This window comes from Carex rostrata, chromosome 31 (genome assembly GCF_964058835.1).
Source record: "Carex rostrata chromosome 31, lpCarRost1.2, whole genome shotgun sequence".
Lineage (NCBI taxonomy): Eukaryota > Viridiplantae > Streptophyta > Magnoliopsida > Poales > Cyperaceae > Carex > Carex rostrata.
In genome coordinates, this window is record NC_135948.1 from 3,490,998 (window position 1) to 3,563,086 (window position 72,089).

Consider the following 72,089-nt stretch of genomic DNA (forward strand, 5'->3'; position numbering starts at 1 on the left):
AGACTCAGGCAGCTCACAATAGTTATTACACTTCATTACATCAATATATCTGATCTCATCAAGTAACAATGCTACCAGCTTTAGGTTGAGAATTCCTCCTGAGCCACAACCAAGAGTTGGCTGGTGTGGGAGGAAGCAGTGGCAACAGCACGATTGGTCGGCGCAACAAACCAAATGGCCACCCCTCTAGGTGCTTGAATTGCTCGAGCATTGACTGAGGTGCTATAATTGTGCTTTGGCTGGAAGATGATGAGAAGTTGCTTTTTGCTGAAAAGAAGCTCTCGGTTTCATTGTCAAAATTGTTGTCCTCTTCAATTTTTTCTTTTTGTGTGTTGATATCAGTGTTATAAATACTGGACCGGACCGGTTGATCCACCGGTTCATTCAGTGAACTATTGAACTGAAACTTATCAAGTTGACGTCCGGTTCGTTTCTGATGAAATTGGTTGATATTGTCATAATTACTGGTTTGATATAGAGAGTATAAGTGCTCGTTGGATTTGGAGCTGGCTCTCATGGCTCGTCTTCTAAGCTCCTTTAGTATCATCTGATAATACAGAAAAGTAATGAACAAATAATTAAAAAAAAGTGAATATATAGAGAATCACGTCTGGCACTGGTTGAGAATTATTGAAAAAATAGGTCGAGCCCTTCTTTTCATAAAAAAAGAAAAGAAACAAAAAACGAAAAGGTGGACATAAATCAATTTTCAGTTATCACATTTAAGTTATTAGTATACTATTAGTTTCTCAATGAAAATGCTTATCTGTTCTTTAAAAACTTTTTCTCTAATATTATGAATTGAAAACCTTATATATAGTAGTGGTATTGATATTGATATCGCTCGAGTATTTTACTATTTTGGGTATGATAAAAGGCCTTTTTTGACATTATTTATATAAGATCCATTTTCTATTTGAAGGTTTATAAGATTCATTTTCAGAAGCATACAAAAGAAAGAAGAATTATGTAGAACAATAGTTCATCTGTGAGCAACTTGGGAGTTTATGATCCTGAAAGCTAAGCTTTTCATGCAGAATTACCAATAAGCAACTATACTAGAAACAACTGAATGGAAATAGAAATGAGACGTACATGTTTGGTATTGAGATCATAGTATGTGCTCTCGTCTTCTGAGCTCAAATCATAAGAAGTTTTGAGGCAATTTCTTATGAGGCTCTGCAACAATTTACACTGTACTATTGACAGTATCTTAGGTTGGGCATGAGTGGTTTTGCAAGGCATTGCAGTTAGTCTCATCAGTCTCATCATACTCTTCAATCTCTTCCCTTCTCTCTCTGTTTCTATAATCTAAGTACCTGTATGCGTTGGGTTATATTGAGTATTTTGTATGGTGTAGTGTTGCTTTACTATGTTGTGGATGGACAAGGACAAGCACAAACAAAGGCATCTCAACTAAAAGTAATTTGTTACAGTATCAGCCTTTGGGGTAAAGACTAAGATAACTATGTGTACATGGCAATTACTTATACAGTAACCCAGCACTGATGGAGAATTTCAGCAATACCCAAAAAAAAAAAAATCTATGTTGCTTACCAGGTCAAATTAGATTTTAATTTATTTATTGAAGTTTCAATTAGTTGCCAGATAGAGAATTTCAGCAATAGAAAAAAAAAATCATTTGTTGGTTACGAAGTCAAATTTAGATTTTAATTTTTCCTTCCCAAATAGATTATATATATGGTGTAAAATTTTGTGCTGTAAAGTTCCTCATTTTCTCACTTGAAGCTAAAGCTACAAGAACATCATGCCAAAGTTCTTCTGTTATACATAGCTTTCAGAGATAAATTAATTGAATTAAAAGCACCACTTAATTGCATAATACAAATCCTCCATGCGCCTAAGGGTTAAAGCCACTCAATGAGAATTAAATTGATCATGCACACTTGAAGAAATGTGCGTAATGTACCATAAAAAAAATAAAAATAAAATAACAAATACATTTAAATTTGGCCCCACCGGATCCAAATAGGCCCATGTATATTAGCTCATGATTTTGAAAAGAAAATTTTAGCTCATGATTTTGTGGGCTATTGCCTATATCCTGATGAACAAGTTTACCTAGTTCGAGCCTTCCAACATTTCTCATTTTCTTCTCTGCTTGATCTACTTGTTTCACCCCCCCCCCCCCCCCCCCCCCCCCCAATTTAAGGTTGCCTCTTTTTTTTTGTCATTTTCCATTACAACCTGACTTTTTCCCTCTTATCCTTGTTGTATAATTCATGTTCAATTGTTGCTGAGTATCAAGGGGTAATTAATTTGGCAAGTTGGCAGGGTGTGTGTTGCAGGGAACAATTCTTTAACCGGTACAGATGTCATTATGCTTCTCATGAATATAATATAAATGTGTTATTACGCTTCTTATAAAAGAATCTACAACAATGAAAATGCTTGTGAGGAAGATCATACCGCGGACGTGCTTGAGAGGCATTCCCAGTTTTGGAGAAAAAATAAAACCCCAATATGTCTGGTACAGTTATAGAGAGGTGTATTAATTTGTCCCCTGTTGTTTCTTGTTTGTCTTAAGATGGCTGTGGAATTGATCTTCCAAATGTGCTAATGGCATAATGTTACAGAGTTACAGTAGATGAGCCACAAGATGAGAGATATCTTATTGTGATCTTCGCGAAGCTCGAAACAGATTATTACTACAAAAGATCATATAAGTTTTTGGAGAGATCTAGAAGATCATATAGTTTTACTTTTAGGTGAATTAGACTCTTGAAGAAGAAAGAAAACACTAATTAATACATCTGTCATTCTGTCATAGTAATAGGGAGTTAGGCTAATATGACATTGGTGTTATTTGAAACTAAATAACATCAAATCTTAAACCATTAGATTTGCTTTAAGATTCGTACAAAATAAAGTGCTTGAACAGTAAAAGCGGATATTACGAATCTTAAAGCAGATCTAAGGGTTTAAGATTTGGTGTTATTTAGTTTCAAATAACACCAATGTCATATTAGCCTAACTCAGTAATAGGCGACACTCGCTATACTCAGAAGAACATGTATTTATTAATTTAGAAACACGATAAATTATCTAAAACCCATGGTATCCATACTTCTATTTTTTTTTATATTAGTTAAAACCATGGAAAATTGTCAAAATGAACACAACATCGCATAATTATACAGCTCATACACAATAAATCCACCAATCCTTATCGTGTTTTGTTGTGCGTAATAGAACTTCTATCAAGGAATGTAGCTAGAATTTTGATCAGGAGTGAGCAAAAAAAAAAAATACAAATTTCATTTAAAATTTTAAATGTTCATGATATATATTTTTTAGCATCCTTAGTCAATTAAAAAAATAAAAATAAAAATAAAATAAATAAATAAATATAAATAAAAATCGGATAAGGAAACAAATATAAAAGGAAAAATGAAGGAATGAGAAAGAAGAAAAAATAGCAAGAAAAAAAAATATAGAAACTAATTCAAATACAAAATTAAGATAAATGGAGGCGTTATGGATGACGGAATGGAAGAAAACAAGAAATAAAAAAAGAAATGAGAGTAAATGAATGAAAATGGAGACATTCTATATTTTTAAAATGGAGAGGAGAGGAAAAGAGGAGGGCTTTTTCTCTCAATAAATCTGACATGTAGCTCTTATATTTAATCTCTTCTCTTTATTAAAGAGCTTGTTGGATTCTGTTGATGTCAAAATTCTTACCACTACACTAGAGTTCACATGTGTTATCTTGTAGATAAATATAATATTTAACTATTTTTCTCTACAAATTTGATTTAAATTATCTCTCCTCCTTATTAAGGAGCTTAATGTTTTATACTACATAATTTGCTTCCGTTACTATGCACGGGCACGATTACTAGTATTTTATTGTATAGACATAGCTCATATGATTTCCTTACAAATTCTTTGGTAGCTCATGTGCACCAAGTTCAAATTAAGTGAAGGGGTCATCTTCTACATCTTGTATTTGGAAATGAAAGAAGAAAAAGTGAATCTGAAAAACTACGAAAATAGAAAAGAAAGATGTGAATTTATCAAGCTAATTTCTTGCAGTCAAAGGAATCGAAGTTTGAGAATAATGCATTTACACATTTTCACTACAGGGTAGGCAAAATTCACAATCTGAGATAGGCAAAAACTCAAATATATATAGGTTAAGCAGATTAGCAAAATTCAGAAGTGGGCAGTAAGTCTCTAATAGCTCCGCATCTGCTTCTATCTGATACAGTGTATTTTTGTAATACAATTAATGACGATAATGATAAATCGCACAATACGGATCTACTCCATACTTTTTTAAAATTGTAATGATTTTTTTTATCAAAACTGTTTTTGTAATGAATGGCATTGGTTTTTGTTACTTGAAGATTTTTTTCATGTTAAATTGGATGTTTTTTTTCATTTTTTGTTTTTTTATTGTTATTTATTATTTGCTTCTCTGTTTTTATTTTTTTATTTGTGTTATTTATTTTCATTTATATATTGTTTTCTCTTAATTTTCTGTGAACGTCAAACAAAAATGTTTTTCATATTCTATTCAATTTTATAATATGTTTATGTTGTAACGCATGAACACGATATTAGTAACATAATAAGTAGCATATAATTATCAATTAGTAAATAGTTGATCCCAACAAAAAAAATTTAAGTAAAATTTATTTGTGCTAGCTACTGATTTTTTTTATTTATATCCAAAAAAATAATCGAAGCTGAACAGGATATCGAAATCTACCCAAACCGGAAAAAAAATTTCCGGTAATTCAGTCCAAAATCGGAAATATTTTTTCCGGTTTCAACATTCCAAAATAGCACCTACAAAAAAAAACCGTAAAAAAAATTTCCGGTTTGAACATTTTTTTTCTTTTTACAGATTTTTTTATTTAAATAGAAATATTTATAATTTATTTATTTTTTATATTAAAATATTAGAAATATTTAATATATTTCTTTGAAAATAGATGGAATACTATATAATTTGATTTATTAGAAAGACTGCTACAAATAACCCCGATCAACATTTTTTGTGCCGGATTTTTTGCGGCTGTAAGAAAAATTAATATATTTATTTATGTGTTATTGAAAAAAAAATAAAAATGTTTGGATTCTCAGTTATTGATCCCGGTTCAAAAGTCACTTCTAAGTAAATACATAAAATATTGTCATCTTTCTAGTACATTTAATTTTTAAAAAGTGGTATCTATTTTTGAAAAAAAAAAACAAAATTTTTTAAGTTATATAATGATTGTTATTAAAAAGAATTATCAAAATATATACAATTTTTTATAAATTAAATGTACTAGAAGGATCACAATATTTTTTGTATTACCTAGAATTGACTTTTAAACCGGGATCAATAACTCAGAATCCAAGCATTTTTATTTTTTTCCAATAACTCATAAAGAAATATATTAATTTTTCTTACAGCCGCAAAAAATTCGGCATGAAAAATGTTGATCCGGGTTATTTGTAGCAGTCTTTCTATAAATCAAATTATATAGGATTCCATATATTTTCAAAGAAATATATTAAATATTCTAATATTTCAATACAAAAAATAAATAATTTATAAATATTTCTATTTAAATGAATAAAAAATCTGAAAAAAGAAAAAAAAATGTTGAAACCGAAAAAAAATTTTACGGTTTTCTTTTTTAGTCGTTGTTTTGGAATGTTGAAACCAGAAAAAAAAAATTCGGTTTTGGACTGAATTACCGGAAAAAAAATTTCCGATTTGAGTAGATTTCGAAATCCCGTTCAGCTTCAGTTATTTTTTGAAATTTAATTATTTTTTTGAATATAAATAAAAAAAATCGGTGCTAGCTATATTCACCAACGAATTTTCTAAAGCTTCACTTCACTACCGTCAAATCACCTTATCAGCAATTTGCATATGCACACAAATTTATTAAGATAAATATTATTTTTTTGGTTAAAATTAAGATAAATATTAATTTAATCCAACAGTGATAAAATTTAACTCAACAAACTCTCTTGATAAGCCTAATACATAATAGTTTTACTAAAAAATTTCCAGCCTAATAAATAATAGCTTTACTTAAAATTTTACATATCCGTCCTCTGAACATAACAGTTGCAAAGACAATAGCATGGAAGATCTAACGGCCGACAGTCGCTGACGCGTCAAGTATAAATTGTGTATCGCATTCGCCTGCAGCAGTCTACATGTGATTTTTCATTTTGATTCCAACACTATTTAATAAAAGAATGTTACGTAGCTAGATAATGTGTTTAATATATCTATTAGTTTGTTATATAAATTAAATTATATATATTATTAATTTATTTGATATTTATATGTTATTTAAACGAATAAGAATAGAGTACACAAAAGATCAATTATATGCTGGTATGAATATGAAAATACTTCTAACGTAGAATTTTTTTATAAATCATAAATAAAAAACAGAATTTCAGAAAACAAACTTGATTGGTTGTTTTTTATTTTTACAATAACTACAAGTACCGAATAGGCTATTCGGTACCAACCATTTACTTTTTCTCAGCACGAAAAGTTTCACAAAATTTTAGCATAAACTATAACACAAAAAATAAATAATCAGCCTCATTACTTATGATTTTTTTTTAAATCCAACCAATAAAAATTGGTTCTCAAGAATTATGTTTTTTTTATTTATGGTTTATTAAAAAAATTCTCTAACGTACCTGACCCAATACCTTACCCATTGACCCCTAGTCTAGGTAGTCTTAGATATATATGCTTGACTCTAAGTCTTCGCCAGTTGACCCACAGAAGACCCCACAAGTCTTATATATATATATATATATATATATTTTTATCAGTAAACGCCCGTAGGCTTCCACAAGTCTTATATTCACTACTGAGTAAACCTAGTAAAAGAATGCCCGAAGGAAAAGAAAAAGCTAGCAATTGATTACCTAAATATCGATCCTCGAATCATTACCTAATCCTTCCAAAGAAACCAGATAGCAACTCCCGAGTCCCGACCATTTGCACAAAAGCAAATAAAGAAAGACTTATCAGTGTTTTTCCTTGAAACTACTATATATTGCATCTTCTTATTCCAACTAGCTGGCGTAGATTACACGGTGCGAATAATTCTCTTAATCGCCTATATAAGCTCCCTTGACTCCATGGTCTCCTTCAACACAACCAATCCATCACTGCATTAATTAAATTAGAACTGTAATTAGTCATGGAACAAATTCACTATTTGAACCGCCTCTTTTGTTACCTCCTCTCCTACTTAGTGAGACTGGCCAAGTATTTTGTGAGAAAGAATTCCCAATTCACCCAAAATTCAGTGAAATTTAGTAACCGAGAGTGTGATGACGATGCACGATGTGACGTGTATTTGCGTGACAATGATGTCATTACAGTCATGGAGTTGCTAGGCCTGGATACCGAACACATTTGCAATGGTGCACTGGAAGGGGCTCATGTTCTACTGCAGGAGAAAGAATCGAGCTTGGATGAATTAGAGCAGGCTTTTAAGGTATTCGATATGAATGGTGATGGTTTTATCAGTGCTGCAGAGTTGATGAGTGTTATTAGTAAATTGAGACTTGAAGAGGGAATGGAAATGAAAGATTGTGAGAGGATGATTGGAGCTTTTGATAAGGACGGTGATGGTAAGATAAATTTTGAGGATTTCAGACACTTGCTGGAGAATGCAACATAATTTTCTTTTTCTTTTTCTTTTTCTTTTTCTTTTTCTTTTTCTTGTGATATATATATTGCAATATTTTTAGGTTTTTTTATTTTACTTTCCAGCGGTTCTTTACTTTTACAACCCATTAATTAGGTTGCCAGTGCATTAGTGTTAATTAATTGTACTATAATTATGAAATTTACAACTCCCTGTCTTGTTAATTTATCACATTGCACCAATAATTATAATAGTATGTAAACCGATTTAATTTTTTTTGAAGGTCAACTAGCAAGAAGCCAGCCAACAATATATTTATAAAAAGGAGTTATTTACAAGTCGTTCCAAATGAAATTTTACAGGATTAACTCAATACTTAACTAGTAAATAGAACACTAATAAAAATTGTAAAAGAGCGGGCTTGATCATAAGTATCCATTCTTTTCTTCACTAGTTTCCCCCTAGCAGTTATTTCCCAAGCATATGGCTTGTAAACCGATTTACTTATCGGTCGCTGAATTGTTTGTATCAGATTTAAATTTTTGAATACGAATACGGAGTCTCATATAGGATATATATGGATCAAATATTAAACAAATACAGATACATATCGAATATTAAACGAATGCATATATATAAATTAAAAACGAATGTAGTTTGTTAAAATAAAAATATCACATATTTTATGAAAAGAAATGCACACACTTGTATACATTGTAAAATGGAACTAACTATATATACATAATATATTCATAACAAATTTATTAATTAAAAAATTGTATATTAATGAAAACAAACTAATAATTACTAATATTCATCATGGCAAAAGTCAAAATATTTTTTGAATTAGTATTTATATTAACTATGGTGGGGCTATTGTGTAAATTTACTGAATAACTCTTGACTAGTTATTTTGATCTTTATTTGTACAATTGTGATATAATCATTTACTAACCATTTTTTATTTTCCGAACAATCAATACATTTTTTTTTTCAAAGTTAATAGATAATTGCATTGATTCAAAAGAGTTACAAATTAGCTGTTATATGATATTAGACAACGAGTGTTTTTAAAAGCATTTAACTGTAAACAAATAAAATACACATAGAGTATGTGGATCCTGTGATACAAATTTAATCATTCTTGCTTAATTGTAATGATATAAGCCTAGTGATTGTTTTCACTGCGCGCATATTTGTCTTAGTCCTTTTGGCAGACTAAATTACAGTATTGAACCCTTTCTTGTGCACCGCCGAGAAGACACTAAATCAAATTGGATCGAGAATTGAATTAACCAAACCAAGACAGTCACCGCTCAGAGAAGTGTGCAGCCGATAAGACACTGAATCAAACCAGACCAAGACAGTCGCCTCTCAAATAAAGAGTCATCAGAGTTAGAGACAGAAAAATTTATTCGAGCAAGAGGGAAAGAGAAGAAGCAGAAGAGAGAGCATGACATACCAAAAAACACAAAAAATCAAGCACTACAACAAACAACAACAACACAAACAACATATCAAGAACGGAAGATACACCTACAGCACACAGACTAGAGACCACTCGCTCTTCCATCGCTGAAGAGAAGAAGGCACTCGCGACTGAGCCGTTACTTCAGTCCAATATCCATTATGATAAAATTAGTGAGGCACGAAATTGGATATTGTACAGATTTGAGATTCAGTTCAATAATCGAAAAAAAAAGAAGTGTTGATATGATTTTGCTTTTTCTTTTCATCCTTTTTAGCACCGCTGTTCACACTGCCTTATTTCAATGTTGTCCTAAGCTTCATCAAAAATTATAAGCTGCGAGGAAGTATAAGCGAATCCTTAAAAATTTAACCAGTGACAGACTGACAGTGGTACATATACCTGACAATGTGATTCTTTAGTTACAGCTTTTTAATTGTTTGCAAAAATAGCATCATTCGAATCCATATTTTGTGTTTGCTGAGAGCAAAAATGCTCAAACATATCAAATGGGCTAAAAATAGCTCAGCTTATTGGGGTTAGCTGTTGGGTTTGGATATCTGATGAATTTTGCTTTCGTTCTTATAAAAGGCTAAAAGCCCATAAAAAGTAGAACTGGAGAAGGGCATGGCGTCTTGGCGTTCAGTATCATTTTATGTTTATCAGTTTTTCTTTTCTTTTCAAAAGCAGAAAACATTTTTCTGCCTTTTCTAGTCTTTTTTGAAATTCCCAATTTAATTCAAGTTATAGACCCATAAACCGGTTACACCGTGATAATTTTTTTTTTTTTAAAAAGGCTGATTAGCCCGTTTCATTACCATGAAACTTTAACTGTCTTACAAACATGCAGCATAAGTAACAAAAACACAATTGTGCCACAAGCACCAGATACTGACATACAGCTAAGAGAGACACAAATCAAACACAACATGGTAGTTTAGAAAGCAAACACATATAAAACACAAATCGAGAATGGAAAACAGCCGTTAGCTAGGCTCACTGGAGAGCCACTCCACGAGCTGCTCGGCCTCAGGTGGAGACACTTGGAGAGGCACGATCTCTAAGTCATGCGGGAGCCATTCATTGACTTCAGCTTTCAGGTCGTCCTTTAATTGACCTGTCCAGTATACCACAATAGAAACAATAGTTAGGATAACATTTCGACAAGATTGGACAATTGAATTCCGAAAACAGAGGTCATTGCGTTGCTTCCAAATACACCAAATAACAGCACTAACAACTAATAAAAAGGCAGTTCTAGATTTGGAAGGTAATGAACTGGCAAAAGAAAGCACATCGTCCATGGAGTGCCATTGGTGTCTGAAATTCTGACACTGGCCCATATAAAACCAAATAGTCTGAGCAAAAAAGCAGCGGAAAAAAAGATGGTCGGAGTCCTCTGCCAAGGGACAGAAATGGCATGTGGGATCCCCATGCCAACCCTTTTCCTGCAACTTGAGTTTGGTTAGAATTTTATTTTTGCTCATTAACCACATAAACGCTCGGATTTTAGGCGGAACTGGTAATTTCCACCAAAGGAATGGTTGAAGTGGTTGCTCACCCTGAAAGTTAAAAAACAGATACATGGATTTAACTGTGTAGTGACCAAGAAGATCCCACTGCCAAGCTACCTGGTCTAAATCATGAGTAAAGGCCGTAGAGCTAATAATCTGTAAAATTTGTTGCCATTCCTGAAAAATAATCCCAGTAAGAGACCTTCTAAAGCGCAAACACTGCCCTTGAGTGGCTATCACGTCCTGGACAGTAACCTGAGGAGTAGTACATATGTTGTATAATTGGTAAAAACGAATTTTGAGAGGACAATATTCATACCAAGTATCCTCCCAAAACGAGACTGCTCCTTGGTACCCTGGTTGGTAAGACATACCTAAATTGCATACCTGCGAGATGGCTGTGACTGCTTTCCAAAAGGGGGAAACAGGGAGAGGAAGGGAGAGGTTGGCTTGCAGGACAGATTTCCAAAGATTAGAGTAATGCGGATCCTTGAATCTCCACCACCACTTGGAAAGTAAAGCATAATTCATTTGTTGGAGATTAAGGATCCCCATTCCCCCAAACTGTTTAGCAATGCATAGTTCTTGCCAAGTCATCAATGCATATTTCCGTTTGGACTGAGTGCCTTGCCATAAAAACTGCCGCCGGATTCTATCGATTTCATTGAGGATAAGTATAGGAATTTTATAGAAAGACAATATGTAGAGAGGGACAGCTGATAGAACCGAATTAATTAGGGTAATCCTCCCCCCAAGGGACAAAGATTGTCCCTTCCACCCTTGTAGTTTGTGTCTGAACTTATCAATAAGAAACCCCCAGTCCTTATTTAGTAAGGGGGAATCAGAGAGGGGAACGCCAAGATATTTGAAAGGGAATTTTGACAGTCTACATTGGAATAAGCGAGCTAAGAATACAGCCTCCTCTCTATCCAGATTGAGAGGATACATATCAGTCTTATCAAAATTAATTACACCGTGATAATAAATTAAAGGACCACATAAAGAAGCCATCCTGTTGTGTATAAGTGGTACTGGTATGAAAAATAAGGCTCTTTTTTATTCATTTGCTTTTCTTTTAGGAACTGCATATTAACTTTAGCCCAGCAAGGGTTGAGTTACAAATTAAACTTACAGCACCAAAAGGTGCATACATTTCCCAAACTAATTAAGTGCTTAATTAAATTAACAAAATCTAATTTATCATGCACCAACCTTCCCCATCCTTAGAAAAATAGGAAACTTAACCGTCTTCACTTCTTCTCCGTCACTTCCCCACGCCTTCTTAAAATCAGCCACCGTCTCATCAGGCAACATCTCCACCGCCTTTGCCTTCGCCGTCTGATATGCAGACCACGACCTGATGTACGTCAGAAACGTATTCAAATCCATCTTCTTCTCTGTCACAAACTCAAACGGCCCGGTGCTCGCCTCTCCTTGCACTGGTTCAAACGGGAACTCCAAGCTCCTGCATTATATAAGCGTGTAATTAAATATCATACCTACATGTGTCAACGGATATGAAACGGGTCGAGTGGAAGCATTTTCATATCCTTACTAATTATGTTATTGAAAAGAAACAATTTTCTTTTGCCGTACAACCATACCCGATAAGCTAAACGAAAGAAAAATCTTATCCATACCCTTCTGATTATTGAATATGGTACGTATTAGATAAACAGATAAACATGTGTCATTGAATATATCAGTGTTATAAATAACGGTATGCACTCGTCAAACAGACAAAATGCCACCAAAATAAACATATATCGTATCATTCATCACCTCCCTATAAATATTTACCGCATAGTTTTATATTTTCTTCTTAATAATTAGATAACGTAGGAGTAAAAAATAGGTTTTAACCATACTCTTACTCTTAATATTTACAACAACTGAAAACTTTATTTTACCAGTACCTATTTTATCGAATATGGTAAACATCGGGTAAACAAATAAAATGGGTGTCATTGTCACCCTTAATCACACCTCATTTCTTAATGTGATGTAAAAGTTGCATACATCGCGTTGTTTCAAAGAAAAAAGAGATGTACCGATATCGTTCATCGACATGCTTCCTTTGTGGGGCCCAATATGGTTGCGACCAGTTGTAGAGGCGCCAAAATACCGCATCCACATCCGGATCCACCACCGGCTCGACATAGCACCAGACAGCAAGGATGCCGTCAGGTTTACGGAGCACAGACCGAACTTGCTCGTAGAATGAAGGGAGATCGAACCAGTGGAGAGACTGAGCAACTGTGACCAGGTCTACGGAGTCAGGAGGTGCCACGTCAGCGTGGATAGCGGAGAGGGAAAGAGTGTCAGGCGTGTGAACGTAGCATATATTGGGGAGCTTTGTAGCGTGGGAAAGTTGCTGCTGGCTCACATCTGTGCCAACTACATTTTTGTACTTCTCTGCCAACTGCAAAATTTGACGAATCAAAAGCAAAATGTAAAATATGAAATCTGAAAAAATTAGAGGAGGATAATACAAGACGCAAGGGTGTGGTTTACATTTTGTTAGGCAAAAAGTTGTGTAATCTAGGATACTTGTAATTTGGCAGCCTCTGTCAAATAGTTTCAAAAAAAAAATCTGAAAAATTAAGTATTATAATCGTGAATTGGGTTAGCAGTGCAAACAGAGGCGGTTTCTTAATAATAACTCAAACAGAAATTAATTATCAATATTTTGAAAATTCCACCTCCATTCAAATGTATGTTATATTCTGAATTGACGTGCTATCTTGATAGAAATGTCGAAGAAAATTGAACTTCAACTGTTTGAATTTTGGTCCCGTTCCCCCAATAACATATTATTTGACAATTTAAAGGAAATAGAAGGATGCCTACATGGACGGCTGCCTGGCCGCTGCCGGTGCCGACATCCCACACGAGATCATGCTGCGGAGTCTTTGATGCGATGAAGTGGAATAGCTCAGCCGGGTAGCTCGGCCGAGACTCTGCATATTTATCTGCTTGCTTGTTGAATAGATCTGCCATTAGTTCTCTCTGTTTCTGTATATGTATTTCTTCTTAATTAGAGTGCAGTAGGTATGTTGCAGAATTAGCTAATTTATTGAGGAAGATGTAGCTGACAATTTGGATTGCATAGCGATTACTGGATTTCTATTGGTCGTCTATGGGAAGCGATTTGATTATTGAGAAACGTGCACATGTAAAATTGATTCACGACCTATTGATTCTCTGTGGGTTAATTTCTGTTTGGGATGATGGGATGAATCAATATTAGGGAACAATTTTTTGCAATAATTCCGAATCGATCCAAAAAATAAATACTCTAGCACCGAAAAAAAAAATTAATTAATTGCGCGGTCTTTCTAGTGGAGATATAGATAACATTACCTATCAAATTTATTACGTTTTAATTAAGTATAATTCGATTATAAATTATTGAGTTTACAAGTTGAAAAATTCAAATCGTCCATTAAACGGTAAAAACGTACCAATCCCCATCACACTTTATTTATCTGTATATTATAAATATCATGCTTAAATTGTTGATTTTCAGATTTTAACTTCATTTAGCATAATTAAAAAAAAAATCAATTGAAGATGTGGGAGGGGGGACTCTTAATTAATTACAGGGGCCGTTGATGCTATAACATAGTATAATCTTCATGTAATAGATTAGAAACTGATGTTGTAATCAAATTTACTAATACATCCTTGGTAGTTCCTACTAAGTTTTCAAAAAAAAAAAAAAAGTCAGATAATTAGTAGTTATAAATGGGTCTTAATTAAAACCTTTAAATTTAACATTGCTTATCTAGACATAACAGCTGCATCATATATATATATGATTTTAATATTCATTGAAAAATGCAATGTCTCCAAATTTGAGAATGTTATTGTACTAAGTTTGGGTGTTGACGTATTGTACATGATTTTGGACAACCTTGTATAGATAACATTGCTAGAGCTACAAAAGATCCAAAACGTTGCTTGATTCTCAAGCTTTTGTCAAGGAAACTTCAAATTGGTGACTATGTATGGAAGAGACCATTCAACCAGGAAGAAAGCCCATCAGGAAAAGTATGGTTCACATCGCCCATTACAGTGACAATGAATTATTCGGATTCAATTCGACAAGATCAAAAATTTGTGATTCGAAAATATTTCGAATATAATTTGAGAATGATTCGGAGTTATTCAAATCATAGATCTTAGTCCTACAAGAAAGCAAAAAAAAAAAATGTTCTGGGGAAAATTTGTGAAATTCGGAAAATTCAGAAAACTCGTGAATTATTCAGATTTAATTTGGTCAAAGTTTGGTCAAAGTTTGGTCAACCGAATAATTCAGCGTTCGATTTGACATCACCAAAAAAACGAATTATTCGCGAATTTTGTGACTATGTTGCCCATACATCTGAATCGACACATCAAATTGAACCGTTCTGATCGCTAAGAAGTATTGGGAATATTTACTATTTCAAATTATTGACACAACTCATGAACACAGTTAACAATTATTATGAGAAAATTTTGAAGCGTTCATATTAACATGTGTATATGTACAAATAATCATATGAAAATTAATTGTCCAATTAGATATAATATTGTCAAACATTAAAATTAAAAATACTCATTTTTCTAATATTAGAGAATGAAAGGAGTGAAAATTTAATTCAGAGATATTTTTGCTCAATTAGAGAAAACAAGAAAAACTAGAATACAGTTTTAGCACTAAGTCATGATCTGTTAAACAGTTAAAGTGAGGGAAGGATCATGTGATTGTCATTGTGAATTCCCAAATGTCTGATAAAGCTTAGAAAGGTTAGATCAAGATTTTTTTTTTAAAATAAAATAAATCACTTAAATTCATAGAGCGGGTCCAATTAAATCAAAATTATTTCTTGCACTGAACTGAAGTCCGAAAGACGATCATTGAAAAAAAAAATATCCTTGTTGAAAAATAGGGGAATTTTGGAGAATTTTTGGGCTGTCAAGTGAAGAACAAATGTGGATGCTAGATTTTGTCAAGATTTCCATCAGGAATAACAGCAGAATCCATAAGTGTTCACAGGCCGAGTTGCAAAGAGGCCCATTTTGAGATTTGAAAAGTTGAGATAATAACAGGCTCATACCTTGGAGGCCCATCTCAGAGCTCAAAAGAAGTAATGAGCTATGAGCCTATGATCATAAGAGTTAAAATCAAAAATTAAAAATTTCCGTTGCCGGGACTCGAACCCGGGTCTCTCGGGTGAGAGCCGAGTATCCTAACCAACTAGACTACAACGGATTTATACTTTATAAATATTTAGATGTTTCAAATTATAACTAAATCAGATGTCTCTAGTTTACTAGAATTGGTTCGTAATTCATATTACGGGATTACGTGGCACCTGGACCTGAAGTGATCTAATGAGATTAAATACGAGTGCTGAAAATTTGCAGTTACTTATAAAGAAAATGTGTATAGTACTACCGAGTTTTCAAGAGAGCTGAGACCATATCAGTAGTGTTTTTTCTGTGCTTTTTTCCCATGTTTGGCTAAACAATTTTGTTAGGTGATGTTAAATTTTAGATATCAATACGGCTGAGAGTAAAAACAAAGTGAAAAGGAAAGCAAAAACAAAGTGAAAAGAAAAGATCTGACGTAATCTATGTTTTCCTAATTCTTTTCTTTAGCAGGAGAAAAAGGAACAAAAATGAAGGGATCAATAAATACATAACAATGATAAAAAAATGCAAGCCTAAAATTTTCAAATACTCATCGAAATCCAATTTATGCCTCCAGAAATTTTATAATATGATATTATAAAATTTAGAGAAAATTATCGTAATTTTGATATTTTCGAAGGGTATACAAAAAAAATCCCTAAAAAAACGAAGGAAAGAGACCAGTCGTAGTCTCGGTCTCTCGGAGAATACAGACCCCAAATCGATGCAACAAAAAATTTACAACCTATTTTAGGTCTAACATGTACTTTAATCTCTTGATTAAATTACTTTGTCGGCTACTCTACAGTCTACAGTCTACAGGGCTTCATTTGACGAATGGAATGAATGATATTCCTATTCTAATATGAGAATAGGAATTTCTTATAACGGTAGTTAAGGCATTAAAGGGTATAAAGCCCGCGACTGTATTAGACTATTAAGGAGGTGTGGAAAGAATTTTTTCTAGTATAACCCATTCATTTATCTAAATTGTTTTTTGGCTTGCAACTGCTTGAATTGTTAGCTTTTATCATTTATTTTACTATGGTGATTCCTCCTGATTTTCAATAATTTATATTCTTTTTAAGTTTGAGTATGATTGAAAATAAGAATTTCTGAATTAAATATTTGAGTAACTTCATGACTGATCTTTACTCAAAAAAGAAGTTTGAAGATAATTTCCAATTGAGAGCCATGCAAGGATCATAATTCCAGTGTCTCATCATAACTGCAAATTTTAAGTTTATAAATAATTTATATTTAAATCTTAAACAAAATTACAGTAATCTTCAATTATGTTTTTTTTTTCTTATAATGCATTCATGTAAAAATCGTAAAATTTTGAGTTCGTTTTTACAAAATGAAATGATAAAAAAAAGAAATTAGATGTGCAAGAAAATAAACACTTAAAACTTCTTCAACAAATTTATAGGAAACTACATTATTTGTTTTCTTTTTTGTTTTGGACGGAAACAATTACAGTTTTGATGGAACATGAAAATTGACCGAACCAAATCTAAAGTGATCTGGAGAGAAAGATGTGCACGCATATTCCAAGACACCAACAAAAATCTGGAAGAATTGATAGAGCAAGTGGCGTATTTGTTACAACGCCATGGACAACAGGCGGGAGGAATATGACTTTTCAGTATATTCCATTTTCTATGTTATTTTATCCGTTTATTAGCTTTAACTTTTCTAGTTTAGGTTTATTTGACATTTCTTTCATTTTGTTTTTTAGCTCAAGTTAGTTTGAGTGACTCGTGTTTATTTTCACTTTATGCAACTACAAATCTTTTGTAATCGCAATTATCAATCAAATATGGGCTAGACCCTTATTTTTCCTCAAAAAAAAAGTGCCTTTGTACAGAAACGGAACAAAAAAAATTAAAATTTTAATTGATTAGCATCTGTGCATGCTAACAAAAGTGGTCCTTGTTTTACTAAAGACACGAGAACTAGTTCTTAATAAATATTGCTAGTGCAAAAAACAATTCTCAATATGCAATTATGCATCTTTTGCTTGGCTTGAGTGAATTATTTAAACTCTTTTTTTGAAAACCTTCGCAGAAGTTGCGAAGTCGTGAGGGAGAATCGAACTATTTGGGTACAACAACTCTAGGACTTTTTCCTAGCCAATTGTGCTACCTCTCCTTTACGAACGTATTATTTAAACTCAGAGATGTATTTTTGGTAGTCCAAGATCTCGTCTCAAACTCACTCACCCCAGAGCACATAATGTATTAAGTAAATAGTACAATCTGAAAATCAATTTTAAAAATCAATTTTTTTAAAATTTAGATTGATTTTGCTTTTAAATAAAAAAAATATAGATAGTTTATTTCATAATGCTTAGGGTTTTTAAATACATTATGTCCAATCTGACCTTGTATTTAATTTAAAAACTTAGTTATTTTTTTAATTTGATAGTTTTATTTAATAGTTCCGAACTGTACTAAACGCGGGATTCGGTAAATTTACATGTGTAGTATTTTTTTTTTTTCTTTTTCCAATACGAGATTTGAACTTGGTACCAACTTTTGTCGAATTGTGTGGAATGGTATGGAACTTTGAATTCTTGGAAACAGAAGCGTAGGATTTCTGTGAGCAGAGGAGGATTAAATATGACATTAATGTATAATAAATGTCTGTTAGTTAACTAAGACTCTACATCGAACCTAGTAAAGAAAAAAAATAATGAAACGAATAAACCACAGCTCTGACACATACCGGACGAGGTCTAATCACCTAAGATTAGGTTAAAATATAAAAATGTTGTTTGATGCTCTTTGCCCCTTTTGCAATATCACATGTGTACCGGGTCTCATAATTAACTATGAGTGAGTCTATGGTACTATTTTTTTTAGATATTTAGAAAATCACTTGATATGAAAATTCTGGACTATTCAAAAACAGAGATTTTCAATAAATCTAAAAAAATAGTAAAAAAATTTCAAAAAATGTAAAATTTGGTCTCCAAACACATATTAATATAGAGAACAAGATGAACGGTTCGGATCGACCGTTAGAATTTTGACAAGTCAAATATTGTGCCGTATTACGGGCTAAATCGTAATATGCATAGTACCATAGACTCACTCATTAACTATTAACATATGTTTTCAAATTGATGCTTTAGGCCCTATTCGGCAGTCATAAGAAAGTTACTGTTTACGTTGGAAAAAAAAACACTCGGACTGAATTTTTTTTTTCCCACGTAAACAGTAATTTTAAGTTCAAAATTTTTGAATTATATTCCCAATAGGGCTACCGAACAGGGCCTTAGTGTATTAATGTGTGTAATATTAAAATATGAGTACTAGGGTGTTTCTAAGCTCATCAATTTTCTTTGTGAACTCAAGTTCTTAGATTTATCGAATTGACTTCAAATAATAAATCTAAACTGTTGAAATCTGTTTATCTTACGAGTGATGCGTTTATATGCACAAAATTTGAACTTTCAAAATAATTTAGTATAAAGACAAACGTTCAAAAATAAAAGGTTTGTAAATTAATTATAATTCTTGGTTTAAATAGCGATTATAGCGGTATAGCGAGACGGTTAAAAAAAATAAGCGATTGCACTAAGTAGCTAGCTATATATCACCCATAGCGCTATAGCTTTTAGGGTCCGAAAAAGCTATAGCGCAGCTATACCTAGCTATTTAGAACACTGATTATAATGTATTTTTTTTTAACATTCTTTTACCACTTGACTATACACAAATTTAAGTCACTAATTTATTTATTTTTGTACGTAGATGCATCACTTGTAAGATATACATGTTTCAACGGTTTGATTAATCATTTGAAGTCAATCCAATAAATTTTAGATTTGAATTCACATAAAAATTTTGGTGAACTTAAAAACACCCTAGTTCTACTCTTAAAATATTAACATAATATTTAGGATAATTTGTATAGGAGGTTTATTTTATTTTCAATTGTCAATTTAAAATGTAGAGTGAAAATCAATACAAACAGTTTCAAAATTAATTAGACAAAAAAAATATAAATATGGGACCATTTTATTTGAAATTAAATTTCATTTACTTAAAACTATGACCATTCGAACACCTAATATCAAGCATCATACATTTAAAAAAAAAAAAAAACTATTTTTTTAATTAAAGTTCGTAGGCACACAACACCCACAACACACACCCTACTCCTACATCCTGCAAAAAATAAGCATGCCGATACTAATTAGAATGCAATTATAAATTTAAAAAGAAATTCACATGCATTTTTTATTTAAATTTTGAAGATACAAGCAAATATGAATTTATAATTTTGTCAACATAACTTTTGAAAACAATCTCGTTAATAAAATCTTTATATTTATGAAATTATCATATATTACTGAAATTGTAATAAAATTACTACTTAAAATTTAAAATGAAATTTAAAATGAAAAGAAAATAAAGAGGATCACACATTCACACCTCAACCGTTTGATCATTGTAGGAGCGAGCTGCTCACTCAATCGTACACCCCACCCCACTAAAAGAAGTCAAGATCTGCCTAAAATTGGGAGCTTATATAAATGCATGAGTTTTATGATCGAGGCATTTTATTTTATTTAATTATTAAATTAATATTTTTTTTGTAGTAATGCTAATATGCTATTGCTCCCGTAGGAATAGGATGGAGATATTTTATTAGCCCAAAAACAAAGTCCTTTGTCTGGATCTGGATTCGGCACCAAGTTCGATCACACACGCACACAGTCACAGATGCGGTCGGCTCCAGGCGCTTGTCATAACTGCCCCACTGTCTCGTGTTCCAGCCAAGTATTTTCAATTTCAACTGTCGACACCGTTCTTTATTTGTTCATCATGGGTTCGGACTTCGGACCGGGTTCAAGTTCATAACATAACCATTTGATGCAATACTTGTAGAAGAAAGAGACATTAAATAAAAATATAGTCTTTCTTTTACCATTGTACAATTGAATTTAAATAAATTAATTCTCATGAATATATATTATCTCATAATCACCACCATATTAACATCACATCAATATATGTATGGATGTCAGATGAATCCGCATCACCCCAGGTACCTGAGGTGCAAGTGGTGAATCTGGACCATTCATGTCACTTGCCACGAATCTCAAAGCATGCTCCATATAACCTCAACATATCATATTCATAAATTGATCGGATCTCATAGATTCAAATCGAATCTAGGGCTAACAAAAAAGTCAGTAGCTTGTGGATTGTTAAGGATCAGCCTGTGACTCGCTCGTTAACATCTTGATCATTACTAGTCCGAGCTCAAAATGAGACAGCTTGTTAATGGCTTGGTTCAAAATAGTGAGTTCGAGCCCGTTAATTACTATACCTAGTCAAATCTAGAAACAAATAAAACCTAAAAAAATATCATTATTTTATTGAGTAAAATGGATGTCAACTTCATATTCGTATAAAAATACAAGGTCAAATTCCAATCGAATCATAGCTGAAAACAAATTAAGAACTGTATAAAAATACAATTCATGTTCATAGGAAAATCTAATAAAGAAGAATAAAATCAATTGATAACATTTATTTTTAAAATTTATGTACTTTTACATAATATTTTTTATATTTAGAGTAAAATTTTCTACTCAATATAAAATTGAAAATTTTATATGATTAACTTATAATATATAATTTATCCTATATAACTCGAAAATTTAGTTCTATTTTGCTTGCGGATCCAGAACATTATCATTCCTCACTTGCAGAAATTGGATGCGGATAGTTATAAAACCCAACCCGATTCGAGAAAAGCGGGTCCCGCTTTTCTGCTTCGGTCCAGAGAAAGAATCCTGACCCGATATTATTCCCCACTATCTCTCCCTTTTCTGAACCGGAACCAGTTTCTCTGATCAAGCAACAAATAGCCACGTCGGAATCATACAAGATACACGTGCGACAGAGGGTTCACGGCACACGTGTGACCCCTCCCTACGCATTAAATAAAGGCGAAACTGTTTTCGTTTGCGAGTCAGGCAAAAGGACGAAACGGCTGGAGAAATGGAAACAGAAACCCATTCATGGCACTTGGCAACTGGCAAGCAAAAAAACTTTTGGTTTATTCATTTTGCACCCTTCTACATTTATAAATAATTATTTGGGTTTTACGCAATGCATATGACTATATTCCATGGAATGAGGTTTATTTTCAAACAAAAAAAATAACAAGGTAACAGCAGGGGCAGACCCACCTTCAGCCAGAGGGGGGGCAGTTGTCCTCTGAATTTTAAAATTCAGTGAAAAAATACGAGTTCAGTACCACTTTTTTTCTCTTTGGAAATTGTTTTGCCTCTCTCTGGAAGTGAAAATCTCATCGCACCAGTTCAAAATCATTCTTAATGAAAAATTATATTGTTTTTATATAAATTTTATAGAAATTTACGGGTCCGAACCAACTTTGTTGTTTTTTAATATATAAATGATATTATTTTGTTGTTTTATTATGTAAAAGTATGTTATTTTTTTTGTTTTTTATTATGTTGATCGTTTTTTATCTAGTATCCGATTAGTTAATGAGTTTGAACCCTATAAGTCATTTAAATCCGATTCCTGTCTCTCCCTAGCAGAAATTCTGCATCCGCCCCTAGGTAACAGGTAGACAAATAAGGTTGTTTTATATGAGATCATGATTTGTTAGCAGAAGACTAGCCAGCGTAAAAATTGTAGATTATTAGAATTTATTTTGAAATGTAAAATATAAATCTCTTATGTGAAGTAATGTTCTCATATTCCACTTTTTAAAATTTCCAAACACATATAATTATACAAAAAATTCAGTCTGTATAATTTCTTATTACAAAAGAATTTTAAATTAATAGACAATGTTTTTAATTAATACATAAATAATTTGTGGGTATTTGAATTCAAATAGAAACAATATTTCAATTATGATGATAATTAAAGTTTAATTACTAAATTTGAAGAGATTAAAGTTGTATGATAAAGACTAACTATGAGTCACCTTAAAAAAAAAAAAAAACTTTATGCTAAAAAAAAAGAATTATGAAGTTGGGTACAAAAAAGATCAAGTAGCTTGGTTGAAATTTGTGTCTTGTCAATAGAACTTGAAAGCTCAACCTTCATTTTTCTCTAAAAAAAAAATATGGTTGAAATTTTAAAATCAATAATCATATAAAAAAATATAGACCAGACTGTAGTGTTTTGCAAACGGGCCGGACAGACTGGGTTGGGTAAAACCCGGGCACGGGAGACACGGGTCACGGGCAACATGGGTAGGGTAGCACAGTTTTTTTTTTTCAAAAACCCTACCTGGCTCGGCTCAACCCCCCGGGTAGCACGGTCCGGACCGGGATTTTTTTTTCTGTTTTTTTGGCTATTTTTTTTTGCTATTTTTTTTTTGCTGTTTTTTAAACCAATAAAATATAAAATTATAAATCAAAATTAATTTGACAAGATTGCATATTTGAACTCAATAATTTTTGTTATAATAAAATATAAATCAAAATTACGAATTACTTTTTAAAACAATGTTGCTTAAATCAATTACTTTAAAATATCTTAAATCAATTACTTTAAAACAATAAAATATAAATAAAAAATTTCTTAATTCAATTACTTTAAGATATCTTAATTCCATTACTTTAAAACAATAAAAAACTAAATTACTCTACATGCAAACTAAAAATTATACAATTAATAATTACACTACAAAAACCTAAATTATACTAAACAAAATACTGATCGTTGTATACCTACCATTGAACGAAAACTTAAACTAAATTTTTGAGGCACTAAACGATGATTTTTTTGAAATTTTGATGCTTCGGATGCCCGGGGGTGACTCTCGGGCGATATTCGGATCCGTCTCATCCCACTCTTTCTGAAAAGAGCAGTCATACGCGCAAATCCGACTTTCCTAGCCAAAGTTATGGCTGTTTAAAGTTTTTTCAAAAGCTGAACTTTGAAAATTCATAACTAGCTGTAGAAAAATTCAAATAAATTGAAATTTATGTCAATTTTGTGTATTTTTTAATGCTCTACATGCTAGTGTAATCACTTTTGCAGTTTGATTCCTGTATCAATCTAAGGTTGCTGATTTACCAGCAGATGTCAAATTTGATATACATAATTACATATACATATATATAAATATATTATACATAGAGTGAGTCTATGGTAATATGCATATCACGGGTTGTTACCGTGCTACGGCTCTATATTAGAGTTTTCAAATCCTAACGATCGATCCGAACCGTTCATCTTGTTCTCCATATTAATATGTGTTTGGAGACCAAATTTTTCATTTTTTGAAATTTTTTACTATATTTTTAGATTTTTTGAAAATCACTGTTTTTTAATGGTCCAGAATTTTCAGATCAAGTGATTTTCTAAATATCTAAAAAAATAGTAAAAAAATTTCAAAAAATGTAAAATTTGGTCTCCAAACACATATTAATATGGAGAACAAGATGAACGGTTCGGATCGATCGTTAGGATTTGAAAACTCTAATATAAAGCCGTAGCACGGTAACAACCCGTGATATGCATATTACCATAGACTCACTCTTATACATATATTGTATAGAGTTAGGCTGGGGTGCTATGGATAGCATAGTGGCCTCTGTGCTACAGCTCAATATTCGAGTTTTCAAAATCCAAACGGTCGATCGGAACTGTTCATCTTATTCTCCATATTAATATCTGCTTGGAGACCAAATTTTACATTTTTCTGAATTTTTTTACTATTTATTAAGTATTTTACAAAATTGTTGATCCAACGGTGGCTGCACAAAACAGTAAAACCGTTGGATTAGCGATTTTCAAAGTGGCTTAATAAATAGTAAAAAAATTCAGAAAATTATAAAATTTGGTCTCCAAGCAGATATTAATATGGAGAATAAGATGAACGGTTCGGATCGACCGTTTGGATTTTGAAAACTCGAATATTGAGCCGTAGCATAGATGCCACTATGCTATCCATAGCACCCCAGCCTAACTCTATTGTATATACATATATATATACATATATTATATTCCTCCTCCCTCTCATTTACTCTTGAAGTATTAATTGAAGTTACTCCATAGTACTCAATTTAAATTAATAATTAACAATAAAAATAAAATAAGTTGCTCCATATTTTTATTTCATTTTTACGATCTAACTTTAAATTATTTGTAGCAATTTGTATATTATAATAAGTTATTCACTAGGTGTAAATTGCTTTAATTACTTGTTTGTTTTCTATATATTTTGATATATGTGATATGCTAACCTTAAAAACTAATTTATATGGTGCCGTTTGATTTGACAATACATCTTTTGGTTTTCTTAAGTTTTTGAAACTATCTTTAATGTTTAATTTTGTAATATTAATTTTTTTGTATTAAATTAAGACCGTCTTTATATTATACAAGAAAGAGAGAACAATATCGCTAATACGGAATGACTAAATTTAAATAAAGATTATAGTTAAATGACTAAATTGGTTAACTTATAGTTTAGTAACTAAAAATTGTTTTATAGTAAATTTTAATGATTTATTGAGAAATTTTATCCTTTAATTTAATTCTCAGCAAACTATTAATGTATGTACAGTGTATCTCACTAAATTCATCATATTTAAAAATTGAACAAAGTATATTCATCTCTACAACTGGTTCATTCACCTCATCTTATTAATAAAATATAATTTTCACTGGTTCATGTACCTAATCATTAATTAAATATTAGTTTCAGGCAAATAATGTAATTGAAAAAATATATTCAAGATTAGTTTCCCTTGCTACCCGGACCGGACATTAATTAGTTCATGCACCTATACATTATTTGAAAAAATATACATATTTGAAGTTAAAGCACTGGTCTAGATTAGCACCTAATGTATTCAAGATTAGTTAAAGCATACATTATTTGACAATATTCAAGATTTCAAGGGAAAAAATATACATATATTATATTAAAAAAATTTGAATTTGAATTTTTTGGGGAAATAAAATTTGAATTTTTTGGGCAGGCGGGTAAGGGTACACAGACCGGGCGGTCCAGGTTTGAAACAGGCCGAGTTATCACGAGTTTAATGACAAAAAACCGGATCCGGCCCTTTTCAACCAGTATCCGAGTAAACCGTGAAATCATATCAAACTCGGACACGGTCCGGACCGGACGGATACAGGTCACGAACGGACTGGACCGGGTTTGACCCGCCTGGGTTATTTCAAAACACTACCAAACTGTACTTTTTCACAGTGCATGCATGATTAAGTTGCACCAGACTGTACTTCTATGCAATAAAAAGAATTTAAAACTTTTACTTTGGAGGGGTAGAATGAAAATTCGATAAAAGAATAAAAGAAAACGCATAAAGTGGAAGGAAGCTTGTGGTCGTGGGAAACGGTTCCGTTAGGCGCGATGGTGTCAGCCACACGTGCCAAACATCGCGTCTGAACTCGCTACGTGTCCCGCCTTCTTTTGTCGTTTTGCCCCTATCTTTTTACTGCAAACAGAAAGTTGAAAGATAAAAGTCATGAACAAGAAAAACAAAATAGAAAAGAGATTCGCTCTCTCTCCCTTATCATACTGTGGAGATAAAGATAATGAAAAAGGTAATTTTGTTTTTGAAACTATTGTGAATATTTGAATATATCCGAGTATCTAAATTTAAACATTAAAATGCTTTATTGTTTCCTTTTATAATCAAATTGCACTTTTGATTGAGGTACCGATTCACAGATAAATAAATTAAAAGGAGATAAAAAGAAAACTATTTAATTTGATCATTTTTATAAGATTTAAAATTAATATTTAAATTTAAAATCTAACACTGTAAAAGTAATTTACCTGAACGCATCATGTCTATTAAAATATTGATTGAGACAAAAAAAAAACCGTTGAATGCTTAACTGTTCATTAAAGTAATTGAATTTTTAACAGTCTAAATTTAAACAATTTTTATTACACTCTCCAGTGAAAATTTACTTGTTAGACTACCTACATGTCTAATAACAATAACTACATTTACTTTTATTTTATGCCTCATTGAATTAATGTAAAATTTATTGTCAATATTGTTATAAAAAAAACAAGCTTAAAGTGATCTGTCGATAAAATAATAATTGACGGATCATAATAAATTCAATGCAATTATATTTCTTGCACAACTAAAATTCATGATTCTATGTAAAAATTTGCTATCTTATAGTATCATGTATTTGGTGGTTTAGGTATTTTAGATCTGAGACAGATGAATTTGTCCCTACTCCTTGAGTGGTGGTGGTGAAAATTAAAAAAAAAAAAAAAAAAGCATGAAAAACTCTGATAGTGTACAGGTACATATTAGATCACACGGTCCAAAACTCTTCTTTTTGTACAACTTTTCTCTCTTTAGATAAAATATGAAACATTAGTATATCATATGAACTAGGAATTAATACTCGAGTTAGATTTTGGAAAGATATCTGGCACCAAGATTGCTCTTTGAAGATCAAATACTATAGCTTATTTCAAAAATGTCTGAACCTAAATATTTTGTTATCATATCTCATTAACACACAAAGGAGATGTATCAAATTTAGAATAACACTGGTAGGCATAAATAGGGATGATTGGCAGACATACTATATCTATTTAGTACCACCTCTTTCACACGGGTACAAGATTCGCTAGAATGGAGATGACACTCTTCAGGGGAGTTCTCTACACATTTTATTTACAATTTGCTTAATTTTAGGGGTACCCAGCCTAGTAGGGCAATAATGTGGTGGAACCTCCCAATGCCACAAAAAATCGAAGCGTTTATGTGGCTTTGAACATGACAAAATCTTGACTAAAGATAATCTATTAATTGGAGGCTGGAAACCCTTCTTGTCAGTTCTGTAGTGAAGAAGAAACCATAGATCATTTGTTCCTTAACTGTCAATTTGCATGCAAAATCTGGTTTTAGTTAGGAAAAAGTCAAAATGTTATACACACTTGGTAAAAATGGACAAATTTAGTAGATTTTGTTTATAGTCTTAACTCAACACAACAAAAATGATTCCTGATCATTCTTAGTGTAGTATGTTGGACAATATGGAAACACGAAAACGAAATTTGCTTTACTAATTGTAATATTGCTGCAGCTAGAAATATAATTTTACTTAGAAAATCATTGTTTGGATACTGGACATGTAATATGAAGAAGAAGTTCAAGACTGCTGCTGAGGAATGGATGCCTATCATTGAGGATGCGATACCACTCAACTAATACATGCCCATGGAGTTAGTAGTTTACCGGCCAGCTAAGTCCTCTGAGCTGCCCTAGTTATCTTATGAAGAAGAAGACAGACAATAACTTTTTAGCTATAGAAATATATAACTTCAGCTCATTGTTATGTGGCTTAGTCTTAGCTAATTTAGCTTACTTTTGAACTTTAGATATTACTCATAACTGACTATGTTGCTATCTTGTGGCCTCTCATAAACTTGTTTTTGAATAGGCTATGGATAGAGCTTTAGCTCTAAAGAACTGATGTAATTATTTGATTTCAGTAATATGAAATGAGCCTTGGCCATTTTAAAAAATAAAAATAAAAATAAAAAATAGTATCGTGTAGAAAGTGTGGATAAAATGAGAACCATTTAGTTCGATACTATGATATAACAATGCTAGGTTAACTAAAGCTTGGCTTAAAAAAGAATTGAGCATGAAATGAAGATAAAAATTCGCAATTTTTAGATCAAGTAACATTTTACCTATCTAAATAAATAGTTAAAAAATTATAAAAAATATAAAATCTATTTTATAAGTAGATTTTTATATGGTGGTCAGGTTGAACGGATCAGATCAATTGTTTGATATTAAAAAAATGGAGAAATCTATTCATAGTATCATAGCCTCACTCATAAATATTTAGATTTTGATTATTTAAAAAAAATTGAAAAAAATACAATGAAGGTCAGTAACATAAATTTATCTTCAGTAAACCCGAGATTGAACCGTCTGCCTCCAGAGTCACTGTTAGTGGACCCCTATTTTAAAAAGTAACAGTGATCAGCCTCCTTTAACAGTGACCGATCTCATCCACAGTGACTGAGGAGGCAGGAGGATTTTCCTGCACCCCAAGGGCAGGTGATCTGTTCTCAGTAAGCCCCAACCTACAAAGGAAATGCGTTCTGAACAACTGTTTTCAGGAAGTACAATTAGTATTAAAAATCATGTCGCCTCTTTAAATTAAAGGATATAACTTTTACTTTCATCTAACAAAGAAAGTACATGCCCATAAATGATCGTCGAGACCACTTCAAGTACTTGTTTTATTTAGAGGGAGAATTTGTGAATTGGGCCTCAAACTTTTGATAACAATCTGAGGCATTCCGAGAAAGAGAAAAGTAATGATTTTTTTTTTTATATATTTCGTAATTAAAAAAAATAAGAAATGAGGTCGGTGGTATTTGTTTTTACAAAAAAAAAACACAATAAAGAAATCTTTAATTCGTACTACACCTAGGGAAAAAAATAAAAAGGGATGTACAGCTTCTCAAATCTTCCTATGAGGTAACTCAAAACTTGAGTTTGTCTCCGAATTCGAATTCGGATCAATTCTGGTCCGAAATTCATAGCGTACGATTGAGATTCAAACTCCCAACCAAATAAGAAACGAAACACTTCAAACTTCACTGAATATATAAGCAAAAATTGGAGAGCAGGTGTGGCACCAAGGCTACACACAGAAATTTATAGCCGAATTTTAAATATATATTTCTTTTATACGGATAATATTATTTTATAATAATAATAATAATAATAATAATAATAATAATAATAATAATAATAATATCAATTATTAGTTTTAGAAATAATGTGGTACTTAGATTTGGTTAGTTAAGAGCATAGTATATTTTATTTATTTTTCAATAACATAATTTAATAATAAGTTGCTTTAAATGAAACTTGTTCTAATCTGTAAAATCGAACCGTTTAATGTGAAATTAAAATTTAATGGTTTTTCTCTTAATTGATTAATAATAAAAATAATAATATCATAACCCGACCTATTTACATTCATAATTTTGTAGTTAAAACGTTTGCTCGCCTTCACCTGTCAATAAGAAAATCTAATGCAGAGTGTTTGAACCAAAGCCTTTTAATTAATCAAATAATTTTATCTAGCATTTTTGGTGTTGTATGAATAATATATTTTTGACAATTCATGCTTGACCTATAGAAAAAAAAAATTATATTGATCCTTCCTAGATATTCATAATTACAAATTATGTATTGGTGTGATAAGTATTATTGATATCTGGCTTCACACTAAATATGATTGTTTATTATTTAAATTTTTTTTCTTTTTACTGACTCTATTTGGATTTTTTTTTCTGACCATGTCCTTTTTTGACACAAAATATTAAATGTGACACCGACCTTCTACTTCTTTTTCCTTCATTTAATTAATGCAAATTAAGAAACATTAAAAACAAGAAAATAAAAACTGAATAGTGTTGACAGTGAAGATAAATGGTTTTGAGGGAAAATGGTTGAATTTTTTTCTGAACATGTCCTCCTTTTACACCAAAAATATTAATTGTGACACCGAATCGAACTTTTACTTTTTTGCTTCACTGAATTTATGCAAACTCAGAAACAAGAGCCTGTTCGGCAGACGAAGGGGAAAAAAAATGAGAATGAAATTGCAAAATTTTTGAACTGATTTTTAGTGTTCACGTGAAAAAAAAAATTCAATCTGAATAAATTATTTTTTTTTCTTATAAACAGTAAATTTTTTACAGCAGTCGAAGAGACCCTAAAAGATGAAAATAAAACTGAATAGTGTTGACAGTGAAAAAAGAAATGGTTTTTTGAAGGGAAAGGGGGAAACAAGTTGCTCTGCTGTCTCCCTGACACCTACAATAATAACAAAAACAGTAAATGAGGTACATCTTATCTTATCTTGGCATCTAACCTACAAGTCTACAAACACATATGACATATACACCCATATAATCAAACTTAGGCCCCTATTCCAGCGGATCCGAATTCATTCCAGCGGGTCTGGATCTCCTAATTTAGTAACTCAGTTTTTATAGGAAGGAGATCACCTGTCTCTCGGGGTGCAGGAAAATTCTGCCTCCTCAGTCTGCTGGATGGAGCCGGTCACTGTTAATTTCTGAACTGGGGGTCCATCGACAGTGACTCTCGGTCTCAGTCTTTTAGTTTTGATTCGGACCATCCGATCATGATCTTGATTTATCTGATCCGTGATAGAATGTACGGGTCCTATTTAATATTTGTGTGTGCAAAGACGGTAATAGAATTTTAATTTATGAGAATGAGGGAGGCTACTATGTATAGCTTATATTGGTCCATACTATGAATTAATATCTTTACTTTCAAAATTTACAATTTCGGTATGAACCGTTCAGCATGTTCTTCATATGAAACTGTACTTGTCAATTAAATTTTACATTTTTAGAATTTTATTATTATATTTTTAGATCGGTTCAAATTGACTATTTAGTCTTTAAAAATAAAAATATTGACTCATAATATGAACCAATATGCGTTATACATAGTACGATAGCCTCGCTCAATATATATATATACATACATACAATTTTTATTAATGGGATCAATATGCAGATGTGGATTTTAATCTATGGAAGTGTCCCAATGTTAAAAAACCCATATTGGATAGTCGGATCCAAACTCAAAATTTGAATTACTTCATGGGATCCGAATTTTATTACAGCTGTGTCCCACGAAAAATAATCATACATCGCGCCGTTTCTGTTTCTTCTCTTTTCCGAAGCAAAATCATCAATATTCTTTTTTCCTTTTTTTGGTTCGTAATTAGATCAACAGCGTAGGAAAAGGCAAAAAAAAAAAAAAAAAAAAAAAAAAAAAAAAAAAAAAATGGGTGGGTCTTTTAACACGGAAAAGACACTGTAAATGTAAAAAGAGTGACTGTCCATAATTCAGAGACAGCACTGGCAATTCTAATGATTTGACACATTATTCGTCAAAAAGAAGAACTGCTGGAATAAATCCTATGATTTTTTTTTTTTTTTTTTAACATTGCTATACAAACATACAACAGATTAACCGGTCATTTATATTTCTTCCGTTTATAAAATGCAAAAATATCAAAAGCATAAATAAAGAGTAATGTCACGGGGCTTTGTCAAATTTTCGATCTGTGACAAATTAGCCTCCAAATTTTTAATTTCGACAATCATCAACTGAAAAGTATGAAATCAGTGACATATAACTCCTCATAGTTAGTTTATTATTTAAGAGGAGGATTCAAATGCCTCTATTTTTGTGTCTTCACCATGCTTTCATTTTTAAAATCTTTAATAATTCAAAATTTAAAACTTAAAAGTCAAAATAAAGTCATTAGATGTGATCTATATTATTTTCTCCATGTGCTCATAAAAACTATTACATTTCAATTTTGTTTTTATATGAATCAATAAGTTGAAAAATTAACATTTAGAAATTATCCACATTAGTACGTTTTTTACAAGTTCTCGATGACAATCAAAACAAATTTGAAATGCCATAATTTTTTACACGTGCATAGATAAAATGATGTAGATCATATCCAACAATTTTATTTTAACTTCTAAGTTTTAAATTTTGAGTTATTAAAGTTATTAAAAATGGAGGCATGGTGGAGACACAAAAAATGGAGGCATTTGAGCCCTCCTCATTATTTAATGCTCCATTTTTTACTATGAAATAACATGAATTACATAATGTTCTAAGTATATGTAATTAATGGCTTTGAAATTTGCAGAAAGTTTGTAATTACCTTTAAAACGTAGACACTTGATTAAATATTCACAATACATGAGATATTTGCTATTTTATTTATTATTTTTGCTTTTGTATGATTTATTTTATTCTTATAAAAAAAAAGTCACACACAGGTGATTTAAATTGGATAAAAATAATTTCATTTACACATGAAAACAATAAATATGATATAAGAAATTATTATTGATTTGAAATTGATATTAATTATAAAATATGGGCAGAAGTAAGGTATCCTTAGGCTCACCATGCATCTTGATTTGCTTTAACTTCAAACCATGTTGAATTGGCATCATAAACCGATATACTTCATGATTAATGCGTTTACATGCAATTTATAAAAAAAAACAGTATAAAACTAAGCAATCAAAAGAACAAGGTTTATAAATTAATTTTTATATATTTATTTTTTGAATAAATTTAGTTAACATCAAGCGGCATAATTACTAAAGTTCAGAACCATTTATATTAATTATCATTCAAATTACAAAATTTTAGTATTCAAATTCTCAACTCAAATAATCCATAAAATAATAACAAAAATAATGAACAAAATGATATAAATTATTCAATTCACACACAAACACATAAAATATAATCATTCGTAGATTCACTTCCAGATAATAATATAACAACAACAACAATACGAGCAGCAACAAAAATGGTGTATGAAGCTATAGTATATAACTACAATTGATGTATTGTAACATATTAATTATAACAGTTAATAATAATATAAAAATGGTTATGATAATAACAATGACATGAGCAAACTATTAGAATGTAATTAAAATTGTTTCAATCTCATTGCTTGCATCACTATCACGATAATATATTGAATACAGGAGACAACTATTAGGGCATGTTCGGCTACACAGTCGGAATAGGAATAGGAATATGAAATTTTTAAACTGAAATTTACTGTTTACGTGGGAAAAAAAAAATTCAATCTGAGTGAATTTTATTTTTCTCACGTGAACAGTATTTTGTAGAGAGCAGCCGAACAGGTCCTTAGAGTTTAGAGATGAAGAGAATTATCTTTTGGTTTACCGACAAGAGACAAAATCAATGCAATATTTACCGTGTAAAAGGTTGCAAGTTAGAAAATTGGCTGAATCCTCCGTGAATATTAATAACAGACAGAAAAGAAAAACAGAACGACGCTTCTGTAATTTACGATTGAAGATTTTAGGTTTTTACTCTGGAAGCATGTTTTCTTTGCCCACCTGAAAGTTCGAAAAAAAAGATGTTATATTTTTTTAGAATATCTTCCGGTTTATATCACCTGTATTTGTAATTGCATTCTTCTTGTGAAATAAAGTTCTTCCACAGAAAAAATATATTTCTCATATCACAAGAGAGAAGAGACTTTTTTCTCAGTGCAATTAAAATATAGTTCTTCCACACAAAAAATATTGTGAAAGTGGTCGATTTCCTTTTCCATTACTATTCTTTAAATAGAAAACAAACAAATGTTCCTACCTTTCCTGTTTCAATTTATTCTCTTGTGAAATAAAGCACTTTTACTTTCTTATTTTTCTTTAAAAAAATTATACAAGTATTTTTACCACATATGGAAACATAGTACATTGAAACAGTGGTAGTTTTAGGGCTCGCGTCATCAATCAACAGTTATCCTTTGAGCTTTGAATTGAAATGATCTGATTGCTTTACAGAGAGCATTGGAAGGTAAAATTGATGTGATTTGATACTGTGACTATGTAATAGTGCTGTTCACCATTTACGTAAACGGGTCTGTTCTGTGGACAGATGACAGATCCAATACCTAACGTGAAAAGCAAAAATTCTAAATGTTTTTTTTTTCGACAAAATTAATAATCCGTTATCCAAAGTTGAAAGCAAAATTTCAAATTGTCATTCAATATATATAATATGCATGACAAATTTGTTTTTATTAACCTTTAAATTTGTTCGGTCAAATATACTTTGTGTGAAAAGTCTTCATCATTGAATTTAAACAAGTTGTAGATTTGTCATTTAACGCTGTAATATAAAGTATTAGGTTGTTTCAACTTTAATTTTCTTTAGCTATCCATCCTGTTCCTGTAGTAAAGAAAATTAAATATGAACAAATTTCAGATTATTTGATGGATGATCAATTTTTTTTTTTCAATGGAATCAAAATCAATTTTGGAAGAAAACACTTTCTGCAACCGATTTTCTGGTCGCAGAAAGTTTAGGCGCCGGTCGCTGATAGTGATCTCAGTTGCAGAAAGTCGATTTCAGTCGCTGATACCCTAGTCGCTAAAATTGTTGTCGCAGATACTCAACCGATGACGTCACCGGTAGCAGAATGACGTCACCCGGTTGCTGATACTTTTTCTGCGACCAATTTTTTTTTTGTCGCTGTTATTTTTTGCTGACGTCACGAAGAGGTATCTGCGATCAAAAAACGGCCGCTCATAGTCAATCCCGGTCGCTGATACCCTTCTGTCAGTTTTTTTGGGTTTTTTTAGTTATTTGTTTTTCTCCCATTAGATATCTAATGCGTGTTGCATGTAAATAATGAAAAACATATGCCAGGGATGAGCCCTTGTTGGGTAATTCAACTCCATGAAATTAATTTCATTACCATTTTAAAAGGAACAGACCAAATCAATACGAATTAGAATTTAAGAAGCTCACTTATATTTATTTGATATGTTCATTTAAATAAGAGAAAATGTAATGTCACATGGGCTACAGTCTCTCAAAAATCCCCGTGTATAAAAGCCTTATCTTTTTAGCTTAGTTTTGACGCATTTTTAACTGCCACAACTGCCATAATTTCAAGTACAATATGTATGTTTACAGGATAATATGTGTATGTTCACAGAAGGTGGTCCCCAACTGCTGTCACGCGTTTTTATGTTTACATGATTTGTTGAATTAGTTTACAGGATTTAGTATTGATGTTTACAAAATTAGTTAAAAATATATGGAGATTTTTGGAGGACTGTTAGCTGCTTCCTTTAAATAATACTGCAAAAGCATGATTTTAACTGATTTTTTTTCGTAATTAAAAAGAATAATTATAGGAAAAATGGTTGAATTTTTTTTTTAAATGTCCCGAATCAAAAGTTTCAGGAGACCTTTTTTTTTTTTTTACAAACTGTGAAGCCTTGCATGCTTATCCTATTTTTTTTTTAAATACAAAAAATAAAATAAATTCTCCTAATTGTGACCCTGTTGGGAAATCTTGTCAACGACATCCTGATTGGAGACCCTTTTCCAAGAAGGGTAGCAATTTAATAAGCCAATTATACTGAAATTGACATGCATGTAAGTCTGAGTTACGGAATTGACACCTGCGCAGTGAGCTATACCCTTAGGTCTCTATTGGGCATCAAATCTGTTTTTCCTCAGCTAGGCTGGTTACACTGCTACAGCCTACAAGTGGTTACATGTCATTTTCTTGCTACCAATCTAGTGGTAGCTCTATCATTAAATTTCATGTGGAATTTTGGTTGAATCAGTCACAAATATAAACTAAAAAGCGGGGCCAGCTGAGCTGCTCCCTCTCGGTGTATAAAATGTCAGGCATGTAGCGATGTAGAGCAACCACCAGTTATATATATCTGAGGCATTACTTGTGCTTAAATGAGCGCGAAATTCGAAGCAATTATAAGCTTTCTTCATTTCACTTTGAAAATTTTATCATTTTTCACTAACATGTAAGTTTTTTCTTTGGTCCCACTCATAAAAATAAATCATCAATGACAACCAACTTCATTACTTCTTAAGAAAAAAAAACTACAAATAAAAAACTTATAAAGCAACTAAGCAAGGACCAAAAACTGAATTATTCACTCTGTGAAAACAAACTAAACAATTAAGAGCATTTTCTCTACTGGTAACAACTGGAGCAAACATTTTCCATGCCATAGCTAATGCAAGAAAGAACACAAATTCTATAAACTCCATCAACACAGGAGCCGGCCAACCCGGTACTCCAAACTTACTACCCCAGTACCTGCACGACCACTTCAAAAATTTAATTGGCAAAAGAACTCGGACCCAAAGACCCTTTAACCTTACCAATAAAGTGGGACCAAATCTTCGGGCAGACTTGCTAGCTTTAGATGAAGATATAACGGAAAATGAAACACTTCGCGCTATAAATGATTTGCCTAAAAGCCCGGGATGGTCTCCCAGCAAAATTCTTTCAGGCATTTTGGCAAACGATCAAAAAAGATTTCATGGATCTCATTAAAGCAATCTTCAATGAAGCGGTGGATATTGGTGCTCTCAACAGGGCAACAATTACACTAATTCCAAAGAAAATGAATCCTGAAACAGTCTCTGATTTCAGGCTAATCAGTGTTATCAACAACGTGGTCAAGATATTCACCAAAATAATGGCGAATAGACTACAACCTCACCTCTCAAACTTTATTACGCCAAATCAAACGGCTTTTGTGAAGGGACTCTCTTTGATGGAATCATTTCTGGCAGCAAGAGAATTCTTATCCTTCTGTACAAAGAAAAAGATCCCGGAGATCCTGTACAAGGTCGACTTCGAAAAGACATTCGACATCGTAGACTGGTGCTTTCTCATAGACCTTCTAATCGAGCGAGGTTTCCCCCCACGATGGAACTGCTCGGTCCTGGCCACGCTACAATCCTCATCCTCCTCGGTTAGAGTTAATGATGCACAGCCAACATACTTTAGACACATGAGGGGGATTAGGCATGGAGATCTGCTATCGCCTATGCTATTCATTCTAGTTGCCGACTCCCTGAACAGATTCCTCCTAAATGTTAGAACAATGACACCGCAACACACTTATCTACAGCCGAAAATAATCCAGTACGCAGATGACACTATAATCATATCAGAGGACGACCCAACAACCTTAAAGATCATTACTAGAGTGCTTCAAAACTATTCCCAGTCAACAGGGCTCAAGATCAACCGCAACAAGAGCACCTTTGTCCCAATAGCGGTACCTCCAAATTTGATACAGGTCATTCACAATATCATCTCTTCCCCACCCTCCCACCTTCCCATCAAATACCTAGGTCTCCCGCTGACGGTGACGAAACCTCGAAAGATTCTGTTAGGGTTTCGACGAAGGAGAGGCAAGAACTAAGAGAAACAATATTATGATGAAGCTTAATTGTATTCCTTGAACTTCATTCTTACATAGAGTACAAATGACATAATTTATAGCAACATAAATCTCTAAAAAGAGATACTATAAATGACATATCCTAAAATACCCTATACTAAAATACTAATTCTTTCTCCTTAATATAGCCTGTCAAACATGGCCTACTATTCCTAACATCCTGCTAAATCAAGCCTGATGAAAATATATGATGAGATGAGAGGCATACATAACAATCCTCCCCTTGACTTGAAATCTCATCCTGAAACAAAACCCCAAAATAAACCCCTAAAGCACATCATCAACTTGAATTTCAACTAAATTAGCATAGCCCGAAGAACTATCAACTTGGTCCGCCTTATGTTTATTCTTGAGCTTGAAACAGTCGGCCTTGATGTGTCCTTTCTTCCCGCAATAGTTGCAAATTAGGTTCTTGTGCTTAGAGCTCGAATAGGCCGATGATGAAGTCAAGTTCTCCCCCCTTTCTCTTCTCTTCTTGACAATCAAGCCAACATCTTGATGGCCATTCTCGGCCCTTAACAAATCACTCTCGGCCCTTAACAAATCACTATCGATGTTGGACTTGACCAACAAATTATTTTTCACATCCTCAAAGGCGATTTATTCTTTGCTATAAAGCATGGTTTCCTTAAACCCTTGATAAGACTTAGTCAGCGAACACAATAGAACCATAGCTTTATCCTCATCGTCCACCTTAATACCAATTCTCTCCATGTCATTGAGAAGTGCAGTATATTATGAAATATGGACCTTAACGGATGTACCTTCTGCCATCTTGAAAGAATGGAACCTTTGCTTCAAACGCAACCGTTTAGTGACCGATTTTCGCATATAGATCTCCTCTAACTTCCTCCATACATCAGCTGCTGTAGTCTCTGAAAGAATTTCTTGAAGAGTTGAATCACTCAAATACAACTGGATTGTCGAGACAGATTTGTCATTCATAATCTCCCAATCTTTATTTTTAGTCTCCCCTTCCAACTCCTCAGGCCTACCCGAAATTGCGGCCTTTACGCCTAAATTGGACAATATCGCCTTCATATGAACTTGCCAAAGCGCAAAACTACTTGTGCCATCGAATTTCTCAATATCAAATTTGGCAGACATTGTTGAATTTAAACTCATCATAACACCGAGATTTGGAATTACAAATTTCACCAAATCACCAAATCAACAAATTTTCTAATTTATCAATTTCTCAAATATCGAATTTTCGAATGTACTCAAATACCAAATTTCTGTAATGACACAATGATCAAATCACCAAAAGATAAGTTGCCGAATTAATAAATTAACCTTTGAGTAGCACATAGATCCCAAAAATAGAGAGGAATTGATCTTCACGCGGTCCACCAAATGAAAGTCGCGCACCAAAGATGAATTATCGCGGCTCACAAATTCATAGAACATAATAGGATGATGGAGGTAGAACAATAGAGCCTGGAGTGGCGATCAACAAACCCTAAGCAACAGCGGAACAAAGAACCCTGAAAATCACCGATCAATTGCCGGCAACGAAGATGGCTCTGATACCAATTTGTTAGGGTTTCGACGAAGGAGAGGCAAGAAATAAGAGAAACAATATTATGAGGAAGCTTAATTGTATTCCTTGAACTTCATTCTTACATAGAGTACAAATGACATAATTTATAGCAACATAAATCTCTAAAAAGAGATACCATAAATGACATGTCCTAAAATACCCTATACTAAAATACTAATTCTTCCTCCTTAGTATAGCCGGTCAAACATGGCCTACTATTCCTAACATCCTGCTAAATCAAGCCTGATGAAAATATATGATGAGATGAGAGGCATACATAACAGATTCACTATTAGCCTTTGCTGGAAGCGGTCAAATATAGAATGGGGGGGGGGGGGGGGACCTCAATCCTGCTATCCTATCAAGGAATGATCACCCTTATAAAAGCGGTCCTCTCGATAATGCCTATTTACTACATGCAGGCACTGTGGTCACCATAGTAGTTGTGCAAAGATGGCACGGCAGGCTCCTAGGGTCTATGGAAATAAAGGAAAACACGGTATTTCACAAACAAGAGGTACCCTGTGAGACAATAAATAAATGATACACCTCTGGATGTCATTTCTTGGTCGCGTTTTGCTTAGTTCGTTCACAGACATAGAGCCGGCAGGGGCATACTGCATCCTCCAAGCGACAATATTTTCGAGTTAATTTTACGGCTTTCATTTTCTATCGGACTAGGTGACTTAACTTAGCCCGAAATTATGTAAATATAACTTTTTCTTATTTAATATATCGTTGATGACAATTTGTCGCTAACTTTAAAAAAAAAAACAAATGGAGCAAACAACATCACTCAACAGTCAACGCTCAACATAAGAATCAACAAAAAGTATAGACAAGTCTACAAAATCAAATTGTGCATATTCCATGCAGTCTTTTCACAACATCAGATGATACAATTGTTCTAGCAATTGTTTTTGGATAAAGAAAAAGAAATACTAAGAAGGCAACGATATAAAATAAAAGGTATTAGATACAGAATCTCATTTTTTTTTTGGGAAAAAATAATTTATAACAGAGTTCATAATTAATAAATGGGGGAATTTCATATACACCCCTCAAAAACTTGGAAATTAGGTATTCCCCCTCTAAAATTCATAATATCATATTTATTCTTCTCAACTTCAAAAACCCACAAATTTACTCATTTTATTGTCTATACTATTAAAACCCATTTTGCCCTTCATTATAAATAATGAAAACTCATAGCATGTTTAAAAATAATGTTAGTCTTCCAATTGGTCGGTTTCCTAGGACAAATATATCATTTTTGTAATTCTAGCACTGAAACAAGTATATACCTAAATGTCATTGTGTAAGTGTCAGCAGGAGATAAATGATCATTTTGCCATTGGAAACCGTCTAATTAGAATCTTGACATTTTTCTAAAACACAGTACATTTTTTTAATTTTTTTAATAAAGGGTAAAATGTGTACTTCATAAATTAAAATGAGTTTTGATAGAAAAGACATTAAAATTGGTAAATTTGTGAGTTTGTGGAGTTTAGAAGGGTATATATGATATTATGAATTTTAGAGGGCGAAATATCATAATTTCCAAATTTTTGAGGGGTGTACATGAAATTCCCCCGTAATAAATAATTTTGAAACATTGTTAGATATGAAAACATAATTAATTAAGTTCGATGACAGTAGAAGAGACTGGCATACTTTATAATTGCAATAATACACTTGAAAAATAAGGTTGAAAATTATATATGGCAACAAGAAAGAAACATATAAACCCAGCATGTCTTTGTTCTAATAATATTTCAAAATGCAATTTTCAATATCCCTATATATATCCATGGTTTTCCCATCTATTACATGTGATCTCAACTCAATGTAACTCAATGTAATTATGGTACAGAATTGCCCTTTTGTTCATTCTATAGAATTGTTTTGTTGGCCACTGATTTATAAATTTGAAATAGAGTTCTCAATCAAATATAAGTAGGTGCTTCCATTAGATAAAGAGAGAGAAAAAAAAAACTGATTTCATTAGTAGTCAAGGGAAATAGTTATTAAATAAATAAAATAAAATTAACGATGACTTGTCATTTTGTAATTAATGCAAATCATTCTTTAATCATCATTACTTATTAATATTGAGTTCAAATGTCTCATTTTTTTTTTTATCTATAACGCACTACTTATAAGCATTTCCTAGAATTTAAATCAACAGGGTTCAAAACAATAAGATTTGCTTGATAATGTTTTGTAAATTCGAATAATAACTAGCAATTGTAAGATCATATGTACTGCTTCATTTGGACCTATTCCATTAATGAACGGAACTATGTGCTTTCTTGTTTTTGTTATTTCATTAAAAAAGTATCTCAAGTTAGAAAGAGGTCAAAAAAAAAAAAAGGCCCCATCACGCTGATACACGTTGCCCGCGAGTTGAAACATTGCACAAATTTTACGTACATCTCATTATTATCCAAAAATAAAAAGGGAGGCTAAATTAGTTATTCCGACAGAAAGTGCCAAAGGGATAAAGACTAATAAAGAGAGATAATAACAGGAGTCCGTTCGGGTCAAAAATAGGGGCGGTTTGGAGCCATTTCAATTTGTGGCGGTTGTTTTTAAATCCTTTATAGGGACACATGGGTCGGTGCGCGCATCTCTCACAGAAACTTATTTAGCATTCGAGTTAATTAGAATTAACTCTCAACAGCTTTGATCTCTTTCAACTCTCGCATGTGGAATTGTGGATATATAATGACAAATAAAGGTGATTGTGATTGCATTAATTTGTCTAAGTTAGAAAAATAAGGTAAATGTTTTGGCCCCGAGCCATTATAACTGAATGTGTCATTCAATTAGTTTAACAGAATTTTTTTTTTTTATTTTGTCTAACTTTCATTTTTAAAATGCTCATATTCAAACTTTTAAAATTTTATTTATAAACTTATACAATGCTGCTCACAACTATTAAAACCTCTATATGCAAACATTTAAATCCTAGAGCTGAGTAATTTTAAATTCTAACTATTTTGTCTTCAAGTAAAAAAAAATAAAGATTTTTTTCACCCATTTTTATTTATTTATTTTTTTTTTCTCTGATCATTATCGTCTATTTTTCTAACGATGCATGATGAATTGTGCGAATCTAAGAAATACAAATATTTTGCACTCGATTTTCTCTTTCAAATGATATCTATAAATAAATATTTGTGAGTTATTTTCAAGTCATTTTAAAAAAAAATTAAATCCCATGAGCAATTTAAATTTTTATACCTCACTCTACGACTATTTAAACTTATGATGTCTATCATTTAATCTAATACGTTCAAGCGTTTAAACTTCTGATGTCGATCATATAGTATCACGCATTTAAACCTGTCTACAACCGTTTAAAGTAGTTGTATCAAACATTTAAATTGTTTCCATGTCAGATTTAAAATGTTTTAGAGTGATATTTAAAAGGTTGACAATTTAAAGTTCTCGTGGATTTTACTTAAAAATAAATAAAAACACTGACTTGAAAAAAAAAAAACTCAAACCTTCATTGATCTTATTTGAAAGAGAAAATCGGGTAGAAAACGTTTGTATTTTTAAATTCGCAAAATTTCTCACGGATTATCAGAAAAATGGACGAGAATGATGAGAGAAAAATAAAAATAAGTGCGTCAAATAAATTTTTTATTTTTTAGTTTGAAGACAAAAGTAGTTAGCAGATAAAATTACACAGATTTAAAATTTAAATGCTTACAGATAAAGGTTTAAATGATTGCGAGTAGCATTATAAAATATTATAAACAGAACTTTTAAAGTTTGAATATGAACGCTGAAAATGAAAATTAAACATTAAATATTAAAGGATTGCGTTCAGAGACTTATTTGTGGGACAAATATGAGGTTCCGAAAAAAGAAAACTATTATGTCTTGATGTCTGGTTTTTGCCGAATGATCGCATGTTTTTATTTTTTAGGAATGATATATAGATATCATTGTTTTTATTTTAATATAACATAATACAAAAAACAAAAAAAACTAATAGAAAGTGTCTTAAATTAATTTTGACCGAAGTACATGACATACTTACTTTGTAGTCTTCAATAATATTATTATACAGTTTCATGATATTATCATTCTAAGTTTAATCATTACAACGACAATTATGATGAAGATAACCTGAACATTCTTCTAAGTATAATTTTGTCCGATTTTCGGACTAATAACAAAGATTCTGCCACGGACTTTTGAACATTTTTGACAGAAACTGTTCGCTCTTTTGTACAACGGATCAATTTAAACGGCCAAATGGGTTTCTTCGATCTGCGTCGTGTTTTGATTGATATTAAAGACCATTCGAGATCGGATAGAGACGGATACTAATGCTGCGCGAGGATACGACAGTCTTTATTGTTGTTTATAACTTTATATGCGATAGGCTTCTCAGGTGCCGAATCTTCTATGTGTTTTCTGTGTCTGTTGCATGTAGAAGAGCGCACAAGGCTTATTTACTGCTAGCATCATTGAATATGGGTATAAAGAAGAGGAGGTGATTTGATATTTTTTTTTTTATCTTAATAATTAATTTTTGAAGAATTAGTCAAGCTATTAATACTAACACAGAGGTATAATTTACAAAATATATACGAGGAAAGAAAAAAAGAAGCAAAGAAATAACAAAAGGAAAGTCAAAAGAAAAGAAAAGAAAAAAAAAACAACAGAAAGATAACAAGCTCGCTGAGACGCTGACAGTTGATTAGCAATCTCCTATGTAATTAGGGGTGTTTATCGGCCCGATTTAATTGGTTTTAAACTGAACTGAAAGGGTTTCATATAAACGTTTCGGTTTTTTCAGTTAAATTGGTCAACTCAGTATAGAAATTTTAAAACTAGTTAGACTGAACTGACCGAAAACTAGAATTTGAGGTTGAATGTGACATTTATCGTAAAATTTATTGAAAGTTATATATTTGAAATAGAAAGTAAAAAAAAAATATGTTAAGATTACCTTTTAACCGTGACACACGGAGAAATTTTTCACGAATGGATCGTTTGGCAATATTGGAAAGATTATGATATATTGATAATTTATGTCAAGAGTGAACAATCTATCAAACACAATAATAAGTATCTTAAATCGATCTTAAATATTATGTATCCGAATTTAAGCAACTTATATAATGTTTAAAGAACTGATTGACAATATATCTATCAGATTGTTTGAAATATTAACTGCTTAATTCGTTGGAACTTTTCGTTGATGAAGCTATTTCATCTTATATCGACTTGATATAAAATCTATACTAACTGCTGAGATAATTTTATAAAAAAATCTCAACTAAGATAATATATTTCATCAGTTATTACAGTTGTCATGTAAAAATGACTTCTTTCTCCATACATAATAGAAGAGTTGCAATAAATATATATATATATATAGAGTACGGCTAACGCGCTTCCTCTAGCATATGGGCCAAAATGCTTCTGGTGAAAAGTTGAAATTTCAAAATCCAAAAAGTCGATCTGAACCGTTCATCTTCTTCTCCATATTAATATCTACTTGGAGACCAAATTTTACATTTTTCTGAAATTTTTTACTATTTATTAAGCCATTTTGAAAATCGCTGATCCAACGGTAGCTTCTGATTTTTACTGTTTGGTAAGCCACCGTTGGATCGGTGATTTTCAAAGTGGCTTAATAAATAGTAAAAAATTTCAGAAAAATGTAAAATTTGGTCTCCAAGCAGATATTAATATGGAGAAGAAGATGAACGGTTCAGATTGACTTTTTGGATTTCGAAATTTCAAATTTCCACCGGAAGCATTTCGGCCCTTATGCTAGAGGAAGCGCGTTAGCCGTACTCTATATATATATATATATATATATGTTCATCTTCTTCTCCATATTAATATCTGCTTGGAGACCAAATTTTACATTTTTCTGAAATTTTTTACTATTTATTAAGCCACTTTAAAAATCGCTGATCCAACGGTGGCTTAACAAAACAGTAAAACCATTGGATCAGCGATTTTCAAAGTGGCTTAATAAATAGTAAAAAATTTCAGAAAAATGTAAAATTTGGTCTCCAAGCAGATATTAATATGGAGAAGAAGATGAACGATTCAGATCGACTTTTTGGATTTTGAAATTTCAAATTTCCACCGGAAGCATTTCGGCCCATATGCTAGAGGAAGCGCGTTAGCCGTACTCTATATATATATATATAGGCTGTGGCTAATTTGCTGCCGGCAGCATTTCTGCCGGCGGTGCTGCCACTGTTTTTTCTATTTTTTGATGTTCAAACGACAAATCTAAACCGTTAGATGTTTAATCTATATTATAATCTACTTGGAGACCAAATTTTATATTTTTTGGAATTTTTTTACTATATATTAAGCTGGTTTGAAAACCGCTGATTTCAATGCTGCAGAAATTTACTGAAATCAGCAGTTTTCAAACTAGCTTAATATATAGTAAAAAAATTCAAAAAAATGTAAAATTTGGTCTCCAAGTAGATTATAATATAGATTAAACATCTAACGGTTTGGATTTGTTGTTTGGACATCACACGGCTAAATATAGCCCCGGCAGCACCTCTGCCGAAATGCTGCCAGCAGCAATTTAGACAGACCCTATATATATATATATATAAAGTATGTTTGGATCATTGGTTGCATAACAAAAATAATTAGAATAGTCAAACCAATAATAGTTATCGTTTATCTTATTAGAATAATTAAAATTTAAAATTCTTAAGAATAACATATTCTAATAAGACAAAAAGTTTGAATTCTCTATTATAGCTATTCTAATCTAACCAAAACTGAATAAGCTATTTGAAATAGCCTAATATCAAAAATAACATATTCTCAACCTAACCATACCAAGAATAGCCTATAGCATACAAAAGGAGAACAAAGATAACAGTGTACTATTTGAAATGCTGGGTTCTGTTTTTTCACAACAAAAGATAAAAATAATTCTCAAAAAGTAAAATTTTTCCTTAAATTGTTGTGAAAAAGTACTGAATTTGTTAGTAACAAATTTGTATTGTACAATAAATTTGGCGTAAATTATGTAAATTATCTCGGCTCCTAAAAAAATAGTGCTTAAATAAATCACATTTTTATAGAAATTAATATAAAATAATTTTGAAGATTCGAATGAGTACCTGAGAATTTAGACAACATAGGAGGTATCCTGAAACAACTTCAGTACTATTCTTTGGAGCCAATTTTTTTTTTCAGGTCCATTAAATATATCTCACAACACGTATGTTGCTTGACTTGTTCGCATAGGATCCGAACAGTCCAATTTTTCTCCCCCCTCCTGCCGAATTCGCATCCTCTGAGATATCTCATATTTTGCGTGACTTTTGAAAAATTTGAACCTTTCAAATACGTTCTGCACGAATCTCAAAGCTCAAATAATACTGGCCCCTGCGCTACCCCCGAATAGGCACTGGACACGTCGGTCACTCAAAAGTTGAGATATCTCAGAGGATACGCACTCCCTGCTGCCTGCGCTCCCCTCCCTTTCTTCTTTTTCTGACTTCACCTCATCCCCACGAATTTGTATCCCGTCAGGTTACCTGACTGAGTAGAATTGAATCGAACGGTAAAAAAAATGGATTAGCACGCATCTCAAAGCACAAATAATCCTGCCCCCTCTGTCTTTCTGAATTCCGACCGACTGAGAGTAAATCTGAGCCGTCCGTTTCAATTGTCTTGAGTCAGGTACCTAGGAGTAGGGTTGTACAAAATTGCTCGAACTTGCAACTCGCTCGTTAATGGCTCTCTTTAACTCGCTCATTTACAATTTGAATCAGTTTTAACTCGAGTTGGCTGACTTGTTTAATAAATGAGCTGAGTCCAACTCGCTCATTTATAACTCAACTTATGTACTAAGTTGTATGAAAAATTGTTAGATTATAAGTTGTTGTTTGCTTTGAGTTGACCTATATATTATCTCTCTGTTAGATTGTTTGTATTTAGATAAACTATTACTAGATCATTTCAATTGTTTGTGTATAAAATATAAATAAACACATATTAGTGTATAACAATATCCAGGAACTTAACTGGTTAAATGAGTTATAAACGAGTTGCGAGTCAACTCGAGTTGATAACGAGCTGAGTTCGAATTGGCTCTACAGCTAGTTATTACCATCCTAATTCGAGTTGACTCGCTCGTTTATTAAATAAGCTGAGTTTGAGTTGGGGGTAACTCGCTCAAACTCGGCTCATTTACAGCCCTACCTGAGAGGATACTGATCCCATCTCCACTGTATTAATGAGTGCGTATCCTCTGAGATATCTCAACTTTTGCGTGACCGACATGTCCGGTGCCTATTCGGGGGTGATGTACGGGGTCAGTATTATGTGTGCTTTGAGATTTGTGTAGAACGTATTTAATCGTTTGGGATTTTTCATAAAGTCACGCAAAGTTTGAGATATCTCAGAGGATACGAATTCCTGTATTAATTTAGATTCGAAATTAATTTTTTGATCCATTATGGAACTGAAATTCGTGTGGCAATTTTGCGTTGGTGTGGTGTTTAGGCCGTGATGCTAATGGATTCGCGAAAAAAATTCGGATCCAAAGAATCAAGCCAGAATATTTTTTACAATTTCTTCTGTGCCATCTAAATTCACGGGTACTCATTATAAGAGCATCCACATCTTTTAAACTCAACTGAGTTTCTAAATAACTGTTAATCACTTTGTAAAAATTAAGGTCTCTAAAGTTTCTAACACTCATATTTCTGAAATTAATTTTAGAGTTTCTATTAAGTCACGTCAACAATAAATTAAAAAGAAGAAATAATTTGAATTAATCATTTGATCAGCATGAAATTTATAAATAGCTTCTTAATAAGAAACTTTACTGTATAATTTCTAAATGAGTAACTCTCTCATATCAGAAACTGAATTGAAAACTGTTACATCAAATTAAAACCTCTAATAATTTTAGAGATGGAAGTGCTCTAATACCTATATTATTTTATATAATTTTTATAAATAAAATTCTTAAAATAGATGGCCGGAAACTTACAAACGGAGTTAACGAGTTAGTGCGTTTAATCACAAACAAGTTCCATTATAGAAGTGGTGCGATTTATTATCCTTATCACAGAAGGACAAAAACCCGAGGTTGTACATTTACCATTTTCTCCTCATGGTATGACACCCCCTTCAGAAAAGCTCTCAAAAGCAACCCTCTAATTTTTCTTTTTACCTTTCAAGTTTTAAGAAAATATAAGATGAAAACTCAGGAACGAGGTTCAGTTTTTCTATATTTTGGTAATTTTAAAAAACAAATTAGTAAATGAGTAAGAATATTTTCTACAGTCTACTATATATTATAACGTTAGAGATGTTTCTTTTAAGAAAAAAAAGAAACGAAAAATTACAGCACTGTCATACTTCTCTGTCAAATTTCAACTCTGGCCACAAAAAATAAAAATGTACTAAAAACTTAGGATTATGAAAATTCTTTAGTCATGTAAAAATGATTTAAGAACCGTGACAAGCCATCGATTGTTTTGAAGTTTTCGATTTTATCTGAATGAGAAATTACTCAATTAGGATGCCACCATCTCTTAACATTCTTTTTGTGGACAGATTTATATATTTTTCTGATATAAAAAATATGAAGATTTAGTCTAATAATATTTTTTTTATGTTCACGGAGAATCTTCCATTTAGATTTCAAATCCACAATTTTCCACTTAGATGGTATTACTCTTTATCACCATAGCAAAGATTATCCTTACAGCCCTGTTTGAATTTATTGTTTATGTGAGAAAAAAAATATTACTGAATTTTTTTTTCTCACATAAACAGTACAAAATCAGTTTAATTTTTTTTTAATCCCATTCTCAATACGGAGCCGAACAGGCCTACAAGTTATCCTTTGTAAATCCAATTTTTTTTTTTTTTTACAAACTGAAGTCGTCGGTGTAGATTTTAATATAATAAAACAATATAGATCACATGCTGTCCATTGAAATCCACCGTTTTTTTTTTTGTGTGTCGAACTTACTTTGCGTAGATGTGTGAGGAATAAAATACACGTGATATTTGTAACCGTTTCTTTTAATTTCATTATAATGGTGATAAATATAATGCTACATTATCCATCAATCCTTATAAAAAAAGCTTTTCCATCATGTCGTTTTTCCAAAAATTTTTTTTTCTTGAATTACAAAAAGATGAAAACAAAACTGAGTGATTTGTGGGAGTAGCAAGGAGACAAGTGAGTTCTGGTGGATTTGTCAAGACCAAGAGAGACACCTCTCTCCTCTGCTTTTCTCTCTGCTCTGTTATAAGTGCCTACCCACACGAGTGGCCTCTATCTCCTCCCCCATTATTCCCTCTCTTTCTCTTTCTCTTTCTCTTTCTCTCCGGCCCCTTTATCCCTTCTTCTCTGTTTGTGCATAGCACCGTGTCACCGACCCCCAATAACCATCTCTCTCGCTTTCTCTCTCTCACACACACACTCTCTAGTGTTAGTCTCAAAGTAAGCGCACAACACAAAACAGAGAGACTCGTGTGGTTTCCTCTCGTGTTCTATTTCACTAAAGCTCCATTCTTTTTTTATTTCAAAAAAACAAGTTAGTGCTTTGAAAAAAGGAAGTAAAGGGGAAACGCTATAGATCACCTTTTCATTATTTCTTCATCATAAAACAAAACCTACGCAAGTTTTCTGGCCTTTTTGACTGTAACTGATATATCTCTTTGAAGAAACCACAAGCAATGGAATCGAATCAAAACGAAATGATCTCTGCACAAATGGGGACGCTCTTCTCCCCTCCACCTCTCCATTCTAGTCATGACTGGAGCCACAGCGAGTTACTCGAAGAAGAAGGAAATACTAGCAATGACACCTATTCGCCTAAGCTCTGTGCCAGAGGCCACTGGAAACCAGCAGAGGATGCCAAGCTTAGAGAGCTTGTCTCGCAATTCGGGCCCCAAAACTGGAACCTCATCGCTGAAAAACTCGAGGGTAGATCAGGTTAGTTCATTTGTGTCCCAATTCATTCATAGAGAAAGAGAAAAGCAAGAATGTTTGCATTTTTTAATTGCTGGTATTATTGTAACATTTTCAAAATGAAAACGTGCTCAGGGTTTTAGTCTTTGAACCTTGGGTGCTTTTTGGATATTTTCGTATTTTCTTTCTGGAAAACTTTTTTCCTCTTTTGAATTTATGTGCCTTTTTAATTCATCCTTGGAATATTTATGAGCTTGTGCGAAATCGCCCCCATAATAAAAATAATCTCTTCTCAAGTCCTAATATTTGTTGTTTGGTTTTGACAGGGAAAAGTTGTAGATTAAGGTGGTTCAACCAGCTAGACCCAAGAATAAACCGAAAGGCATTCAGTGAAGAGGAAGAAGAAAGGCTACTAGCTGCGCACCGGGTCTACGGAAACAAATGGGCGCTAATTGCCCGTTTGTTCCCGGGTCGAACCGATAATGCTGTGAAGAACCACTGGCATGTGATAATGGCAAGGAAGCACAGGGAGCAGTCTGGTGCATTTAGGAGAAGGAAAGCAAATAACCCCCACTCTGGCTCTCAGTTACATGCAACTGCTAATGCATGCAGTGGAGAATCTACTGTTACAAGCAACCGGGAGGAGAGTGCCTCTACATGCACTGATCTCTCTCTTAATTCGTTTACTAGCTCTGCTGTGCCTGGCTTCTATGCTAGATTCAGTCCCCACGGTATATATATATTTCTATTTTATTTTTCCATTTGTCTTGTATTGTTCTTTTATAATTTGTGAATGTATTTTTGGTATTTGTGCAAAATGTGAAATATGCAGCAAACCCTTCAAAAAAGGATGCATATCCTAAGTAGCCTTTTTTTATAATTTTTGGGCCATTTGTAGTGACTTGTTATTTGCTCCTTTTTGTTTCAGGTTGTGAAGAAAAGGTACCAGCAGTTGGGCCTGTGATGTTGGTCTCAGGTTTTGCTAATTTCTGTGAACCAGTAGTTGTACCAGAACAGAGAAATTATTATGCTTGGAAACATGAAGAATCAGAGAAGAATGGAGAGAAGATGAACCTCCCCTTCATAGATTTTCTTGGTGTAGGTGCAATTTAGGTGGTAATGTATAGGTAGAGAGGAAGAAAGAGGAGCAGATTTGAGAGAATTGTTGGTGTAATTTTTCTCTCCGGTTTTATTTTCCTTTTGTTGGTCGCTTATAAAATGTGTAGCAACTTCCTCTCTCTATTTTTTTTTTCTGTTTATTGGTGGCCAAAGAAAGATATATTGGCCTTCTGTCTCTCTTTAGTCTTTATTTTTTTTGTTATATTTGCATTTCTTTTTTTGAACTGATGAACTAATTTTCAGTGGAAGTGATATGAGGAAACATGTGTCACATCCCTAAGCTTTTTCTTCGGTTCTGTTTTGATTTATGTCATAATCAAATGTTAACAGTGTGATCAAGACCATTGTTTGCTTATTATTCGTTGAAAGAGATGAAGTCATAGATGCGCTAGTGTTGGAAAGCGTTTCGGAACCTATTGAAGTTATGTAATGGTACATGTTAAAACAAAATTATGATTCAAATTACAGAGCTTGGTTTTGTTAATTAAATGAGTGTACTGGTCAACTTGTTTGTTAGTTAGGATAGAGCATCTATAAATAGCGAGGTATTGTACAACACAATAGAACTCGATATAAACAGATCACAGTTCAAATAATACAAAATCTTCTTCTCATATCTCTCCAACTGTAGTTTACTTGCGTCTATAGCAGTACAACATATTCTTGTTTTCAAAATTTACACTCTTTCAAAAGTTGCCGATCTTTGTTTCTTTTTCAATATAGATTTGCCTTAATAGCATTCTGGGTGTAACATTAATCGATGTAGTTGATCACTGTGAAATTGTTCTCATCAACACATATATAATGAGTTAGGCTGGGGTGCTATGGATAGCATAGTGGCCTCCCGTGCTACGGCTCAATATTCAAGTTTTCAAAATCCAAACGGTCGATCCGAACCGTTCATCTTATTCTCCATATTAATATCTGCTTGGAGACCAAATTTTATAATTTTCTGAATTTTTTTACTATTTATTAAGCCACTTTGAAAATCGCTAATCCAACGGTTTTACTGTTTTGTGCAGCCACCGTTGGATCAACAATTTTGTAAAATACTTAATAAATAGTAAAAAAATTCAGAAAAATGTAAAATTTGGTCTCCAAGCAGATATTAATATGGAGAATAAGATGAACGGTTTGGATCGACCGTTTGGATTTTGAAAACTCGAATATTGAGCTGTAGCATAGAGGCTACTATGCTATCCATAGCACCCCAGCCTAACTCCATATATAATTACATTTAAATTTCTCTGACTGATTGACATTTATAGTACACAATTTTTTTAGTGCAACTGTGCAAGTCTTTCTTCATGTTTATAAAAAAAAAAAAAAAAGATGAAAGTGTGAAAGTCTGATTTGGAGCATGTTATTTCCAACTCAAAGAATAAAAAAATAATTAAGGATCAATTTGATTGTGATACTTTTGTCATGGCATGCTTACTTTCGAATTCTTTGTCGGCTCCATTTATTTATGATGCTTAGTTACCCTCCAAAACATGTCATTTTCAATCCAAGATGACAACCATCTATTAATTAAATATTTAAATTATATAATCTAACTATTTCGACAGTAATTTTTTTAACAAGGTTCTGTATAAGAAACAGAAACTCATACCCATATTGCTATTGGTTGGTGTATTAGTACAGTGCAAGTAATTACGAAGGTGAATTGTTCTGATTGGTATATTTACCAGGTCTTAATTTAAAAATAAAGTCTACTTGGTTACTTGGTATCATGACTTTTAGAAATGTGTGCAATTGAGAAAAAGAATAAAATTGTATAGTTCATAAGCATAGATCAAAGACTGCTGACTAGATATTAGTGCTTTCAATTTTATTGGATAGTTTATTGTCCTTACTGATTTATTCGAAATAACCTACATTAGCTCACTTATATGTTCCTATTTTTAGTATTTTGAATATAGTTGTAATATTTAATACAATATGTCTACATTTTTTATATATATATTTTTTTATATTCAACGTTGTTTCAACTAATTGCTACATTTTATTTCACTATTAATTCTATTTGAGCTGATTTAAATAATAATTGTGAAATAATGAGTTTAGTATTTGCAGTTTGTTAGTAATATTAAGAAGAGTAGATTAAAATGCAATATTAATTTTGTACCTGAACTATACCTCACATCTTTAACTCTTTTTTTAAAGTTTAAACAGTAGATTTGAACCGCTCAACATGATCTCAATATTAAAATGTACTTAGGGACCAAATTATATATTTTTTTGAACTTTTTTATCTATTTTTTTAGATAGGTACAAAATTACTATTTTTGGACCATCAAGAAATAGTGATTTTGTACCTATCGAAAAATAGAGTAAAAAGTTCTAAAAATATAAAATTTGGTCTCTAATTACATTTTAATATAGATATCATGTTGAGTGGTTGATTGTTTAAAATTTAAAACACAGAGATAGAGATGTGCTCAAGACAAAAACAGTCATGGATAATAATGAGTGTCGTATCTTTCCAAATGGATGGAATAAAATAATTCTTCTTATTCTCTTTTTCTCAATTAAAAAAATAATTGGAAAATAAAACAACAAGTACAAAAATTAGTAATAAACTCCAGTATAGACATACGATTCAATTCAACATTTTATTCATTCGGGTTTGATTGTGTCATAGCTCTATAATTGGAATTAGGTTTATGGTTGGATGAACTACATTGCTGATATTGACCTTAAAAAAGAATCGGTAGGTACAGCTAATCTGTGAACAGCCAACCATCGTACTGTAAAAATTGGATAGGTTCGATCTATGGTCATTAAAAGCCTCCTAAAAGGATCTACTAAATTCATCAAGTTGTTCCAAAGAATCAAAACGTTTGGTTATCAATGGAATCCCTTGTCAAGTTTCCGTGTAATATTCATTTGGCCAAGAACTTCCAAATACGTCGTAAGCTAAACTCGTATTGACGAATAACCAGCCCGCAATGAATAAGGAAGGTATAGTAATGCTATGAATAACCCAATATCGAATACTGGTGATAATATTAGCAAAAGAATGTTCTCCCGTGCTTCCAGACATGTAGAGCTCCACAAATTTTTGTACATTCAAAGAAGGAAATTGATTCTGTGAAAGATAGGATCAGTAAATAGAAAACTACTGTACTATTATTTTCTATCTTTGTGAGATCGTCCATTTAGTACCAAAAGTTTATTTCGAGTATACCGAATTAGTATAACTGCCCTTGCTATAGCATAGCAATCCAGCTTCGATCGATAGCAAAATGCTACATAATCCCCTTTTTCCTTATCCCTTATCTATCGATAACTTATTCAATAGATGGAATAGATCAATAAAGGATACTTCAAATTCTTATAAGTTTTCCTTTATTAGCTTCGAAATGGCAAGTAATCATCTTTGAAAAATAGAATTTGAAAGCTAACTAACTAAAGTGATTTTAGCCAATTATGATAAGAATTACAAAAAAAATCAGTCTTAATGAAAGAATAAGAAAAAGAGGGCAAAATATAAATAAAATATATAAATATAAATAAAGGTACAAGATTCCATTTGATTGAACCATTTTTTACATTCAACTTTAAAATGATAAAATGAAGAGGATAAAAAAAAACATCTTGATATCATTCATGAAATATATTATAACATCCTACTGTTACAAAAGCTTTCTCTTCTGTGCAGTATGTAATGACTAAAGTCAACTCATTTATCAATGGTCAGCAAGTATAATGGTTCTAATGATGATTCTACACGTATTTCACGTGTGTCTGGTGGATTTTCGCAAATTCATTTAGGTTACAAGTGTGGTTTTAGCTGTATTAACGACATATAACTAGTTATTCCTTACCTAGAGACCAAATGAGTTATTGGGCAGTCAATATCGTTACTGGTGTATCTAAAGCCATTCCACTAATAGGACCCCCTTTAGTGGAGTTATTACGTGGAAGTGCTAGTGTCGGCCAATCTCTTTTTTTCTATAGTTTACAATATTTTGTATTGCCTCTTCTCAACTGTTGTATTTAGAACACAAAACTAATAGTATATTTTAAGTCTACTCTATTTAATTAGAAAATAAGAGAAAGAAGAAATACAACGAGATAGTTTAAGAAAATAAACAAGGATGCAAAAAAGAAAATCGAAATGAACTAAAAAACAATTAAATAGACTAAACACGTAATTGATTTATGTTATTATCATAATATAACGAAATGATAATAAAACTAATTCAATCCTAGAATGATGCATAAATCTATTGAGTATATATAATCTGTCCACTAAAACTGCAAGACTTAAATTAGCTTTAAATTATTATTATATTTTTTTAGCATGTTATATATATAGACAGTATTCGCATCTGATTCACTCTTTAGCAGGGGTGGATCTACTGTAGCACAGGGGGGTCAGTCGCCCCCCCTGGATTTCGAGTTTTAGTGGTGATTTATTGGTACCGATCGACTCTGCTCCTCCCTGGAAATTTTTTTGCCCCCCTTTGGGTGTTTGAGTTGTAATTCGAGTTAAATTTAGTATTAAAATCAAAATAATGTTTTTGAATTATGATTGGTAATATTAATTATAAGTTATAGGATCAGAAATTTTAAGTCAAGGTGTTGAAAAAATAAGTCAAAACATTATTTTTTATCGAGTACTTAATTAGTTAATGGGTTTAAATCCGATTCGATATTTTTTTGCCCCTGGCGAAAATCCTGGGTCCGCCCCTGCTCGTTAGTATATTGAGTTGTTAACGAGTTAATTTGTCACTAGGTCGGTCCAAAATTAATGAGTTAGAGCTGGGGTCTAGCTCGCTCACGAGTTGACGAGATAGCTCGATATATATATAAATTTGTGAATTTGTATGTATTTGTTTGATTAAATATGCATGATTTATTTTGTGAAGTATGTTTGTTTGAATTCTGGAATTTGATATATGATATGTATGAATTTAGTTGCAAATTTAATTTATGATAGTTAAATTGCTTAGTTGTACTTGAATTAAGAGTATTTCTAAAATTATGGAAATGAATTTATGATGCAAAGTATGTCTTTTTTTAATGAGTTTTTTTTTTTGAATTTGTATGATTGTGGTCCAATAAAGATCAGTGAGCTAATGAGCCAACTCAATTCAACTCTGAGCTGCCATGTGATGATCTTGAGCTAATATTTTAGTTAGGATCCTTAATCTCAGCTCACTCGTAGCTATAACAAGCTGATCTTGAGCTAGACCTAGCTCTTGATGAGCCAACTCGTTGCCACCTCTCATATTTCATGAATACCCTAGATTTTTTTTTTTCAACTAGAAATGTTTATACGTTGAAATGTGTATGCGTCTGATTTTAAAATTCCGACCTTCCTAATCTTAAATTTCTTTTAATATTTTTTAAATAGTTAATTAAAATTTTACATTTCTTAAATAAAAAAGTTCAGACAAACTACTTAATTTGAATAAATAATTTTTTTCGTAATAATGCTTGTCTATATTATTCACAGAAAGAGTATTAAAAAAAAAAAGTAGCGATATAAAATAAATAAATTCGGATGGCAAGAGTAACACCGTAACACGTAGTTCGTTGAGAATTAAAATCCTGGGTTAATGATATGTGCAACTATTGAAACAGGGTACGATTCCATGACCTCTCTCTCTGGTTCGAATCCAAACACCCTTTTTAAGACATCAAACCAAACGGACCATTTTTGGATAGCAAATATTCAAAAGGAACCCTAAATATTTTGAAAGGCATCTACAGATTGACTACCTCCGGAGTGGGAACCAACAAGCTAACAACAAACAGTGTCATTTCTCTTTTTCTCTCTCTATCTCCTCATTTACTAATATAATATCTCTTTATTAGTTGTTTCTCCCTTTTGTGTGAAAAAAGTCATTCATATTTTCTAAATGAATTTTTCAACTTTGTTTATGTCAACATCAAGAGCTCGTAGAAATTCATTTCCTTACGACAATTATTAGATGCTAATTTTTAAAATCTTAGATCTCATAAAAATAGATTCGAAATTCATATAACCACATATAGCACTTTTTATTTGCATCTATCATCTTCTATCATCATATAGTTTATTTCAGAATCATTTGTAATTTACTAACGAATATATTTGCTGCCAAATCTAGTGATTTTAACTCGCCTCTATCAGAGTCAGACTATCACATATAGTGCTTTTATTAGTTTGCCTCAATCCGCAAAACCTTGTGTTGTTTTGTTTCTCCGAACATGTAAGGGTATATTTGGATGAAATGAGAATAGTTAGAATAGAGAACTATTCTATAATAGCGGCTATTCTAAATAGCAATGTGCATTCAAATAACATTTTTGCTATTCGAAATAGTTAGAATAACTGCTATTCTTTATTCCTTGTAAATGTTGAAATAACTACTATTCGAAAATATGAAAAGAGAGAAAAAAATACTTCATTCTCGGATTTCCGCTAACACAGTCTAGAAATTATAAAATTAACACAACTTCTGCTATTTCTATGCCGTGACAATTCATTTAAGAATCCACTTGTCTATCTTTCCTCTTAATTAACACCTTGTTAATGCTATTCTTTATCGGTTACAACTATTAATTATTTCAAATTTACAATTTAAACAATATTTTTACCAATCCGAATAACATTGTTTTTATACTAATATGAAAATCACTGTATATTTTCTATTCTCATCTACTATTTTTAAATTTCACTATTCTTAGCTATTTCAACTTCCATCCAAACCAGCCCTAATTTGCAAAACCGAATTTACAAAAATAGTGATAGGTAGCCGCGTGCGGTAGGGGTAAATAAAGATATACGGATATACGGATATAAACCATATATAGTAAGAGAACGAGATGGCAGTGTTGGCAAGTAAAGTCTCTCTGGCCTTTTGTACCAACTTTAGCCCTTGCTCAGAGCCTCAGAGATAGTTGTTGGTACCCCTATACTCTGATGACCCATTAGAGAGAGAGAGAGAGAGAGAGAGAGATGACCTCTCCTTGCCATCTCCCCATGAATTCCATGGTGTGAAGCAGTTAAAAAGCGCGCTCTCTATCTCTCTCTTCTGTGTGAGTGGGTGGGGGAGAGAAAAGATGCTTTTTGACAAAAACCAACTTCATAAGCAAACAAAAAGCCGGTACAAAGCCGTAGACTTGCAATAGCAACACAGCGCGTGTATTTATTTCATTGTTTATAAATGTTTTTGGTTGACATGAAAGTTCATAGAGCAGCCCCAAGAGATCTTCTTTATATTATTTTAGTTAGATAAGCACTTATATGTCTCTCGTGTACAAATAATATATCCTGATATATTAAATAATAAATAAAATATTTCGTATTTTTTTAGATAATATTATACATATTTCGTCAAATCCAAAAATAATTTGAAAAGGTAGAGAAAACGAATAATACAAATATGATACTTGCATCACTTAGGATTCTTGTTACTCTATTTATGGCAGAGGAAAACAACATGCATAGATTGTTAGTTTCTTGCAAGTTTGAATAGGGTTTATGATGTCTACTTGGTTGTCCCACGTTAGAAAGGTCCAATTTATTGACATAACATGACAGTTTCATATCTGTTGGCAGCGCCTTTAAGTGTATATAGTAAAGAAACAATCCGCCGATCATCAATTACCAAGTTTTAAACTTGGGAAAATAAGATTCACGGTGAATTTAGAAAAATGTCACCTCAAAATTTCTCTTTTGCTAAATGCCACTCCAAATCACATTTATTCAGAAAATTACCACAATTAACAAATTTTTATACATTTGTAATAAAAAATAAACATAATATATTGTATTTTGAGTAGTATTTTCATATATTCAAAAAATGCCCTCACAGTAACCCATTAAGTCCGATTCGATCCAAAAGAAATGGTGAGCCGTCTTCTCTCTTCCGTCGAGCAAGCTCTCCCAGTCGAGTCTCTCCTCTCTTCCATCGAGCCTCTCCTCTCTTCCGTCGAGCCTCTCCTCCCAGTCGCCTCTCTTCTGTCTCCTCTCTTCTGTGGATCTGGAATTTATTTGAATTGTGTAACTATTAATATCTCTTTTGATTTTATTTGGCTGAATACATTGGAATTTATTTGAATTGTGTAACTATCAATTTACTGCTTGAACCACTCAGTGGCCACATTTTTCTGATACTAAACCCAGCACATATACTCTAAGGTTGCTCCTAGTGTGCATGCATACCCTAATTATCACACAATTCCTTGTCAGATAGCCACATTAGTGAACTCTAATGGAGACAGGACTATTCATATGTAGATGGTTCAATAGATACAATTCCTTATTGTTTCTTTTCACATCGATTTGAAATCTGATGGATCCCACTTGAAGTGTTTCGTTAACCTTCGTTAACCTTCATTTTAATGTGCCAATTTTTGAAGAGGAAGCCACGGAGAAGAGGCGAGTCTAAAATTGTTTATTTCTGTCGTGTTAGAAGAGAAATAAATTTTGAAGATAAGGCTATTTCTGTCACTTCACTTATACTATAAATTGTTTATTTAAAATTATACATTAGTATGGTATTTGTGGCAATTTTCTGAATAAATGTGATTTGGAGTAGCATTTAGCAAAAAAGAAATTTTGGGGTGACATTTTTCTAAATTCACAATTTTGGAGTGGCATGAATCTAATTTCCCCTTTAAACTTACACCCCTGTAAATTTTGTTGACATATATAATTAGGGGTGTTCATTGGGTTCGGTTTATTCGGTTTTGAACCGAACCGAATTAGTTTGGTTCAGACGGTTCTGTTTTTTCGGTTTAACAGTTCAGTTCGCTTTTTAAAACCAAATTATAATTTCGTTTCGGTTCGGTTTGAAAAATTTCAAAACCGAAATAACCGAACCGACCGTACTTTTATATAATATGAATTTGAACCGACCGTCCGGTTTATTTCTTAATACTCCGGGTTATTTCTTAATCAATTGCTTTAAATACTTCGGTTTATTTCTAAATATCTTAGTTTATTTCTTAATACTCTGGTTTATTTCTTAATATACTTCAGTTTATTATAAATCAATTGTTTTAAATAAAATAATTAATATATTTTTGTTTGAACCGAACAAACTGAAATAAAACTTTGATTCGGTTCGGTTCAGTTCGGTTCTATTTTTAAAACCGAATTATAACTTTGATTTGCCAAGTTCGGTTCGGTTTCAACCGAACCGTTGAACACCCCTATATATAATGGAATGGAAGAAAAGGCATGTCTTTGTTGTCTGGCAACATTTCATTGATATAATATGCGCAATTTACACAATTGTACTAGTTCTTTGTATGTTATGCAATATACAATTTTATAAATCAATCTAGGCATGACAAGTATTTAACATTAATTATAGGCTTCTTATTTATAATGATAGCTTCAATTATGTATAATTAATACACCTATAATAAAGTCACTATTCAACTACCAATAGCATTCAATACTCTAGTAATCTTGTGTTTTGATTGAAGGCAAGAAAAATTGGGACAAATGAATTGCTCTGTTCATCAAAACAGTACATATATATACTATAAAACTTGAAGGTATGCAAAAGTTGGAAAGTATAGGATGTATATGCAAATGATCCAAAGTTAAGAAAACAAGAAAGATTGTCAACAGTAGGTCATAATGTATCCAGAGATATGGGGCTTCTTTTGAAGAAGATTTTGTTATACGGAGGAAGAAAGATTGAGAGATTTGGCAACGGGGAAAGATATATTTCTCTGAGAAGAGAAGAAGGTGATGGTGGTGGCACGTGAGTTGGGTGCATGTGCATGCTGTTCATCATCTGGCAATTCTAACGCCTGCTTCCGACTTGGGAAACTCAGATGTTCCTCTCAAGTCTCAATTTATTAGAATTGGTTTCAAATTGGATAGCAAGATCAGATGTTGGCAAGCTATTTGGTCTGAATAAATTAAGATAATATGATTTACAATAGGAGGAGGGATCCAATTACACCCTTTTTTGGTGACACTGAATTATACCCTATGTTTACAAAGTCCAAACAGTCGATTCAAACCGTTCAACTTGATGAATATGTTAAAAATGTGCTTGCAAATCAAATTTTACATTTTTCTGAATTTTTTTACTATTTATTAAGATGGGTACAAAAATTCAACGGTCTGAATATAACGATTTTGTTATATTCAGATTGGAAAAAGAAGGATGCATTTGACAAAATCATGGGTATTGCTAAATGATTAATTGTTATGCGGTTGATTAATCGAACTTTTACGGATAATTTTACAATAATATTTCGAGATACACAAATACTTATAATTTGAGTAAAATAAGTTATTTATATACTTGAAATAGAAGACGCATTTTTTTAATTTAAGGATGAAGAGATCGAAGAGAAATGTACCTATTTATTATTTTTTGTTATTTTCAATCGGATAATTGGTTTTACTAATGTAACAAATATATCTTAGTAAAAAAATCGATGATCTTTATTTACTGTGCAAATGATTGCTATTTTATGCACCGTAAATGCTTCGCATTTATAATTCAACGATCTTTTATGCATTGTTTTTTGCAACGTAAATTTATATTTTAGATGTAAAATATATATAGTATAACCGAGCATCCATTAAATGAGTTTCAAAATTTAATAATTTGAAAAGAAACTTAAAAATTGATTTTTTTTTAAATTGTTTGATAAATAACCTTTTTTTATTCCATCAAGTTTAGTACATATTCTATACAACAATCAAGAACACATTTACATATTTTTTTTATTTCTATTTGGATGACACCGACAAAATTACGGATAAATGAAAATCAAGAAATTCACCGTAATGGGATATACACTAGAAATATCCCTCAAAAAAGTAAAATTTTGTGGTTAAATAATTTTTTTTTAAAAAATACAATCATTTTTATCTATGAGATTGGGGCCCTAAGGAATGAAAAAAAAATGTTCGATTGTTCGATTCATTAATTACACTTTTTTTTCAAGCAGGTGCAATACATGTCTGATTAGTACATCTATAAAAGTAAAACAAAAGCAAAATTTTTCATAAAATATAAGCATAGAAATGAGAGGAAGAAAAAGTGCTGTGGCAGACTGCTACCGGTGCACCTTTTCCATGCCAAATTCCAGGATTTCAGAACCAAAAAAAAAGTAGCTAGCAGGCGCTCACACGAGTGGTGCTACCATCCAAAGTGGAACCGGTCGAGGTGGATGAGGTAGCAAGTAACAACCCCTTTTGGAGTTGTTGTTTCCCATGGAAGGCACCATGGCTCATGGCGCGCTGGTGATATCATCTTTTGCCAAATTTCAAACAAGTGCATCAACCTTCTCCAATTTTTATTCATTCATAGAGAGTACATAAAAATAATATAAGATATTAGATTATTGCATTGATATTTCAATATTATAGAAAGAACCAATTTTGTTTTTCATGTTCCTTTAGAAATTAGTCGAACTTTTTTCTATTATTTAGGATTGGGATTGGGGTTTCGGTATGGTTATTAAAATAACTCAAAGTTTTTCGGCTCCTTTAGAATTTCATAAAGGAACCAAAATAATATTGGTTCCTTTTATGAGATTGAAATATAAATACAATCTATCGAATTATTTTAATACATATATAAAGTAAGGCTATCATACATTGCAATGCATAGGCATATTTGTACATTAGATTATAAATCACCGGGTTCAAAGTCCAAAAAACGGATCCAAACCATTCATCTTGTTCTCCATATTAATATGTGCTTGGAGACCAAATTTTATATTTTTTAGAATTTTTTTACTATTTATTAAGCTACTCTGAAAATCGGTGATTCAACGATAACGGTAAAATCAAAAGGCACCGTTGGATCAGCTATTTTCAAAGTGGCTTAATAAATAGTAAAAAATTTCCAAAAAAATATAAAATTTGGTCTCCAAGCACATATTAATATGGAGAACAAGATAAACGGTTTGAATCAGTTATTTGGACTTTGAATCCGGTGATTTTTAGTCCAATGCACAAAGATGCATATGCATCGCAATATATGGTAGCCTTACTATATATATGTGTGTGTGTGATGAGAAATTCAATTACACCATTTTATGGTGACATATCTTGACACAATATTTGTATAAGTCATTTTTGCAATTTTAAAATCAAAACAAACGATCTGAACCGTTCAACATAATCTCCATATTAAAATGCGCTGAGAGACCAAATTTTACATTTTTTGAAATTTTTTTTAGTATTTATTAAGATGTGTACAAAATCGTTCTTTTCAGGTAATTTTGGACCATTGAAAAACAACAATTTAAAAAAAAATTCTATATAAATAGTAATAAATTTCCAAAAAATATAAAATTTGGTCTCCAAGAACATTTTAATATGGACATCACGTTGAACGGTTCGGATCAACTATTTAAATTTTGAAATCGCAAAAATGACTTATTGTCACACCCCAGATTTTTACCACCCGGAACGTGATTATATAAGCATCTTCACATCTTTCCTTGGCCCGTCAACCTACGTCGCCAACAGAAATGAAAATAAAATAACAAAACGGAGTCAGCTACAAAGCTCAGTAACCGGTTATTTAACGACGCGTTTCTCTATAATTGGCTTAATTTACCAACCATTCAAATAGGTCAGATTAATCTACACAAATTCACATCAAATTATGCACGCATAGTTTATCGGCGATAGCACGTTAGTCTAGGTTATCCATAAAACAAGTCACATCATTTTCAACCATCGAACCCGACTGCGACTAGCAATCCCCGCATATCGGTCCCGACCACGACTAGCAGCCCCCGTGTATCAGACAAATCAAATTCTAACCTCAGACCCGCTATCCCGTTAAATATGCCATCATAATCCAATATGCAATACCAATATCCAAATCAACCATACAAAATGAAAACACAGATTATAGAGAAATCCAGTTACCTGATAGCGAGATCTTTGAAATTTCAAATCGGATTGCAACGACAGTCATAATCACTGCGACATAGTCAGAATTCAAATCGGACATACAATGAGATTCTTGTTAATAGGATGTGCAAGAAAGAGAGGAGAGATATGACTTATTTGGGTGCGGCAGAGAATTGATACGGACTAATTGAAATTGAGAGGCGCATATATTATCACAAAACAGAGAGGCGGTAGGAAGTAAAACAAATGGGGGATGGTTTCAAATAAAACTGACGGAAGTTATTATTTAATGAAACAGTGAGTTCCATCAGGGGACGCATCCTTTATTTTTCTTTTATTTTCCAAAATTTAAGAGAGATATAAATTGACATAAATCCGGTTACCGTAAATACTTTGGCGGTTACCATACATGCATTGGAATGTTATTTATATGTGACAATAATTAAATTAAAGCATAAATATATAATCCGTATATCATCTTGTTCATTTTACATTACTAATCAGACATACAAAATAATAATTATTTTATTTATCATACTTATTAGATATTTAAATTTTTTTACATTAACTGTTATATTAGTCAATATTCAAAAATCTTTTTACATAGACGTATAAAATATATTCAATATTACAAATAAAAAATTTATACGCCAAAATAATATTAACTCAATTTTTCGGGATGTTACACTTATAAAAATATGGTGTCAAGATATGTCACCATAAAATGACGTAATTGAATCCCTCCTCTCTCTCTCTCTCTCTCTCTATATATATAGATAGATGAGCTATGGTGAGTTGCGAAGTAAAACGCGTTTCTACTTCACATCGTATTTTCATTTTGAAAGTCCAAACGACTGATCCGAACCGTTAGATGTGATATCCATATTGAAATGTGCTTGGAGACCAAGTTTTACATTTTTTGGAATTTTTTTACTATTTATTAAGCAATTTTGAAAACTACTGTTTTGCTGTGAATAATAAAAAATAGTAAAAAATTCTGGACCATCGGATCAGCGATTTTCAAAATTGCTTAATAAATAGTAAAAAAATTTCAAAAAAAAATGTAAAATTTGGTCTCCAAGCACATTTCAATATGGAGGTCATGTTGAGCGATTCGGATCGGTCGTTTGAATTTTCAAATTGCAAAATATGAGAATGAAGTAAAATAGTCGCTTTACTTCGCAACTCACCGTAACCCATCTCTCTATATATATATAATTTTTGAAAAAATTATGAATCTTCTTGCCTCCAACTTGTACGGATTCATGCATTATAAAATGATCATGGGTAAAAAATTTAGCAAAATTATATGTCATTGTAGGCTAAAAATTAAGATTTTTATTTTGTTAAAATCTACAATTTTGAAAATAAGTTTAGTAAGTTTAATTGTTGAGAAGAAAAAAATGTCTGTTTAAGAATTACGTTTAGTAAAGTTAAAATATTAATCTTCACACCTAGTTAAGTTAGATAAAAATGTTTTTCTATGGCTATTTAGTTTGTAACTTTTATAATTTGAAGCCCCAAAGTGGAATTAGTTAACCAGATACAAGACAAACAACCTATGGCTAGAGGCTAGTCTCTTCCTAATTAAAAATCTTATGAGATATGTGCATAAATTAGTTTTCTTTATTCCCCAACCAGAAAGCCAACATCAGACCCAATAGTTCTATTTTTTTTATCACTTCAAAAGGACACCACTAAGGGGGAAATGCGCAGCAATTGTTGACCTTAAAAAGTATGTCTCATTAAAATAGCTTGACGCACTCTAAACCATGACAAAAGTGACAAAGCATACAAAGAACAAAGCATCTTTAGATAAAAATTAGTTGTCTACAAATCTACAGCTGCAGCCACCCAAGTGTCATTGGGAGTTTGGAAAATCATAAATCCAAGAAATTTTTAATCACCGTTCTCCACTCAAACAAAATTTTTATTTGGGAAGGGAAAAATTGTCAAGATTTTTCATAATACTCCCCCCAAAATGTTTTTATTTTATTTATTTGATGCATGCAAAACTAATAAAATTTAGTAGGCAAAGTTACTTTTCCATTCACATCCATTCAGGATGTCAATGGGAACGATATGGTTCGAGTGGAAATATTTTCATACTCATATCCATTAACAATTGACTTTATTCATACTGTACCATTACTTATTAAGAATTAGTTTTACCTTATCCTAGTTTTGCCCGTTATAATTATCAGGAAGATTTGGTGAGTATAATTTCAAAATCTATCGAATTGGATTCAAATTACGTATATGGTCAAATCGTTGAAACCAATCTACTTCACAAGTTATGTGTGTGCATGTAAAATTTTGAAAATTTTAAAGTCATTTAGTACAAAGTCAAGCATAAAAAAAAAATAAAAAATAAATGCATTAAAATACCTTATAAAACTTTGTTGTTTTCATCATTTTTTTACTACTTAACTTTATACAAATTAAGTTCGAAAATTTCTAAATTTTGTATCTATATACATCATCGTGAAATAAATCAGTTTCAATAATTTAAATTAATCATTCAAAATCAGTCGAATAAACAAGCTCTAGTTTTGCTCGTTAATACGTATTTAATCCTTCAAATATGAGTCTCTAATGAGTAGCAACTACCAAATAGAATCAATAACCGCAAACGACAAAAGGCATCCAAGCAACGTAGACCTTTTGACTTGTATAATACAACATGAACACCGTTAAATACATACAACTGCATTGTTATATTACACAAATATAAATTGTCAAATTGCACATAGCAAAACAAAAAAAATAAAAACATCATAGAGTAGTTAAGAAAGAGATATCTATAAAGTTTCTTAGGTCGTTAGGACTATGTAGAGTTGTAGACTATCAAATAAAAGAAAGATATATAGTAAAGTTTACATATTCTATTGCCTATTGTTACTGAACAAACCTACAATGCTATCTCATGACCTATGATGATTGATGCCCAATTAAGAATTGAGTTTGATAGTTATCTTTAGGTCTCCGTCTCTTTCACAAAGAGCCCCTAAAAAATGGCCAGGAACTATATATTTATTATTAGATGCGGCGCACATTAGTAATGCTATGTTCAGATAATGACAAAAACCTTAGTTAGGAATTAGGATTGTCACGCAAGCCCCTTTTTAAATTAGTGTTATGATGGCCTTTTTTGTTATGTTACCACTTACCACCACCATTGGTCACAATTAAAGCCTGTGATCCATTTTTCAAAAGGAAGGCCAGATAGTCACTGTCATGGATTAAGTTGTTATTTAATTAATTAAGTAGGAATTCTTGCATATCCACCCTTTATAGTTGGTAAAATGAACCGTCTGATTAAATGTGAGGTAAAACATGGCAGATGGTTTCTTCAAAGACACACTAATTAGCCAGTTTTTCCAAAATGGTTTATAAGAGGATTAAAATACCACTATTTTTATAATCCTTAATAAAATATTTTAAATTTCAAATAAAAAAAAACTGATAAATATTTTTTTGAAAGAAGTGGAAATATCCACCGATTTCCGATAAAATGAAAACCTCATACAGTATTTATCGGTACTAACAAACTAGTACAAGATACAAGAGTTTATCTACTGGTATTGATCAATACCACTATATTCTCAAAAGACAATCACAAAAAACTAATACATCTATCTAAAAATCAAAATAGGATAACCCATATGTAAAGCAAGAAAACAGTTGTCTTATCTAGTTATATGACAATCCTAGAAAATAAGCATAAAAGACCCTAGAATTTTAAGAAATTGCCACAGATTGTAAGAAGCTGCAACACCCAACAAAATCTTCACTAAAAGAGTCCTCATCACCATTGGAACTGCTCTATATTCCAAGCATAGGGATTGAGCCCTGTGGCGCCCCCATGGAAATGGCCACCGTAGGCCCTATCAAATCCTTCAAATCACAAGGAAAAATTAGATTCAATTTACAAGAAAGATCTGTTTTTTGATTTAAAGCCCAAAATCTAGCTATCGTTAAGATTTTAGACCCTAAAACATGTACCGCTTGTACCTGTCCTCCTTGAAAAATAATTCTGTTTCGATCTAGCCATAGACTCCACAAAACTGAACCCCTAATAATTTCAACAATATTTGGTTCTTTCAAAGGAATGCAATAATCAATTTCCCACAAAGCTTCTATATTATCATACACAAAATAGAAATTATTATATTGAGCAATCCAATTCCAAATTGATCTAGCAAAATGACAATTCACAAATAAATGATCAATTGTTTCCTCGTATGAACAATAAACACACTGAGTACCACCTGTCCAACCTAGTTTACTCAATCTATCTTTGGTTAAAACCCGCTTCTGTCTAACTAGCCATAAAAAATTTTTAACTTTTAAAGGTATTCTAGCATTCCAAATACTATTGTAGGTTATATCCTTAATTCCACCAGATTCTAAAAATTTGTAAAGGGAATTTACGGTGAAGTTACCATGTGGAGTCCATCTCCATACTAATTGATCTACCATATGACTTAACCTGACAGAAGTTAATAGACTAACCAAGGCTACCCATTCCTTTTTTCTATAACTGATAAATATGATATGCATTAATTTCTCAATGCAAACATTAAAAAAAAAAATTACATTTGAATTTTGTTTTGATGGTGGATAATCAACGTCTACAAAATTGTCCCATAACTATAATTTTACATTCTTGTAATAGCAAATCAAAATCAACCCAAAATGATGTAAATTGTTACATGCCCACACAAAAAAAGTGAGATTAATCACATCTACATTTTTATTCCAAATGTTTGAGTTTCAGATTTTGAATTATTAAAAATGACTTGGAGGATCAACATTTGAGGCACTTGAACGTTGAACCATCATATTTATAATGGGTGAGAATCTGCTGCGATCCTACAAGATCGCAGGGTCCCGCAATTCCAATTTGAACCCTTCATTTATTACAGTGTGGGAATCTTAAAAAGAGATAGTTATTGTGCACGAATCTCAAAAAATATAAACGGCTGAGATTAGAATCGCAGCAGATTTATTTCCATTTATAATATGTTTCATATCCCGACCAATGCACACCACCACAATGCTCCAAGTCCGGACAGATATGCTTAATTTAACAACTTTAATATTAGATGAATTGCAAATTTCTTAAGGGTCCTTTACTTTTCCAAGTTCTTGTAAATTTGACAGTTCGGATGAGATTGCATAATGTAAGGTTTTGGTTTGAGCTTAGTTGATTAGCTGTTAACGAGGTAGATCGTTAGTGGCTCCGTTCAGATTAAACAAGTTCCATTTGGTGCATCACGAGGTAACTTGACTAGGTATGAATTTGTGTGCATTTTATGATGTCTAGTTGATATCAAAATATTTTGTAGAATTTATTTTCTTCTTAAAATAAAGTCAAATCAAGTCCAGTGAGCCAGCTTGGTCTAGATCATGAACTGGCTCGTGACAATTATGATCTAAGATTTTCAGCTCGATCCAACTCGGTCGGTTGCTAAACGAGCGGATTACGAGCTAGAACCAACTCGTTGCCACCCCTAGATAACCCCCCCCCCCCCCCCCCCCCTCCCTAAATTATTAAAATTGAGAAAAACACAATGCTTATATCAGGGGCTTACCAGAACGCACCAAAATAAGTTTACACATTTAATATGTACTTAACAAAATTAATTGCCCTACCAAACCATATCAACTGTACTAATTAATTAATTGATGCCGAAAGAACAATCATTTTAATTGCAAATGTCGGTAATTAATTAATTATTTATTTATTTGGCATCCAGAATTTATTTAAACATGCTCGTATAAATGTTAATATTATCTTCTCATAACCAACCTATAATCTTTTATTAAGAAAGGACAATTTCCTTAACCATTTGTGTTCCATTGCTGTGTCATCTTCTTTCCTTCAAATAGAAAATTGCGAGCATACAATGCAAAAGTGTTGTTTTCTTTGAACAAGAGCTATATAATCTGACATTTGAAAAGGAGAATAAATCTGCTATCTCGAATAATACAAAGAACAAATCAAACTAATGTTTCTTTCTTTTGTTCCGTGGCAAAAGATCGAATCGTTCTTATAAATAAATGCTAAATTTGATCAAAGTTAACTACCGAATTTGAAATTTGAAGTTTGTATATGGGCCCTTTTTGTTGAACTAAGGTCCCTTTCGCTGATCCATTACAAACCACGTAATGCATCCACTTGGGATTGTATAATAACTTTTTCTCTACAGTTCTAATTCGACATGTCAACAACCTTTTTTATTTATGAGGAGCGTATGATAACAAACAAACTTTGAATGTCAGAGATGAGCAAAAGTGAAATTAAGATAAAATACGATAAAAAGAAGCACCTTGAGCAGTATAAAATTGTGTATACTAGTATGAAATTAGCAAAACATCAGTTTAGGCTAGATGTTTAACAAAAAGATGTAATATTAATTTGGGCCAGAAAAAGAATTTGGGCTGGGAATTAGTTTGTAACTGCCTTGGTGGATTGGGTTTCATTTCTTTAGTCACCTCGAAATTGAATTCTGGATCAAATTCTAGTGTTTTTTTAAGTGGAAACGCCTGTGTAGGCTTCAAATTCTACTGTTGAAAAACCTTTCAAGGGGCTATTTGGGAACAAGAGATTAAGAGTTTAAAGAAAGCTAAGGAATCAATGTTCGGTTGTTTTAATTCGTGGGTGAAAACTTTGGATAGAAGATTAAGATCCGGAGAAAAGGAGGTTAAATAAGGTGATCTTAATCCGTGAATTCGTGATAAGGAACCGGCGTTCGACATGATTAGGCAGCTAAAGAAGGTAAAGGAAGCGGATTAAACCTTGAAAACTTAATTCCTTGTTGCCGAACAGCCCCCGTAATCAGCAATTGAGTTGAGTTCACATAAAGGAGATCTGGATCCATGGTGCTCTTGAGATAATAAATTTGGAAGCAATAACGGAGAACTTATGCTCTTGAGGTAGATTTGGACTGAGATTTGACGAGGATGATTCACTATATCAGTTGAAGTGTAGAATATATTCATGTTATTTGATTAGGAAACAATATCAATCAATCCAGCAATTTCACCATGTTAACTCGGTCATGAAAATAATCAGTCACATAGCACAGCGTACCAAAATATGTTCACACCATAGTTCAATACCTTTAGCAAACTAATTAATTGCACATAAACTAGGAAATTGAACCATGCTGAAATTTAATTTTCATTTTTCATGTAATAATAAGTACGACGTAATGTACTCTATCTGAGTTTTTCTCACAAGTTTATATCAAGAAATCTCATTTCCATTGGACCCCTGTTGTCTTTTGTTGATTAATTTTTTCCAACAGAAGCTTGTGATCATACAATGCAAAAGTATTGTTTTTTCTTTAAACAAGAGCTATATGATCTGACATCTGGAAAGGAGAATCAAATTAAGTTTCTGTTCTTTTTGTAGTGGTCTAGTCGCTAGAATTATTGGTAGACAAACTGTATGTAAATCAGGACAAAGTTGACAAAATTTGAAATTTTCAGATTTCAAATGGGCCCAGCTTCATACCAACAACGTAAACAATTTTCACTGTACTATAACACTTGCATATGAACTAGTTACTAATTTCCATTGCTTGACATTTATTGCTTATTCCTTCTTCTAGTTTAACTGAATGAGCTTATTTTTCATTTTCTTTATTTCTTAAAGAAAAGATAGTATGGTCTATACCTATGTAGTGCATGACTCGATTTCAATGTATGTATACATATATACTAATAATATACACTTGCTTTTCACAGATTTCTACAATTTTCAAATTTTAAACGGAAACTTATAATGACACTTAATTATTGAACATTGCGGATGGAAAGAATTGAAAAGCAGAGTGTCATTAAGCTGGACATGTAACCTCGTTTTAAATGGAGGCCCAAATT

The 72,089-nt window shown here is 32.0% G+C and overlaps 3 protein-coding genes and 1 non-coding gene across 4 annotated transcripts; 1 reads left to right on the forward strand and 3 right to left on the reverse strand.

The window, feature by feature from the left end:
• Window positions 1-9,533: 9,533 nt before the first annotated feature.
• On the reverse strand, window positions 9,534-11,648 carry LOC144547363 (uncharacterized). Its single transcript, XM_078295989.1, has 2 exons — window positions 10,685-11,648; window positions 9,534-10,240 (listed from the first exon to the last, which is right to left on the reverse strand). Exons 1-2 carry the CDS (start codon window positions 11,646-11,648, stop codon window positions 10,110-10,112), a joined length of 1,095 nt encoding a protein of 364 aa, XP_078152115.1. The 3' UTR covers window positions 9,534-10,109.
• Window positions 11,649-11,723: 75 nt separating this feature from the next.
• On the reverse strand, window positions 11,724-13,719 carry LOC144547364 (S-adenosyl-L-methionine-dependent methyltransferases superfamily protein). The gene is made up of 3 exons (XM_078295990.1): window positions 13,488-13,719; window positions 12,689-13,059; window positions 11,724-12,102 (listed from the first exon to the last, which is right to left on the reverse strand). Exons 1-3 carry the CDS (start codon window positions 13,635-13,637, stop codon window positions 11,838-11,840), a joined length of 786 nt encoding a protein of 261 aa, XP_078152116.1. The 5' UTR covers window positions 13,638-13,719; the 3' UTR covers window positions 11,724-11,837.
• Window positions 13,720-15,824: 2,105 nt separating this feature from the next.
• Window positions 15,825-15,897, reverse strand: TRNAE-CUC (transfer RNA glutamic acid (anticodon CUC)). The gene has a single exon. It is a non-coding gene; the product is annotated as a tRNA-Glu (tRNA).
• A 33,590-nt stretch (window positions 15,898-49,487) lies between these two features.
• Window positions 49,488-51,520, forward strand: LOC144547494 (transcription factor MYB117-like). Its single transcript, XM_078296162.1, has 3 exons — window positions 49,488-50,251; window positions 50,554-50,958; window positions 51,156-51,520. Exons 1-3 carry the CDS (start codon window positions 49,993-49,995, stop codon window positions 51,338-51,340), a joined length of 849 nt encoding a protein of 282 aa, XP_078152288.1. The 5' UTR covers window positions 49,488-49,992; the 3' UTR covers window positions 51,341-51,520.
• Window positions 51,521-72,089: the final 20,569 nt, after the last annotated feature.

Bases quoted from the DNA above. Each gene is read 5' to 3' on its own strand.
- LOC144547363 (XM_078295989.1), bottom strand. From the start codon at position 11,648: ATGGCTTCTTTATGTGGTCCTTTAATTTATTATCACGGTGTAATTAAT. The intron at 10,241-10,684 runs GTGAGCAACCAC...TATACTGGACAG, and splicing joins TCTGTTTTTTAACTTTCAGG to GTCAATTAAAGGACGACCTG.
- LOC144547364 (XM_078295990.1), bottom strand. From the start codon at position 13,637: ATGGCAGATCTATTCAACAAGCAAGCAGATAAATATGCAGAGTCTCGG. The intron at 13,060-13,487 runs GTAGGCATCCTT...CAAATTTTGCAG, and splicing joins GCGGCCAGGCAGCCGTCCAT to TTGGCAGAGAAGTACAAAAA. The intron at 12,103-12,688 runs GTACATCTCTTT...TATATAATGCAG, and splicing joins CATGTCGATGAACGATATCG to GAGCTTGGAGTTCCCGTTTG.
- LOC144547494 (XM_078296162.1), top strand. From the start codon at position 49,993: ATGGAATCGAATCAAAACGAAATGATCTCTGCACAAATGGGGACGCTC. The intron at 50,252-50,553 runs GTTAGTTCATTT...TGGTTTTGACAG, and splicing joins AAAACTCGAGGGTAGATCAG to GGAAAAGTTGTAGATTAAGG. The intron at 50,959-51,155 runs GTATATATATAT...TTTTTGTTTCAG, and splicing joins TGCTAGATTCAGTCCCCACG to GTTGTGAAGAAAAGGTACCA.